General features: G+C 38.3%; 1 protein-coding gene across 1 annotated transcript; it reads right to left on the bottom strand.

The window, feature by feature from the left end:
- Positions 1–16,745: 16,745 nt before the first annotated feature.
- Positions 16,746–70,223, bottom strand: LOC108665610. Its single transcript, XM_018152386.2, has 14 exons — positions 70,175–70,223; positions 35,960–36,103; positions 34,708–34,780; positions 34,041–34,149; positions 33,532–33,697; positions 29,582–29,841; positions 24,918–25,017; positions 24,186–24,370; positions 23,787–23,979; positions 22,747–23,004; positions 22,435–22,628; positions 21,892–22,116; positions 21,586–21,664; positions 16,746–19,352 (listed from the first exon to the last, which is right to left on the bottom strand). Exons 1-14 carry the CDS (start codon positions 70,221–70,223, stop codon positions 16,918–16,920), a joined length of 4,470 nt encoding a protein of 1,489 aa, XP_018007875.2. The 3' UTR covers positions 16,746–16,917.
- Between the last annotated feature and the right edge of the window lie 1,866 nt (positions 70,224–72,089).

The raw sequence follows: 72,089 nt of genomic DNA, 5'->3' as shown, positions 1-72,089 counted from the left end.
ATGGAGCTGGACTCCGAAACGTTTTCTCTTATAAAGATATGGTGAATTTTTGTGGTATTTTCTTTGCTTTTAAATTCCTGGTTAACTTGCGATTCAAGCAAACAAGTGATTTTAATACTAATTCTATGCACAATTTTGTGATGACTGATGCAGTAATTTCTTGTTAAGTGAAATTTTTTTCACTGAGCAAGGTGAATTTAATAAAAATTCTTTGTTGATAATTGATTTTTTCATTAACTGGAGCCTTTGCTAACCAAGGTTCTACTGTAAATGCAATTTTAGTGGTGTCCCTTATTACGTACCTTGTTTTGTGGAAATGGCTGCCATTTTTTCTTGGAATGAGATATGCAAATTCTGTCAATCACGTTTTTAAGCCAAGACCAGTGTGCAACTTTTATGTAAGTAAAATTTTTCAATACAATAAATATTTTTTCTGCTACAGACCTTAGCAGAGATAGGGTAAACGCACCATATTCCAACACTGTGGGTAATTCCGACACCCCTCGACTTTTTTCTTTATATCAAGCTTGGTCTTAGTTCCACGCATGCTTAGATGGTTGAAATAGTGATGTCATCCTATTGCACGCAAGATTTCTGCAAAACACTAGGTCTAGCAGAAAATGTTAAGATCCGCAGAGCAAAAGTCCAAGTTAGCTTAGTGAGAACATCGAAACATGTACCTATGAAAGTTGATAGTTGACCTTGCTTTACTAAATAGTGATAAACTGTTTGTATAGAAAGAATATTATGGTTTGAGACTTTGAAATAAGTCTGTGAATATATTCGGAACCCTTTAAGTATACTTGTATTCGCTGATTTTAAGTGGTAAATAAATAAATAGATGATTAAGTTGAGAAATGGATTTAGACACATGAAAACTAATTCTGTCATAACTTGAATTGGACACACACAGATCGTTCCAAGCTGTGTACAAAAATTAAAATTTGCTTAATTAAAAGCTTAATAGTTGTTAATTAAAAGCGTAATTAAGTAAGACCATTTTAGACACATAAAAACGAATTCCAACACTGTGTGTCAGAATTACGACACACAGGGTGTCGTATTCTGACACAGGGTGTCGGAACTATGAATTATGATTTTGAAGCACTGTCGAAATTAGTCTCACAATATGCCGCATTTAGTCACACAGTGTCGGAATTCAGCGATTTTGTAGATTTCAATTCTAAAGGCTTTTAAATAAATATGGCAACAAACAGTTTGTGACATTTCATCATTGCTGGCACATAGTGTGGTGTTTTGAGTGATGTAAACCAATCAGAACTTGAGTTGCGCATACGGTGATCTATTTATAGACATTTATTTCTTGCTACGTCCTTAAGGTGTCGGAATATGGTGTGTTTACCCTATTTTTGTAAAATCTCACTTTTCACACCTTTTTCAAGGATTTTTTAGAGGTAATAAATGTATGATTTCCCAACTTGCTTTATGCTGCATAGATAGTAAAAATGTTAAAGTTTATGCCACTCTTTTTAGTTTTGCAATGATTTGATTAGTTTAGCTACTGCAACATTTCACAAAATGTTGGAGGACTGTCCCTTATTTCCCTGCCCATCCCTTATCACCCTGCTTGATGGTAGTGAGATTTTAATAAAATAAAGTCAAATGGATGAATATTTATCCTTGAAGCAAGGGTTGAAGCTGAAGGAAATACTTTGAAATTTGAGGGTTCAAGCTCATAGTCGCATACTAGAGATTATGCCCATGCATACCTTGAAAAAATATGTAGTATACCGTCAACCGGGGCTACTCGGGACAGTTTTGAGCGTTTTTTGTTAATAACTTCTTACGATGAAACATTTCATTAACAAGTTTAGGCTCATTTTATAGCTCTTTGTGAGGGCTATTGAATGGCATCTTCAAAAAAATTCCATATGCTATTCGTAAGGTGCCAGAAGCAAAAAAAGAGTGTTTCGAGTAGCCCCGTCGAATGGGGCTACTCGGGACACTGGGAATAAAACTTCATTTTAAAATATTTGAAGCATGCAGAGCGTACTCATTTATTACTAACAGTACTCTGAAGTCCTCCTCTTTCATTGTAGATGATGTAGAGGTAGAATAAATGACATTTTCTGTGATTATTACTTGTTTTTCCTTTATTGATATGATATTGCCATTACATTAATCACCGAATTATTGATGTGACATTATCGTATTATTGATGCAATATTACGGTACCGTATCCATGAATATGCCATTGAGCATTTACAACAACCTTGTCCACTGCAAGCTTCATATCAGCAGCCATATAGCATTTTTTCTGTATCTGTAAGCTTGCAAGATGGCTTGTAATTTCACAACATTTTGATTGGGATAAGTGAATTTACTATAAAAAAAGATCGTGAAAAACATACCTAAAACAGAAATGAATGTTTTAGTGACAACCATCATATGTTTTGGAGAAATAAATCACAGTTTAGGTCAATTACTTTTCATTCTATGATGCCTGGTGCACAATTCTATATAACATTCTATGCACAATTTTGTGACGACCGATGATGCACTAATTTTTCAATAAGTGAAATTTTTTTCGCCGAGCGAGGTAAATGTAATCAATATTCTTTGTTTTTAATCCATTTTTTTCTTAACTGGAGCCTTTGCCAACTGAGGTTCTACTGTAAATTCATTTTTGGGGGTGTCCCGAATAGCCAAGGGGAGGGGGGGTGTCCCGACTAGCCCTGCCGTGCGGAAATGGCCGGCATTTTTTTTTTTTTGGAATGAGATAGGCAAAATCTGTCAGTTACGTTTTCAAGCCGACACCTGGGTGCAACTTTTATGTAAGTAAAATTTTTTAATACGGTGAATATTTTTTTTGCTACAGACCTTAGCAGAAGTAACTTTTCAAAATAGCGTTTTTCACCATTTTTTTCAGGGATTTTTCATAGCTAGTAAATGTTGTATTTTTCAACTTCCTTTATACTACATAGATAGGAAAAATGTCAATGTTTATGCCACTATATCTAGTTTTGCAATATTCCAATTAGTTTCGCTACTATAACAGTTTTACGCCATGTCGGAGGTGTGTCCCGAGTTGTCCCGCCAGTCCTGAGTAGCCCCGGTTGACGGTATATATTAGTTTTAGACTTTTAGATGTCAGAATTTGCTGATTTATATGTGTGTGATTAGTGACCACAGAATTCATTGATTTAAATTATCAGAGAATCAGACAATTCTTCGTGTGACATTGGTACTATAAAATGGGGTAACTTAGACCACTTTTTTTTAATGATGCCATTTTTTTACTAGCTAAATTTATCTTGAATTGCAACATGCAAAATACAGGTCTATACTCTAGCTTCACTCACCATAAATTGCTGGCCCTTGCCTCTCATAGTCTTTATGTAATTTCAAAAAAAGTGATGGTTTTTGTTACCCCAGCTCTTGGGGTATCTTAGACCGGGTGGTAAAATCAATTATATTTTCTGGTAAAATAACTATAAATAACTCCAGGTTTTGGTGCATTGTAGTAGAACTCTTCTAGTTACATATGCAAATGACAAACTTGATGAAAGTGTCACAGTTTGCAAGTGGGGGAAATGCCCCATAATGGGGGAAATGCGACTACCAAATGACAGCCCTGACAGGGTAATATTGACTGGCTGGGAAATTAAGCTAAAATTACCATATATAAGACTCTGTAGAGTCTGAAACATAAAGAAAAAAACATAAATAGGCTGTCAAACATAAAATGTTATATATGGTAATTTTATATTAACTCTCAATCCGGTCTATGTTCCCCATCAGGGCTGACATTAGGTGGTCTAAGTTCCCCCATTTTGGGGCAGTGCCCCCCATTTGCAAACTATGACACTTTCCTAAAATTTGTCATTTGCATATGTAACTAGAAGAGTTCTACTACAATGCATTATTTTACCACCCGGTCTAAGTTACCCCAAGAGCTGGGGTAACAAAGACCATCACTTTTTTTGAAATTACATAAAGACTATGAGAGGCAGGAGCCAGCAATTTATGGTGAGTGAAGCTAGACTGCTAGAGTATAGACCTGTATTTTGCATGTTTCAATTCAAGTTTAATTTAGCTAGTAAAAAATTGGCATCATTTCTAAAAAAAAGTGGTCTAAGTTACCCAATTTTACGGTATAAAGGAAAAAAGTTGAGAAGTTTCGGAATTACCCACAAATTACGATGTTGGAATATACCGCGTTGGCATGTTTACCCTATTACTGTATTAGTGATGCTGACATTGCCACATTGGATGTAGTGTAGAATAGGAATAGGTTTGATGGGAATTGATGCTTAAACTCCAGATGATCTCATTCTTTTTTCTTGCATTTAGCCTTGGCTTACGCTTACTGCTTAGGCATTTTACTGATTTTTCTTCAAAACTTCAAAATCAAGCAACGCCCTCCAACTAGACTAGTTGCCTGTCCCAAAACTGCAATAATTTCCTATTTATTCCAACACTGACTATCAAAAAATGGTAGGCCTACTCGGTCTCTAGTCGAAGTGAAGATCCCTATTGGCCTATTCCCTAGGCTAGTCCACCAATAAGAGTGTTTGCAATTTTTATTAAGCAAACCTGTTGGCTGCTGAGTAGTGAGCAGCTGATATCTTCTTCTTTCCAGGGTGTCTACACTGGGTAGATTTAAAGCCACAGGTCGACCTCGAAGACGACCGTTGGGACTGAGCCCTCAACCCTGAGAGACTGAGAGTGTGATCAGCTGACAGAAGTGAAGTTAGGGGATCGCCTTGAATAAGTGAAATTCAAACACAACCACCATTTACGGAATCCGGAATCACTTCAGCGTTCAGCCAGTCCCATTTTGAATTCATATCTGAGTTTGGGACCGAGTTTTTTTGAGCGAATTTGTAAATTAATAATTGGCAACTCGGTTTCGACAATTATTTCGTCACCGGTTGAACGGTAATTCATTTACGTTGACCTAAATTTATCGATCACCTAGACCCGTTTTATTCGCATCGCACAACATTGCTCATTGGGCTAAATCTATATCACGCAAGACAACTTTTCTCTAATCTTTCATTTCATTCTTAGTAGGAGCGGAACAAGTTGAAAATACCAGCCTTCGCAAACATATGGTGCAAATACTCCCAAATCGATTCCGGGACCAACACAAAATGTTACCATTTGTTCGAACACCTGTTATTAGATTCACGCTAAAAAAAAACACGAGCGATCATGTGCGTTTTAAACTCGCATATCCAGCTATACAAGAAGGAGTCTTATAGAATTTGAACGAACAAACACCAGTGGTCACGGCTATAAACTAAAAAACTGCATTGTATGTAACACATCCATGAAACATTTTTTTCGCGCTTTGAGTCACCGACGTCTGGAACAGCCTCCCTTATAGCATCGATGACGCCTTGTTGTTGTAATTGCCCATCCTGGTAGTGACGACTAGGGAGGGCGAGGGATGGCTTAGTTTTTCCGGTCACTTGCTGCCACTGGTAGTTCTACGACCATCACTGGCCCGCCAGAACCATTTTTGCATTACACAAGACCCTGGACAAGCCAGGTACTCATTTATCAACCAGAGTTGGATGAATGGCTGAGTTGACCATGAGCTGAGCTTCCCGGAAGAAATTGTCCAGAGTGGGACTCTACCCGGGAGCTGGGTGCGAGAGACTGTCTCTTACCACTGCACCACCACAGTTCTTACGCCTTTCAGAGCAGGCTAGACGAAGCTATGCAGGAGCAAAAGTTCTGTCTTGAAATGCCTAGCATCGTACAAACATTGCAATAAGTCCATAAGCTATCTCAGCAATCGTCAGTTATGGTAAGATCGGATTCAAAAGGCCTCAGCAGATCCCTTGTGGAATCGAGTCACAAAAAGTACAATAATCGGCAACAGGCCATGGGCCTATTCCTTCATTGGTCACACTTCTACTCAATTAAAACGATTTTATCGTTGAACCGTGATTGACAACTGAAATTCTGAGGCTTCGCTAGGGATAATTCAAGAAAAATAGATATTAAAATCACTTGTTTGCTTAAATCGTAGGTTAACTAGGAATTTAAAAGCAAAAACAATACCACAAAAATTCACCGTATCATTATAAGAGAAAACGTTTTCTCTTATAAAGATATGGTGAATTTTGTGGTTTTGTTTTTACTTTTAAATTCCTAAGAAAAATAGAGCATTGTAACGAATGAGTAGAATGAAATGCACATTCGTGCCGGTGTCGACAGCTCAGCTTTGATCAACCAGAAATTGCAAGTTTAATTAAATAAAGGAGATATTTCGTACATGTTCTATGCTTGTTTAAAATTGTACACAGCTCACGTCTTGCATCACGAACTGACGACGATTTGCACAAATATCATTACTCTTAACAGATGTCAAGCGTTTTAATATGTTATAGTGGTCGCATGAATAGCCATTTGAAAACTCGGGGAAACTATTTAGGTAGTTTTTCTTACGATTTTGAGGCAAGGAACTTTAAGAAGTCTTCGGAGTGTCAGCCTCTCAGGTATGAATAAAATTTTAGCGAAAAGAAACCTACGCCATTTAAATATTCTAATTGACTTATTTCAAAAGACAAATGTCTTCACGGATGAATTCTATTCGTCGTAACGCTGCTTAATCATAATCTTGTACCGGAATTATACATTTTCCAGGCAAATAATCAACTAGTGAAAATAAAATAGAGATCATTAGCGGTGAAGCATTTATTTGATGTCCTTCACCTGTAAACCTGCAAAGAAAAAAAAATCTATTTTAGACTACCTCACATTTGAAACAACTCAAATCAACTAATATATTTGAAATAAAACTAGAAGCCAAGTATTAGAGAGGCTGAACAGAACATTAATTTGATTTACGGGTAAAAATGGCCGACCAACGAGGGTGAGAGCTTATTTCGAACTTTTACAATCATATAGAAATTGAAAACTTGATTCCAAGTAGATACAAGGTCTCCTATCTGATAGATAATATTAATGTATCATATTACAAAGTATAAATACCGAATTATAAATACTTTCATACGAGTATTTGAATTAAAATTCTGATAAATCACGACCCAAACGTTTTCAACGAGTTCTATAATATCTACATGAATGAATAACCCATTTTACACAAGACAGTGAGAGTCCCAACAGCATGGCTATTTGAGGTAGTCAGTTGGCATTGCCATCATATGTTCTACACATACATTAACTCATCGGCAACCAGCATGTTCATTATCATTAGTCAGCTTGCGTATCTGTTCATGTTCAAACACAAGTTCATGCGTATCTGTGATTGCAATAGTAAATTAAAAAAAAAATAACATAGAACGAATGAAGTTAATTGTGGTCGAATTTATAGATAGGATTTCAAGTTAGTAATATAGTGAACGAATATTCCAGCCAACCAGTCACTAAACGAGAAGCTGTTTCTTACCAGGAGGCAAGGATAGCCTGAGTTTCTCGGCCTTCTCCTTATCTTCAATTACGAACGTGTAGAGGAATCGTGAACAACGGAGCTTGAACTTGGTGTTGTTGCGGTTCTTCTTGATGGCCACAGCTGAAAAACAATTGTAATCAATTATCGTCCTGAATTGAACTTGTCAACTCTTGATTATATCTAACACATAGGATGTTAAACAACTAGTAATCCTATCAGGTGAAAAGCAAATCTCTAGAATGATAGATGACTTTGCTGGAAGTATTTTGGTTATCATATAACAAGTTTACAAACAATTCAAGTTACAGAAACTAGTACAATGATTTATTAACTTACACAATATTAACACTGACATATGGATATAAAAGCAGTGGACATATACTTCATACAAGAATCATGGTAATCATTCTTATCAGTTCTGGGGCCATACTTTCAAAACTCGCTAAGTGATCGTTAGTACTTATGCTCTATTTTTTGTCTATAATAGGTGGATTTGGCTAGAGAGGCCGTCAATGATTGGCAGATGAACTTACAATCTCTTAACTTTTTTTGAAAGTATAGGCCCTGATGATATTACTCATCAAGAACTGAGTATAATTTCTACATGAAAAATTAAAATTGAGTGAAAAAAAATATATTTGATGCTGCTTTAATGTACTCACATCTGGAATCCTTCCTTCGGGCCTTCAGGAGGAAGTCTTTGATCTCCATAATTTGCCGAGGCTGTAAGATAGAATTATGATATATAATTTAATAAATGAAAAAAAAAATGATTCATCTGGAAACAAAGAATACTTGAAGAACTTTTCAGCTAAATCAGGGGATTTCAAAAGAGTGACTGACACTAAACTGACAATGGATTGATTCAAGCAGTTTTGAAAGTGGCCATGCAAAATAAATAATATATTAGACCGTTCTCATCTAAATGGTAATTCCAGTATTGAATTAATAGTAATACAAAAATCAGCATAAATTGAACACAAACGTTGCATTACTTAGTATTCAAACTAATTATAGAAACCTTGATAAAGCATAATAAATATTCATCTATGTCCAGCTTGACCATTACAACATTTCAAATAGCTGTAATTGACAAATATGAAAAATATTCATGGAATATAAAATTTGGAAGATACATATGAATAATTCAAGATTACATATGTTAGTAAACCATCAGCAACATGTTTCAAATAAATTGCTGAACTGTAAAAATGATTTCATGAAAATGTACATATAAAAAGACTTTTGGAACAATTCAAGCTCAACTCACCATTTTAGTGAATGAAATGCAGCTGACACAGCTGTCAACACCAAAACACTGGAAAAAATGTAGGTACAATTATTACATGCCATCTGACAGAACCAATTAAGAGTGTATACACTGAAATTGATAGAGTAATTCGAGTCCTACTTTGACCAAGACATTCCCATAACCTCCATTTTTTTGAGCATATCAATATTGGTACATATATTAAATTTGCGCATAGCCACAAAGCCCACAATAGTGCAGATGTAATTTTGTGACCTAACAGAATTTTCTAGCATAAATGTACTGAAGGAGCCTGACATCCATGCTGTCATGTATTATAAAATATAACTACTGAATTATTAACATTTTCATACAAATCTTTGGATTAATTAAAATTCTGTAAGCTTCACCACTAATAAATCTTACAAAAGACCTAGTTTCTACTATCTAAAGTTGTATTGATGGTACATGCCCAAGTTCTCAAAATCATGCCCCTCTGATTTATTCAATAAAACAGGTAATTCCCACTTCAAACCAAAGAACTTTTTTTTTCAAAGACATGAAACACTCAAAATATAGATGGGAGACAAAATAATTCAGGATCTAAAGTGAAGTCAGTAAATCCATTTCAATAAAATGATTAAAAATCATTAAAAAACATCTGAATTAAATTTAAGAGGTGTTCAAATTTCAAATGATTTTCCATCATTTAATTCTTATTTGTTGTTGCTTTGAATTTGACATTGCCTAAACATCAACAGGGAGTGGGATAGATCCAGTCCAGTTCACTGTTATTAACTTGGTTGTATGCCATAGAAGAATTGAAGATAATATAAAAAATTCCATTGATATTATTAAAATCCTGAGGCTTTTCTGAAATAGTAGAGATTTTATTTTATTTTAGAAGATATTCACAATAAAAATTGGTCAGTTGAATATTAACAACTAGTGAAGATAAACGAGAATGACCTCGTGCAGATCAACATGCAGTTGGTAAATCAGGTGATGGCAGAAATGCAGCAGGATCTTGTGAGCTCAGTCAGCCTCAGCCCTCAGTGTACTTTGTATTGTGGTGGCAAGTGTAATGCAGCAGGTCAGGTAAAGTCATACTTTCTTCTTATATATTGCAGCTCTAATATCATATAATTTCTGTAGGTATGAAACCTCAGGCCTCTAACGTCATGTATTTTTGTTTGATTGAAAAAATTGTGGTTTGCACTTTGGAAACATGTCACTTCATAAAATTTAACCTTTTCTTAAAATAAAAACTTCCGCAGTCCACAATACTTTAATGCTACCACCAAAATATCCTGCAGAATGTAATGATAAGTCAACCAAAATGTTTTGTTGAAGCTTGCTTAGTTGCTGTCACGTCAGATTGGTCAGACTGCATTATCACATGTTCTGTTGCCACTAACGAAAGTGAAGTTAAGACAAATGTTATTGTTGGTGTGTGACTTTTTAGGGTAAAATTGGAGATTTGGGGTAACACATGCACAGAACTTAGTAAATAAATTTGCTGCTTGTGAATGGCTCTTCATGGCCAATGATGGCCGAGATATGGAATTCATGGCTTAAATGGAATCAGGGCTGGCAAATCCATAAAACCATGGTTCAAAAAAATCCAGTCATGGCTCACCAAGTAGATACCGTAAAATGGGGTAACTTAGACCGGCGGGGTAACTTAGACCACTTTATGTTTTTTAACAAAAACCCCCAAAACTCAAAAACTATTTGACATAGAAAAATTTTGTCAATGGGTGTTAAAGGCCTAATACTGAGGCTACATAACACAATAGAAAGATTTAAAAAGTTTGCATATCTAATAGGTTAAAAAATTAAAAATGTGACCCACAAAAAAAAGCTATTATTTAAAGCCTGTCAGAGTACCCCCTTAAATTTTTTTATTTTTTGGTATGTTTCAGACTCTACAGAGTCTTATATATGGTAATTTTACCTTAATTTCCAAGCCAGTCAATATTTATCCAATCAGGGCTGCCATTAGGTAGTCACATTTCCCCCATTATGGGGCAGCGCCCCCATTTGCAAACTATGACACTTTCCAAAAATTTGTCATTTGCATATGTAACTAGAAGAGTTCTACTACAATGCACCAAAACCTGGAGTTAGCTATTTAGAGTTATTTTTACCAAAAAATATAATTGATTTTACCACCCGGTCTAAGATACCCCAAGAGCTGGGGTAACAAAGACCATCACTTTTTTTGAAATTACATAAAGACTATGAGAGGCAGGAGCTAGCAATTTATGGTGAGTGTAGCTAGCTAAGCTAGAGTATAGACCTGTATTTTGCATGTTTCAATTCAAGTTTGATTTAGCTAGTAAAAAAATTGCATCATTATGATCATTTATAAAAAAAGTGGTCTAAGTTACCCCATTTTACAGTACCTATTTTCCGTGCCTGTAATGCAGTAGGCCTTTCATTCCATTTTGCTAAATCAACACGAGAATATATTACCTATCCAGAAATAAATAGGTACTGAGGCCTGAGGGTGCCTGTGGTTGCATGACAGCACTCAACTGTGAACATAAATACAGTACCTATGGCAGATTAAACAATTTTGTCCAAGATGCCTGATTGTTTAACTGGAAAATTAAGCCACCTGTGAATTGCACAATTATGGCCATGATTGAATCTGTATCTGGCCATAGTCATAGTACCTAGGTACCTAGCAAGCCAGGGATATTTTAGGTTCAGTTCATTTTCAATTTCCTTATTTAACCTACTCAAGATTCAAACCAATATCTTAGGCTTAGGCATCTGGCATGATAATGCTGGTATCAATGATACCTTGCTGGTATATTTGTAATTTAAATGACTCAAAATTGTACTTGAAGTCTAAATAAACTCACTGCCTTCAGTGCCTTGGGCTTGGCAGAGGGATAAATTCAGCTGTTCCTACAGCTTTTCTGGACGTTTTTCCATGAAATAAAAATAGCACAACTTTACCAGCAATTATTATTAATAAAAAGTGAAACTAGGTATCATTTTGAACCACAATTAAAGGAATCTCCTGCAGCCTGCCCAATATTCCAAGTTGGCAACTTTGCATAGGTAGGTACTTGGCCATTACTATTTACTACTCAGCACAAATATTCAGCTCCTGAAATTATAATGCATTGTGTTTGGCTCCTAATGGCAAGTAGCCTATTTACAAATGACAAAGTTTTCCAACACAACTGTTTTTGGTTGAATGCTATGTAAAATATTTATATTAATAAATCATTTTTTGTCAATTGTAACATTTAAAAAATTGATCTTAAAAGTTTAGCATTTATCAGGCACAGGCAGCAATAAATAAACTCATATCCAAAATAGGTATTTCACGTAGCTATGAGCAAGTTCATTTCATGAATGACACTTGGCTTAGATCGGCCACTGAGTGAGAGGGAGACACCGCTTTGTGTTTTTTTTAACGGAATTTAGCGACTGTAAAGATAAGTACTAGGTTCCCATAGAATATATAGCTGAAAATTTTTGTTCCAAAATTTAGCTGGCATTTGAAGTTGAGCAATTCAGTTGATATCGTACAAAGTTCACCATTTTTAGAAAACATCCCCCTAGATTCAAATTGATGAATACGAAGACTGAGCTACAAAATATTCCAAATTTTAACAGTCTTATAATCTTATCTAGTCCAAATTTCACGAAGCCTGTACTACGAAGCCAAATAAATACATGATAAATGTAGTTCATTACACTTAGACTGTTAAAATAGGGCTTAAGTAGCAAGAACAATATATTATCGCTCACCTAAGCAACGATTCACAGGTTAACAGGCTTCAATAACTGAGAATATGGTTCTCGTTCAATTTCGGTGTTACCGAAATTTCATGAGAAAAAATTTTTGATAAAAAGCGAATCATAATATATAGTATAATTTAATATTGATGCTCGCTTCATCAAAAATAGCGCATGACATCTAAAGCTCAAACTCAATTCATTGTTCGGATATGATGAATGAGTTATGAATACTGGACTAAATCAAAATATGCAGATAGCCTTAAAGGCTTGAAATATTTTACCAATTCAACCATGTATTTTACCCATCTGGCGCAATTCACGTCAAGAATTATCCAAGTAAATTGTTTTTCTTACAATATTGAAACAAATTTGATTTCGCACGCATCGTCGAAAAAATATAATAATGATCTCTGACTCGACCATGAGATCCTTGACCAATTAGATAATTCGACTTGTGTATATATAGATTTTTTGAATGCTCAAAATGAAACGCAGGTTTCGTGCAAGTGCCCCACGCGAACGAAGGAGAAATCGAAAGAATTTCCATAACCTTAACGTCACAGTAAGGTGGTTAGGAATTTATTTCTAAGGTTTCGTTCAAATGTTTACAGTGGGATAGAAGATATACTACCCTCACTGCGAATTTTGACCGTATTAGTATTATAGTATCTTCGGCATTGATGAATAGGCCTGGATGGGCCTGTCGCCGATTCTTGTATTTTTCTTGCATAGACTGGCCTTTGATCAAATCTTTTCAACGGACGGTAGGTTATAATCGTTTTAAGATTTCAGTTGTTCCGTAGGATACGAGGCATTTCAGGACTAGACATATGCTCCTGCGTGGCATTGTCTACTGTCTAGTCTGTTCTTGAACGCGTTCATACTCGGAGTTTCAACAATATCTTCAGGGAGGCTTGGAGACTGTTCCACATGTCGGTGACTCGAAGCGAGAAGTGTTGTCGCATGGATGAGTTGCACCGCAGTTTTTCAGTTTATAGCTGTGGCATCTGGTGTTGGTTCTTGTTTCAAATTCTAATCATCCTTCTGGGACCTTGTGCAAACAATGAGCAAACTTGTATACTTCAATGAGGTCACCACGCAGGTGACGATAACGGAAACTAGGAAGCTTCATAATCTTCAATCTTTGTTCATAAGACTTGCCTTTTAAGCCAAATATTATCCTTGTTGCAGGTCTTTGAGCACTCTACTAAATTTTTGTCCTTTTCAAGTCTCGGTGACCACACAACGTTTCCAAACTCTAGGTTCGGGCGTACGACAGAGATGAACAATAGCTTCATCATTTCTACCACTAGGTAGTCGTGTGGGGTTATTTTAGTTTTATCCACACATATGTATTTTTTAGACTCGCATCAGAGGATTATTTCAGGCCAACAGAATTACGTCTTGTATCATTTACTAATTTCAGACGGAAAGGATTACGGAGCGGCAGGACGAATTTGGTTGGGAGAAATGAACACACAATAAATTCAGAGCAGTCAGAGAAAAGTTCGACGTGGGCCCGCTCCTCGCTCGCGTCACAGCTCAGTGACCCTCGGAGTCGGTGTAGGCCACCATCAGAGGCGTTAAGGTCGGGGCCCTGATCATTGACATGAAACCATTCCCTGTTTTTAATTAATAAAATCAATTCTTTTTTTTTGTTGTTGGAATGGTGGGTGTGGGAGGCCTTTAAAAAATTAATAAATGGATTTATTGGTTTAGCTCACGTGACCTGCTTGATGTGATGTCACTGAATGTACGTGGTTGCAACTCCAACTCACAGAATATGTCCAGCGAAAGATCTCTGAATGAGTTCACTGTATGAGTTCACTGTATGAGTTCACAGTATGAGTTCACAGTAGGAGTTTACAGTATGAGCTCACTGTATGAGTTTACAGTATGAGTTCACTGTAGGATCGCGGAGGAGCGTCGGCGCGTAGGGAAGGCGTGGAGACGCACCGCGGCAAGAAGGCGTCGTATACGTATGCTTGGCAGGAAGATGCGGGCTTGAGACGCCGAGGCTACAGGCTGCAGGTTGTAGGTTTCGTTGCAGGGGACAGCGAGATGTTGACAGTTCGATGTCTGACGGCAAATGGGCTTTTAGGATTTGAGAGGCTATAAAGGAACCAGTATGAAAAGGCCTTGCATGTTGCAATCGACTGAGCTGCTTTCTCCGAAACTCTTATGATGATGTTATAATTATTTAATATGGTTTAAAATGTACGATTTTAATGTATATTGTAGTTATTAATATTAATGTGGTGAATATAAAATTAGTTAAATTAGTTCTAGTTAGCGGGATATATATACATCATTTTAGTTTTATGTAGCGATCCGCTACACTCGTAGGAGCGTCTGATCAGCACAAGCAGTTTATTGGATTTATTAACTTGTGTTTCAGTATGCCTAGAAAAATTTTAGCTCCTCTTCGACACAAACTTCAAGATCTTTTTCCACGCTATGCTTCTCAATCATAACCCTCTCGTTGCAACCGTGTCTTCTCATGCTGTAAGCTTGCTATTCGTTGTTCTTGCCGAGGTGAAGTACTTTACACTTGTCAGCATTGAAACGCAGCTGCCACGCATCAGCCCAGTCAACTAAACTATCAAGATCATTTAGCAGTTGCATTTTATTAAACGCATCCTTAACTGTATTATAAACTTTGGTGTCATCGTCATACATGGAGAACACGCTTGACACTACTTCTGGTAGAGAGTTTATAAAAGTGATAATTATAATTGCCGTCTAACTCGCACACAATGGCGAAATCGAAAAATGATCATGACCTTAACATCATTGTTAGGATCTATTGAAAACGTGTGCGAAGTTACATGGAGCTGAGTTTTCATTACTTCGGGAGGTATCTGCTCAGGCTAACTTAACCTTGGAGACCGGTAACGACCGCTTCACCAGTGAGAAAAGTGCCCGGGAGGTTCAGCAGTGTCAGAATTTTATACCACCTAGTTTTTTTTATTCAAAAAAAGCGACCGACTCCCGCATGTGGCTTATATATAATCTCATTCCGGCTCTGTATTATAATTTACAGGTCAACGTGTATATTTTTTTATCCAAATCTCCGTTAATTACTGTAATGTACCGTTAATTGTAATAAAACTGCGTTCGAGCAAAGTCTACCAGGACCCTGCACTTCAAATCTATTACAAACTCGTTCTGAAATGACCGTTTCAAAACTCAGTTGCTGTAAGAAAGCGTTGCAACCGTTAATTACGATGCATTCAAATAGTTGGGTTTTTATTGTGGTCCACCTCGTTTTTGCATTATAGATGCGGTAGTGGAACTCAACTTTCAAGGTTGAACATAACTTATGAAAATAAAAGCAGAAAACGTCATAGCATCTCTAAAATCTGTTTACTTTTTGCCCAGCAGACTGAAACATTTTGTGATTGTGAATATATACTTACCAATATCAGAGGGACTATAATCCTCCAGAGATGACTTAGCTCTTACGTTCTTGAAAACATTTAGATTTCAGAGATTGGATAAACTTGCGCTTCGAGATTTCGCGATTTGATATGGGAAGAAATTTCTAGGAGATCTGAGAGGAAAGTAGCAAGAACGAGATTAAAGTTGCCCATATTCACTGTGATGTAAATGCTGACTTGTCGACTTCCTAAAGTGTTCCAACGATTTATGCCGACCGTGACAGGCAGTCTAGCTATTGCAATTCTAGATAATTACTTTATATATTAACTGTGAGAATTCAAGGTAAGATGAAAAAGAATTCCTTCCCAGACCATTAACATCAGATGAGGTTGTGCGGCTTTAATGACGCCGAATTTCCAAAAAAAAAAAAATTGAAGAGGCACGAAGTTCAAGAACATGGACGAAAAACTTGAATTAAGACTTCCTCTACGAGAAAGGATTTAAATCCTCTGTGAACACTTCACGCATGACCAGTAAGTTAAGTAAATTCATGCTCTTGACGAAATGTTTAATGAGTACAGTGTGAATGCAATCAAAAGAATGGAGTCTTGAGTAGAGACAGGTCTTAAGGTAGAAATAATTTTTCGATAAATCTATGACAGGTGTGTAACATTATAACATATCTGTGTCACATCTGTGTGTTACATTAGAACAGATTTCAGAGCACCTAATATACAATATATACAACCTGTAGATGTTGCATCAGCCTCATAACGCATTATCTCAATTTGCATTTAGGCGTTACCCTTATTGCCTCTCTAAATTCTGCTAAGCAGAATATAATAAGGAGATTCAATTAGCCGAATTACTTTCGCATATCATTGCACTCTGTGCTTAATTCGACTACCAACTTGGAACTCTAACAGGCCTTCGGTTCTTAGTCACAGGGTGAAATTAAGTGCTTCAGATCACCTATTGTCCTATTCGGACGTTGAAATCGAATGAAAATCTGATGGGAAATTTCATACATCATTGATGCGCAAATTTTATAGTTAAGAGCTTCGTAAGCTCGAATATTTTAATAAATCTAACTGTACTGATGTGGCGATTTCATTCTCCGTTTCTTCCGCCATTAAGTTACCAATCTTGGTGTCGGTTGAGGAGCGTTCCCTTCATCGCGGGAACCTCCGGTCAGAGTTGACCAAATATTTTGCAAGAACGACTCGCCTGTTTTCGTGGCAGTAGAGGCTCTACGCTTGGCAGATATTCTTTCCTTCCCTGCAGCTAAAAGTTCGGGTTTTTCGCCTTCAATGACTACTTGAGGAGCTAACTGCTGGCCCAATCGACGATTGTCATGAATCAAGGGGCCTCTGATTCTTTGAGAGGCTGCGGTTCTGTTACGATGAAATCGTTCTTGTCCTGGACGCACAGGACCGTGCAAGTTTTCACCGAAATTAGTGATTCGAGGGTTTAATCTATCGCCAACAATTCGCCTAGGCCCATTTTGGTTGGAATGATGCCGAGGACGTTGACCGGGCAAATGAGGTCGTCGATTTCTGAAAGGTCTTGTTCCAGGCACAAGCTGAACTGGAGGGGGCAAAACTCCACTCGGTGGAACGGGATGAGAAAAAGGAAAACTTTGCAACTGAGGGAAGCTAGTACCAGGCACTAACGAGTTTGCCGAATCGATAGGTACATGATGCACACTGAACGTTTGAGGGGGGTCTTGAGGGCCCTTAAAGTGAGATGAAATGCCATGACCATCAGCTCCAACGTTGTTGCTGAGAATCGAACCTATCACATTTGGTCCTCTTAGCTCATTGACGTGAAGACTTTCCTCCCTGAGCACCTGAGGGTTGAGGGAGGCGCGTTCGTCTGGAGAGATGTGCAACGGCGTAGCACGGTGAATTGAAGTATGAACATGGACTAACTGGTGCGTGTCTTGCAGATGGTGCGGTAACTGAAATAGACCTGGCGACTCGTTTTCAAATGGCAATGGTCCCTGAAAGTGAGACTGAAGTGCACTCGTTGGTGCAAGAGAATTAATTATTTGACCCTGCCCTATGGGCTTTCCAGAGCTGAATACATGCGTCGCAGTTGGGCGTATGTTATGGGTCGGACGTCTTTCGGAGGAAAACAAAGCCAGGTTAGGATTATCTGGTTTTAAACCATGTCGTGAAAAATCGGGAAGTATAATAGCTTCAGATTTAAATATATTGGCTGGCCGTATTGTCTCAGAACTCGGGTGAGGAAGTCCATGGTCAGGCTCAAAATTTATTTCTCCAGTGTGTACTTCCCTTAGCTGATTTGAACTCTGGTTTCTAATTATTCTTGTACCTTTCGTGAAGTGAGGTATCTCTAAAGAATCCGGATGGAAATGCGACAAAGACGTTATTGGACGATCTTCTATATCAAAGTTTCCTTCAAAGTATCTCGGAGGGAGATGATGTTCCTGGAAACGTTCATGATTCGAACCTCTAGAGGAATCCCGACTTTGCTGGAACTCCAGAAGTGCGCGTGGAGGACCGGGACTGTCTTCAGTGAGGATCGGTACAAAATCAGATTCGAAAACCACAGATTCCGGTTTGAATCCAGGCCGGTCATCTTCATATTGTTTTTTCTCTTCATTGTGGCGATTAACAAAATTGTGTTTCTGCGGTGTTCTCTGTCGGTTTCCATGAACCCTTGAGTTTATTTTGACTGGAACTGGCGTTTCTACATCCCTGTTATGATTTTCATAGTCATGATTTGAGGGATTGTTTTTAGACAAGTCGTTCCGGTAGCCACGCTCTGTTTCATCGTGAAACGGTCTTCTGCGATCAATTACACCATCTCTCGCGTCTTGAATACTTGAGGGTTTCGAAACTCTCAACCGAGTACTTTCAAAATCATGGGCAAATGATGTTGGGGCAGCTGATGTGGGTGGTTTCGTTATGGAAAGAGCTACTTCTCCAACCATTTTTGGAAAATCTGTAGGCCGAACCCTCAAATTTGAGTCGAGAACTTCTTCTCGAAGATTCTTCGTCACATCAACATAATTGTACTCGTTTGTTATGGCATACTTGGATGGAGGTGGAGGTCCAGGAGGCTTATGTTCTTTAAGAACAAAGCCCGTTTCATCACCTTCTGGAAGCGAACTTTCTTCGAGAGAATTAATTTTTAACTCTGGCAATTTCTTGCCAAAATCTTTCGGGAAGTCGAACCGTATATTAGCTTCCGACCAGCTACGTGGTCCTTCATTTTGGGGTACGACTGTTCTAGAAAGGCTATCACCTCTAAATTCATCTACGGAGTTCCTTGCATCGTCACCTCTACCAAGTCCTCCTCCACGAGAAAAACCCGATCGTCGGTTATTTGTATCAGAAAAAATTGACTGATCGCTTCTGGAGGCAAATTTCTTTGTCTGTGGGTGAAGTGGCGATTCCAAATCTTCATTTTCTCTGTTATTAATCGTCTTTCTTCTAGATACAAACCCAGCAGTCGACAGGTCAATAACAGTCTGTCTGGTATTCGAACTGCCAGTAGCTAGTTCAGATTGGTCTTCGGTATGGTAGTCGTCTCCATAGTCTGTCAAGAAACAACTAATTAGCATTAGAATTTGTCCTAAGCTGTCCTGAAGACGTGATGCAATAATTTTTGTTCAGGTTCACAGTTTCGGGAAGTGTCGGGTGGTCATTACCCCCCAATGGTCAAGGTAAAATGAGCAAAATTTAATATAAAATGCACTCAAGCGCAGTGCGATGCACTCAAGCGCAATATTTAGAGGTGGGATGATAATTACAAAAAAAACATGATTAAGCCCTACAGTGCAGAGATAATATGAATAATAACTTGCTAATTCTTTCTTCGAAACGTATGCATTTTATTCAGTCGATTATATTTTTCAAATTTTTCATCGGAATGGTATCCCATCGTTCAAATCTTTTACAAGCTGTAAAAATTCTGGTCTCTTACAAAAAGAATGCATCAATGCCCGCATTCAGCACAAGCCATCAGTAAATCATATCTGGGTAAGGCAGCCAGTCACTCACTTCTACAGGTTGTCTAGAAGCGATATTCAACGTTGCGTAGAAAGCACCAATGGCCCACGAATTTCGAAGAAGATTCATAGGTGAAGAAAAAACACAGCAGAAGTTAGGATTAACAAGGGTTTATTTGTTACATTCAACTCAAAAGAGTAACTATAAATCTAAGTTCACAAAAACGTATTGAAAAGGAAATAAAAAATACAGATCACAAGAACCGTAAAATTATATTCTAAAAGTGCGGTGCGGATAATACGCTGATGATTCATGCGGCCTATGAATAGAATCATTTCCACTGTCAGATGCATAGAAAATGTAATTTACTTTAATCGAAACTTTAACAACAAAAGTCACCAAGAGGCAAAGGCCTGAAATTTGGAGACAGAACAGTTGCCTCTGAGTAAATCCCAATAATGCCTGGCGTAATTTAAGGAACTGGATCGAAACTAAAAGCGTTCCAAGTTCAAAAATCGCAAATAAATACATAAATAGTAGAGATTCAGGATAAGTATTTAGCTTCAGTTACTGGCTCTGGTGGAAATAGTTACAGGAGCACAAGCGGCAGATGAACGCTCGCTTTGCTGGCCAACGTTTAATTTTCAGAGGGAGAGGCAGTGAAGTGGGAGGGTATAGGGACTCAAATAATTCAAGATCATGACGTGACTAAACTTCTAGACTTTATAAGCATAACCAGTGTTTGTTTCAGGCATAGAAGAGGAATGAGGAAACTTACAACTTGATTTTCCCACTGAGGGTTAACCTATGTGCAATATTAAAGTTCCTTTAGAACTTTCACCAGCAAACCGTGAGAAATACTCTAGATTTGCACAATGCACAGGTTATTGAAAACCCTTTAGCCAACGGCAAATCCCATAGTAAAAAAAATTGAATTCTATGCCTTCATGTCCAAACATGAGAAATTTAAAATAAAAAAAAATCGGAAAACAGCATAAAAAAAATGTCAGGAAAAGTACACGATTCAAGAGGTCGATAGCGTATCAACTTTTTTTTTTACAATTCTCTGCAGACAATCGTTCATGACGAAAAGAAGTTTCTTTTAACTTATGGTTGCTTGTATCTATGTGCCCATTAAAGGTTATAAAAAAAAAAAGAAAACGTAGGAGGCGGAAACTAGAGTCATTCAGGATATCAAGAACCATTCTAAAAAAATTGCATCGAACGATTCTAATTTTAATATAGAATAAGGAACGCAAAGATGAGAACCCAGCCTTCGGAATAGCATTTTCAGCATGATAATGGAAGCAATAAACCTATCTACTTTCCAGCAAACATATTTATCAAAATTAATGGCTAGGTTAAAACCATATAATGTTTGCTGAAATTTCTTTTTTCACAAGCCGAATTTATTTACAGCTACCGTGTAGTACCGTTATGAGAGTTGCACACTTAGTCTTTCGATTATAAATTGCTAATAAACAACACTGGCTATCTTTCCAACTTAGATTTCTGATCTTCATCGGTTTTGAAAAAATCTCGACATGAATAATTTTTTAAAAAAGAACGATTCATGATAGAAGAACGGAACAATTAAACGTATCCAAGTTCAAATAAAGTGCCTTGAATTATTAAATCGTGAGGCAACACTTCAAATCGATAGGTAGAAAAATAAACTTCTGAACTCCCAACACCTCCATTTGTAGATCGCGAACGTTAGGGTTTCAAGGCTTTACCACTCGTAACATGGAAGTGTAGCACGACACTACAGCGTTACAAGAGAAAAGGCCTGATAGAAACCAGTTATTTACCACCTGTACCTAGTGAAGAACGCTGAGCAGCTGCGTCGCAGGTATCATGAACGTGAATCTTCCATCCAAGGTATCGGTGGCTGAAGCACTGAGAAAGAAAAAGATTTTAAAATTATGAAAATTTACCTAATCCCTTTGGGCACTTCGATCACCATACAACTAAACAACAGGTATCAGGCCTCAAGAAAAAATAAATAAAAATATCAGCAGAATTTGATTAGGCTTTCATTGTGAATAACCTTTCTGGATAATTGGGAAGGTAAAGTTTTGCGCAATAAACATACTAAACCATAGTTGGACTTGGAAATAAATAACCTGATAATAAACTGTGTCGGGGGTGTTCGCATCGGGGGTCCACTGCAGGATGCCAGGCTGTCCCTCCTTGCAGTCCAAGTTGAGGGTTCGCTGGAAGGCGCCGAAGGAGGTGAAGGCGTCCGATGGTTGGTCAGGATTAGCCTTCCACTCACAGAGCCGCCCGAACGAAGTGGGCGTCGGGTTGCCGTTAGCATCGAAGTCTACACCGGCGAATACTTTCACTTGCTGCCGGTCATGAAGAATTCGATAGTAGTATATTTGTAAGTAGAAAGCATTAAAAATATCAAACATTCATGGCGCTTCAATTGTGTTTTCAATAACTTTAGTGTATCCTATCCTGGAGCAACTCTGAGCTTCGACACAAGTCTATAATTGAGAACCGTACAAAATTATGTTAACACAGAGTCAATGTAATAATATATAGCATCCCAACTCATCATCAAAGCAGTAAATGATTATATTCGGGCGTCAGGAACTTTTCAACAAGTCCGATAGGAATGAAAGCAACCGACAGGAAATGAAGGCTTCGGACAGAAATCTGACCGCTCGTTCCTGAGGAGATTTATGCTCGTATCCTCCCTCGGGGTCATCGGTGATGTAGAGAGGGTGAGAGCGAGATGGGTTCGCTTCATCGTAGCCTCCCTCGACCACGAACGTGTAACTCTTGCCGCGCACCACGTGGATCTCAGGGATCAGAAGTCCGTTGATGTAAAAAGCGACGCCCCAACCCACGTGTCCTGCGGCAGTACAAATTTTACTTCTCACTCAAGAATTCTCGTTATTTAACTCCGTCCATTCAGAACATGAATAGTTCAAGAAAATTAAGATACAAGGAAGAAAGCAAAGAGAACTAACCAGTAATAGCGTTGTATCCATTTTCGCCGGCGGTGGGGCCAATTTGGGCATAGAAGACTCCGTCTTCAGGCTCGTAACATGGGATGGGTGGGATGTACCAGGCGTTGGGGGAAGGCGTCACCGCTTGGGGAACGTTACTGGCGACGGGGGTAGTGGCTGGTTGGCGGGCCTGGGCGGCGGAGGGTGTGGGCGTGACAGGCTCGTCGGGCAGAGGGCAGTTCCAGCGAGGAGTGCGGCCAAAGTCAACGAACATGTCACCTGGATTTCATAAAACTAGTATATAAACGTTCGTAGCTAAGAATTTGTCTAATGAGGGAATTTTCAATACAAGCAATTTTCGGCGCTTTCGTTGAATGCAGCAACGCTGTTAAATTTTTGCCCTTGCACGAGTCCATTATATTGCTTGTTCTGTTCGAGAAAAACTAAAGGCAAATGTAACTATGATATCTGTACTTGCGATTTCACTCGAACAAGGACGATTTCAAATTTTTTACGAATTCAAGATCAATGAAGTCAAATTCGCTTAAAACCTTTGCCTTTAAATTTGCTCTGCTATCTAGGCAAAGATAGCTTTTAACCATCTCAAAAGTTGAGCATCTAGCAAATAACGAATTTCACGATAACTACCTGACCTATTCTAATTACCAACTTTCGAATTTTTCCTCTAGTCATGGTTTTCGTCTGACGCCTAAATAATGAAGTACAAATGTTCACATATAAGGTTTTTATCAACATTTTATGCCTATGAAGCAAGAAATGCATACAAATGTAATAAATTTTATGAATGGACATCTTCCATAATATGCAGAACTGGAGGCTGGCTCGGAAATGTAATAGAGAAAGTCATCGCAGAAACAGGGTCCTGTCAGAGGGCGTTTGAATGTGGTACCAAAAACCTCGGAAGCTGCCTGAGCTGACGGTAAAAGTAGTTAGCGTGTGGTAAGAGAAGTTACCACAGACCTCGGGTCCTGAGAGTGTGGCAAGAGGAGTTACCACAGACCTCGGGTCCTGAGCGTGTGGTAAGAGGAGTTATCACAGACCTCGGGTCCTGAGCGTGTGGTAGGACGTGTGGCCCTGAGCATTGACGGGTCCCACGGCCCAAATGACAGCCTGCGAGTTGTTGGTGTAAATGGGGCGGTCGGTGGCGTCTGTCGCACGCAGTGGCCGTTGGAATGTCAGCATCGTGAAGTCGTTGATCAGAGCTGCGTTCAGTAGTCGTACGTCGTTGCTTCCCTGCAGGAATAAAATTTGCACTTGACCCAACAGAATAACCAGAATAAGTGAAAACAAGTATGCAATCATCGATATCAAACTGACAAAATGATGAGACCGACAAAATTTTTGAGACTAATCAGCATAATTTTCGCTGCCTAGCACCACAAGCTATTTTTCAGGAGGGGAAGGCTCTATCATGTGTAATTGAGACAAGGAATTCGCACCCGAGAATCTGTATCAGGGCAGGAACCTCTGCCTCCTTGGCACTGGGCTTTAGCACCCAAAAAGTAATCTTCTGCGAAGCCGCGTCCAGTATCGCGTTCCAGCCAAGCCGTCACGACATCGCCTCCTATCATCACCGACCTCGTGTCAGACCCCGACACTCCGAACGACATGTACTCGCTGTCAGCTGCAAAAATAATTAATAGGCTTCATCGTCCAAATAGTGGCATACTTCCTGCATGTAGCACGCATCCTGTCCTGATCCTGTCCAAATTGGGTCAAGATGATCACACAAAGTAGAGTGCATCGCTATACGGACAAAGTCACGCTCGTTTCTGTGAGGGCACAGGCAAAGGCTTATTTATAAAAAGAGAGGTCATGTTGTATTTTCGAGTTATTACTATCACTGCATGAATTTGATGCTTTCTTATATTATGAACGTGGACGTCTGGATACATCGATTTTGATGATCAAGTAATATTTTATTATACAGGAAATGCAGTTGCAACGCGTTGGGACATCACTAATATCACACGCTACACATTATATTATTCATATTTTCCATGCGAACTTTTAAATTTAACTATCCTAGAGCCTCTTCAGATACAAAAATCTTAAGAAAGTAAACCTTAAATTACCAGATTCCTTTGCTCTATGAAAAATGCACAGATAAAGCTTATTTGCACATCAAATTCAACTACATTGCTGCAGCATTGAGTGACTCGTCTTCTCACCAACACGTCCGACCAGCTGCATGACGATGCTCTCCCCCGCTACAGCCCAGCGCACCTCCAGAGCCAAGTCGTCGTACAACACCTCGCAGTTCAGCTTCGTCTGTTTCAACATTCCAATTTTAAAATCATTCTAAAATTCGAAGAATTCATGGGAATCTGTAGAATTAACTAATAAATTAATAAATAAAAAATACTTTCAAAAGTATGCACTACTGATAATGTATTCATTAATGCCAATTTAGTATGACTTAATAATTTTTTTTAGATGCGAATCAAACTCACCCTATCCGGAACCCCACAACTTTTGGAGCAGTCACAAGTCAAAATGGTTCTACAATTTACGGCGTATTCAATCGTTAAGTTCGTCAAAGCTAGCGCTCACTGTCTAAAGTTGCGTATGTTATGGACTGTCTGTTCGTCCAAATAAAATGCTTGTAAATTTTGTTATACTCGAGAAATAATTCATGAAACATTGAGCTACAGAAGAGAGCAGGAAGATCGACTTAAGTCCAAGTTGTTCGTTGTATTAGATTGCGAGTTAGAGATGTCAATTCTAGATATGCAACTAGTGATTCACGTTAATATAGATAAAGATAAACAATAGTTTTTTCTGAACCATAAACCTAACGCTATGCACTTTTGGAAAATTTATTTACAAAAAATCGAAGCAAAGAGAGTTATGATAGGAGTGTGCATGCGGAGCAGGCACTTCTAAATCGAAGAGTTATATTAGATGCTAAACATATTTACATTCGCGTAAGAGTCGACTGAAAAATTTCACATAATAAAAATATAATTTCTTATTTTCATCATCATATGCAATTTTAACTAGCTGCAAAAGCAGTGGTTGAAAATGAATAAAAATTAATAATTAATCCAAGTATAGTATAGTATAAAGTATAATAATGTCGTTAAAATTTCAAAGAAAAACATGTTCTTGATCATCGTTTATGGTTGGTGATGAGACCCTGTTTAACCTAGCCTTATCCTCAGTTAGTATTTTTCTACAAGTCAATTTTAATTGAGTGGAGCTCCAAGGAATAATATCCTGTAATTCCTAATGTTCATCAAACACCACATTAGATAAAGATATTATAGCCGGTCATGTCGATTTTAGGAAGATGTCAAATATATATTTACACACACACTATCATCGGCATCCATCACTTTGACCTATTTACCAATGATTACGCGACAAAAACTTTACATCTATACAAATAGCATTGTAAAAATTAGAAAAAGCATACGTAATAAAATAATCGAGCAAGAACTTCCAACGAAAACTATGGTTATGTTAGGAAAATACAATACTAGTTGAGGATGAAAACCATCGAGTCTTAATTCTTAGACTATTTACAATACATGCTCATGCCACGTGCACGCGCCATCAGCCGTAAATTGTGAAGGATGACCTAGCAGCGCCGGTATTAATATGGAATGTTTGACCAATTTGACCATCTTTATTGGGTGGCAACACGTACGAAGAACTAACGCTATACCCAAATGCTCCTTGTGATAAACCAGGATGAGTCGCTACGAGATTGTTGCCAGAGCCTCGTAAGCTACCTTCCAGAGATTTGCCCTGGTTGAGGGGCTGATTTTTCGAGAAGGGAATCAATTCTGGAAATTCAGGAAATTCTGGAAAGTTTGGGAAGTTTCTCCTTGAATGATCAGTGGAACTTTTACTGATTTGAGAACTGAAATTGGGAGTTGTCTTCAGAATTTTTATACCATGAGGATTTTGAGACTTAGGAGTTGGGTTGTTCAGATTCGATTTGGTTTGCAATGAGAAGTTAGTTTCTTCCTTTCGAGTCTCGTTGTCATCGAAGGACTTCACGTGCGAAGCAGCAGTCCAATTATGCTGGTTACTTTTGGGTTTGGTTTTGAGATGAGCATCCCAATTATGAGGAGCTTCAGGAAGCAAAGAAGTGATGGAAGTCAGCAGCGCAGCGGAGTCTGAAGATGTCGCCGCATTTGCACCCGTGTTAGTATTCACAAGATTAGGTTGAAGAGCTACTGGGTTAGTAGTCAAGATACCTGGGTTAATTTCAGCGGAAAGCTGTGGGTTAGTGATGGAGGCAATAGAGTCAGGGGTCTCTCCAAAATTAATGAGAGCATTTTGTTGGCCTAATGAATCACCGCTTTCAGACAGCCGATTCTGCTGATTGATATTGACAACTCTGTTGCCCGAATTCTGCAAAGTCGGGCTTTGGGTTGGACCCACATTATTCAAGTTACGGTTTACAGTGCTGCCTGAGAAAGCGACTGGTCGTCTGTTACTTAGAGGATTATTTACGTTAATATTACGGTTAGCACTCTGAACTCTCCTCCTAGGAGTTCGAATTGCACTTGGATTGTTCGGATTGTGTGTGGCAATATGGTTATTCTTGGTGCGTACATTCTCATTAGTTGTGCTACGATGAGTATTAATCTTTTGATTTCGAGGAGATATTCTATTATTTTGACCAAGATTGTTATTATTAGTCCGCCCGAGATTTAGAGGGGAGATGGTAAAAATTTCGTTGTTAATCAAGTTTTCGTTGATAGGACCATCTCTTCCAAGAAAACTTCGCTGATCAGTTTCGAAGCTTTGAATACTTTTGGCAATATTTCCATTGCCACTAGAATTTTCCAAGTCGTCTCTGTCAGTTTTAAGAGACACCGGGCTTGGTACGTCAGGTCGAGGTCTGTTAAGGCCGGTTGTTGTCAGAAAATTTCTATTTCGCTCTGCAGCATTAAGTGGAATTATTTCATTTTCAAAATCTGGATTCAAAATTTCAGCATGGACAACATCTGGTTCCAGAGCCACTGCTGGAAGAATTGGCACTCTAGGAGGAACCCGAGGTCTAGGTGTGGGCCGAGGTCTAGGTGTGGGCTGAGGTCTAGGTGTAGGCTGAGGTCTAGGTGTAGGCTGAGGTCTAGGTGTGGGCTGAGGTCTAACCGTTACTGGTGTGGTAGCCGGTGGTATGGAACGAGGTCTGAATGTAGTTAGAATCGGCTTGGGTGTCGAATGCCGCGGTCTGAAGGTGGTTGGCACTGCCCTAGGTGTCGAAAGTCTCGGCCTGAGAGTGGTTGGTATCGGCTTGCGTGTCGTAGGTAGCGGTATGAAAGTGGTAGGTATGGGCCTAGGTGTCGTAATTCGCGGTCTGAAAGTTGTTATTGGCCGAGGTGTCGTATTTCGCGGTCTAAAAGTAGTTGGTATTGGCCTAGGTGTCGTAAGTTTCGGTCTGAAAGTAGTTGGTATTGGCCTAGGTGTCGTAAGTTGCGGTCTGAACGTGGTGGACAAGGGCCTGTGTGTCGTTGGTCGCGGTTGAGGTAAGGTAGGATTCGGTCTAGGCACGGGGAGTCGAGCATTACTGATAGGTGAACTAAGTCTGGGTTGTGGGACACGAGATCTGAAAGTAGTAACTTCTTGGAAAGCGGGTGGAGAAGGAAGTGAAGGAGCTGGGGCAGCTTGGAGGAGGTCGCGGATAGCAGAACCACTGTTCCCAGTCCCGGACTGCGAGGCAAATTAATACCGTAGATACTTTCAACAAGTTTCCACATCATTTCAGAGATTGGCTGCCGTATTACAAACAATAACCATTTCTGACTAAATTTGAGCTCAGAACTGACTTTAAATAACGAATGGATAACCTTTAAGGCCATCTGATGCAGTCCAATGCAAACGTTTGCGTGTAAACAATTAATCTTACAGAAATAAATTCCTATAAGTAAATGTAATCAAGTTCAGGAAACCTAATTCATTTCCTCAACTTTAAGGCATTAGGTGAACGAGTCCACTCTGTATCGCGAGGCAAGGGCGTCATCAACACTTTCCTCTGTTGAGGTTAGCCTTTCATTTTTGGGGGAGGGGAAGGCGAAGTTTCGTTTCAATCTTTCCAATTGTATCAACCAATGCGGGCAGGATGATATGGTAATAGCTTATAATTATTACCAAATCGATAATAAGATTTTGTTTTCCACTGAATTTTTTCGCAATATTTTCAATGCAGCTTTATTTCCCCAGTGAAGCAAGCCAGGAAATAGTGCAACCGCCCATCACTCAGTACATGCAATTTGATACTCGAATAAATTGCGAATAACGTTCTTGTCAAAAGCATGTACTTCCGGGTATGCAATGAAATAACCCAAAAAATTAACCATTACGCACATTAATGAGCAACAAGTGTTTGGGAAAAAGTCGTAAAGTTAAAAATTAATAAAAGCAGAACTCGCATGAAATATGTGAATTACACAAGAAAATGCTCACAGTGCAAAGTTGGAAGTAGCTTCTCAATTTAAAAAGAATTTAGAATGTAATAAGTCATAGAACGCCCTAATTGCTACTTAACATTGACACACGCTCGATTTTTTCATTCATGGTACGATGTAACCAAAACACAACGATATTTGTTCATCGAAATCAATTTCTGATTGTTCGATCTCCAGGCGAGTTCATGGGCAAGAATTCATAGGTTCACACCACTTCGGTAACACTGAATCTCAATCAGCAAAAAAAAAATAATAATTAGAATTCTAATGTTTAGCTATTCCATACATTTTTTCCGTTGAGTATCCCAATTAAGTTAATAGATTATTTGAAGCACCATACAAATATTCGGCGTTGATTGGAATCCGAGTGATCGTGGCAAAATAAAAGTTTTAAAAGACGGCAAGCTCACCTGCGGAGCAACACCAAGCATCTTAAGAGAAGGCGGTACGTTGAGGGTCGCAGGGATGCGGACGTTTCCGAAGTCAGCGAAGAAGGCCTTGCACCACACACTCAGGTAGTCGATGTCGAAGACCGTGAGGTGGTCGGGCAGGGTGATAACGATCGTCTTGCCCTCGTAGCGCTTCAGAGGGTTCGTCGAGCCGTTCTCGTCTGGCACAACAGTGCCGTCCGAGCCTGGCTTATCGCCTCTTCCAACCCAGAAGCGAGCGTCTAGAATTGAAAAGCGGATGATATACATCGTTAAATATTAGTTCATACAAAATATAAAGGTAGAAATTCGATTATTCTTCCATTTCTACAATCATACCATAAACTGCGTCTAAAACCGATAAATTATCATTTAGTTTTAATTTATCTTCCGTCAGTGAGGTAGAAGCAAATGATTACTGCTTCATACTGCGAGCGAGTTTTGTACAAGAGTTCATATTGGACTCGATTGAAGATTGAAATAAAATGAGACTTATCAGATATATAATATGGCAACCTTGTGACATTGTCACTTTCGAAGCTGAACAGAAAAAAAGCCGACGTGAGAAAAAATAAAAGTGGGTATAATAGCTAATACCTAATAGCTTGCGTATAAAAGCTAATATTTATTAGCTTGCGTATAATAGCTTATCCGACGCAAAACCTCTTCTAGTTTTCAGAAGATATAAGAAGGCAAAAAAATTAAGAAGAGAATGTAAAAGAAGGTAAAATACGTTCAGCCATATTAGAGGTTAATAGTACTTATTCGACTTTCAACTTATAATGGCTTTCTTTGGATTCGCTAAAAAATTAATAAAAGTGCGATGAAAATCGACTATAAGTTTAGGAGACTATGGAAGTATGGAAGCATTTATTATATATACAAAGTTTAGAAGACTGTGGAAATATGGAAGCATTTAATAAATATGCATTCATACATTAGCCAACTAATAAACAGCATGCATATTTTCTATAGAGGAAAGAATACGACGGCAGATATACATGAACAAACAGAAGCATCCTCAAGGTATTTACACAAGTATTGATATTTTATACAGGCAATATTTACAAAATAAGAAAAGAATTTTCAACGAAGTAATAAGAGACTTACTTGTACACAGGCAAATGAAGAGGTTGCAGATGTGCAAATGCCAATCGAACAGAAAACTGCAGACAGAACTCGTGAGAAATGAGTCGTGTTGATCTGATTTTATAATTTCAAACTTAATGTGAGTTCAATGCAAGTTCATGTAAACGAATCTAACATTTCGGGCGAACCTAACCTATTTGGTCGAAATGAGAGTTTTTGCGTACATTTAATCTGACGCATTCTTATTGGAGATGACGAAAGTGAAAAGGGAATACAATGAATAAAGTGGATAATACGGCAAAATTATAAATTGCACAAGGCTTACAAAGTTGGGGATGATTTTCAATGTAAGGAATAGATCGACCTTCACATTCTGCATGTGATACAAGTTCTACTCGTAAATTCCGTACTCGTCAACCAATTGAAATCATTCTAAGAAAAATCTCAACTACTGAGCGACAACAAGAATGATTAAAGTTCAAGAGACCAATACAAACTTCGAAAAATTTTTCGAATCGTAGAAGCTCATGATGAGTTTGCCACAAGTCTGCGCAATATAAAAAACTCTAGATAAAAACCTATTTTTTGTAAAACCTTTAGACCTTCAGAAGTTTCCAGACCGGAATCAAATTAGGGAAAGTGTCAGTTCGAGCCGCCGTTGATATCACACTTTTGCTCTATTCGAGACTGAAGGATATCTGAAGTTTCTGACGTTCCCAGAAGTCTGGTATTATTTTTAAAAGGCGTGACTGGGCTTCTTTTTAAAAGACGAGTTAGTATTTTAAGCAATAGTCACACGCGTAGCATTTAAAAATATTAATGATGAACTACAGAGAGAAGCTAAAAGGACTCGCAATTTAAAAGCTGTTTTACCAATATTTACATCGTAGAACACTAAATACAAGGCAATATATCCCACACTCCTTGAAAAAACAAATTCATCATGCACAACGAAAAAATTATGTACAAAAAGAAGTCGTAACGAAAATTCCATTCTAGTAAAAAACTACGACGCTAGATGAATTCATAGATTTTCTGATCTAAACCAAAAGGACAGAATCCAGTGACAACTAAATGTGGTGGTTTTCTTTATTACGAGAAAAATGCATAGCGACAGAAGGGTTTCAGCAGCATGCTATGTTAAGACGAGGGGTGCATTCAATTCACCCCGTTTTACTGAAAATCCAATCATTGAGAACAAGATTGCGAGTACGATACAATAACACAGAAGAAAGAAGAGAGAAAGCAAGTGTGATCCTTCAGATATAACCTGAATTTAAATCTCTAGAGAAAAAAGTTCTACTTGAATAGTACACATCTACATCTTGATAGACAACATTAAAACTATCAGTAATTTAAACAATCGCAGTCAATATTGAACAATTCAAATAAATTGACCAGGTTATTGCTAATGGATCAGCGGTTGTTTAATATGGATAGGTTGTTAAGAATATACAAGTCTAGGGAAAAACTATATGAAACTTAATTAGAAATCAATGATACACGAGATACAACTTTTAATTTAGATAAAAAAAACTCCACGATTTCCATAAAATTATTCAAGGCTGAAACGTCGAATTTTAATTAGAAAAACATCGTCTTTGTTAAAAAAAGTTGCTAAATCGATTTGTTACAGTTAGAAATTCAGAATTTTTTATACAAATCGCCGTCTGTACAACGCCCACGCTTGTTTTTTTAATACAGGAAACAAAATTTTTGTAGCCAGGTGACTACATTCAAATAGCCATTCAAACGGTAATGGTGAGAGAAGAAGAGTTGGCATTGAATCAATAATTGCAATATCCCAAGACAGCTTCAAAATTTCATAAAATATTTTTAATTAAAAAAACATTTTCTATTTATTTTCATGAAGTTAACAGTTTACAGCTTAAGCTATAGCTTAAGAGAAAGAGACAAGCTTTAGATCGTTTAAATTAATAGAAAAAAACTACAAGAAGAATAAATAGATAAATACATAGGTACTATCAAACTTATACTAGTGATCTACATACCAAGTGGTATTGCAAAGAAAAGCATACACAGCCTCATCATAGCCAGTAGACATTATATAGAGACACGTGTAATAGGTTGAGAGAATAAGAAGATTCATTTTACGTACGAGGGGTGTTAGCCCGTCGACATTTCCACTACAAGAAGCAGCAGTAGGAGCGGTACAGAAGTGATTATTGAGAGGGCGAGAAAGCTACAGATAGGAAATCTCTTATATTATTAAATTTATAACTAAGTGCGTGTGCACTTGATACCCATGTAGTAGCCTCCAAGATTCTATAGAATGTATACAATTATAGAATGTAATTAGGTAACATGTCAATTATTTGTACGTAGCATTGATAACACATACATTTTTAGCATCACTCGGAGCTATGGATCGACGAAAATAAGTACATATCCACAATTAACTCGAAATTTCTGAACTCCGACGCGTTATTATATGTAACTTATGCGAATACTCTATCCACGAAAATGCTGGAAAGCAAGATCACTGGAAGAAGATTTACGGCTATCGACAGTTTGGCCGGCATACCCGCCACTTCCAGCCGCTCTTGCGCTACCGAATACACTCTGAGCAGATCCTGAATATTGATCGAATTGGCCACTGCCCCCGGCACCAACTCCTCTAGCACTGCCAGAATTACTGAGCCCAAACGTATCACTGAATGGCCTCGACGGAGCGTCGAATGTGTAACCAGTTGACGGGAATCTAATTGGCTGCTTCTCGCCGCTCGACTTATCGTTAAACCTGGACCTGCTCGAGCTACTCGGGAAACTGAGGCTGCCGCCAGAATTCTGGTTTTTGGGTCTAGAGGAAGATGAAAACCCACCAGGGGCCGCTCCGTCGTAGCTGAAGTTGGGGATGAGGAAAGTCTGTGCGTCGACAACCACCAAGCGGTCAGATGAAACGCCGTGATCGAGGGTGGAGAGCGCATTGATCTTCTGTGGTCGAGGATACTGGAGGCCGGATGGCACGACTACGTGTCCGAAATCAATCTGAAATTCAAACAGTCCTTTGTCGATGTTCTTATAAACAAGTTTATGAATTTTGTGGAGCATAATCTATTATTGAAATCATTAGGATTTCAGAGCTTTAACGACTCTATCTTGACTGGGCGAATGTTCCATGAATTGACACGTCTGTATTGGCCTTCAAGCTTTCTTACCACTCCTAGGTACATACGTGTCTTGAATTTAAACTCATTTGGTTCAATGAGCTTATAATAACTGCAATAAATAACGTTCGCAAGAGCTAAACATAGCCATGTCGCTTTCATCAGCCGCAAACTAAATTTTTTTATAACGTTGGAAGAACAAAGAATAATATTTCTTGACTCACCGCAAAAGCCCGACACCAAACTGAGATCCATTTGACATCCTTGAGCGTGATGCCTTCAGGCAACGTCAACGTCACGTCCTTGTTGCGGTAGCGCTTTAGTGGCTGAGTGCTGCAAGAGACGTGGCCGGGAAAATCGTTACAAAACAAATCTACGGCGTTAAGAATAGTTCAATAAGGAATTGGGTTTTAATCGACGATTCGTGCATTGTTATCCTCTACCGATTCTTCCTTGCAAAGAAGGGCAGTAAAAAAAGTTGATGAAAGAGTGACTAATGAATTCATAGTAACTGGGCATTAATGTACATTAAAAAAATTACCTACGTGGACAGATCATTTATCTAGTAGGTATAAGTTAGTTGATGTGCGAGGAAATCTAAAAATAAATTGAAGAAATGTACTACACACAGATTTGAAGCGACGTTCTCAGCCAACTCCTGAATTTAATTTTAATCCATATCCCTTAAAAAATCCACAATGCATTCTCAACTAATTTTTTACCGTGAATTCACAGGAAGAGATAAAATGGCCTTGGGAAATACTTGGTTAAATTTGCTTCCTATAATAAATACATTTCTAACTGAACACCTAATCTAATGTTAAACTCAAACTAAGTGAATACACATCATCTCTTGACTTGCTCGTTGATCAATCGTTACGAGTCACTTGCCTTCCATTTTCATCAGGGATGATGAAACCTTCGTCGCTCGGCCTTCCGCTGAAACCGCCGTAGAAGAAGGCATCTGTTGAGTAATGAGAGTCAATAACCGCTGAATTCTTTAATTTTGTTCTCGACACATCGTTAGTTAAACTCTACTCTTCGTGCTATAATTGCTTATAATGAATAGATGTACGAAGGGGTAGAGATTTAATCAACGAAAAAAGTCATTTACACATTAAAGTGATGATCCATTGGGGTACGTGCTGCTTCCAGTTGAAGCAATACTAACTTTACTCGAGATCCTTCTTCTATGGTTATAACCCTCCCAACAAGATTAGGATCGATCAATTCTATGCAAGGCGAACCCTTTGCTCGTATTAATTTGGTTCCCAGAAACAGCCCTGCTGAATAAATCAAGCCCATGAACTGTCTTGAGTGGAACAGTAATAAAATCGAAAACTGCAAGCAATAGACGCATACATTATCTAACTTCATTCTTATCCAGAATAGTTATGAAGGCAAAAACCAATGAAAAGATTATCAGTGAGAGTGCGCACAACCTTTGGAAGAGCAGCTTCGAGAGGAACCGAATAAAATTTGTAACAAAGCATAACCTAGTTCTGACGGATCAAATCCAGCTTCATTAACCCAGTTTCTTTGTTATCACATTCCAATCGGACAAAAGAAAACTCATTTTCGATGAGCCACGAAGACGTCTGAATAGAATTTACGAGCAAAATTGTCAACACGCACCTGCCTTTATACCCGCTAGACACACGCTTCCTTCATACGGTAAGCTTTGGATGATTTTGGATGAACTTTCGGTCAGAATATATTATTCGTATATACTAGAGTCAATTCAAAAAAAGAAATTCCACATAAACAACTTTGGTAAACAAACCAACGAGTTAACTTGATATATAACATCTGGAGATGTAACGATTAGCCTCGTTATATACTTATATACGTTTACATTTAAACGAAAATTTCTCAACGTTGATTAGTAGTTCACCGTTCCCATGAAGTAGAGTAAATTTTCAGCATAATCTTACACGAGTGTAAGACATTGACAACTTGACAAGTTCACATACGCTATGAAATCGAGTATTCAAACAAATCCTCTGGAAGATACAAATCCCATTTATATGCGAATTTAGAGTGAGTAAATCAGACTGATCAGCAGCCGTACAACGAGATTCAATAAATACTAGAGACTCATGGTTCAATTAGGAGCTGTAAATTCTATATTCATTAGACTGACCAGGTGCTGCGCCGTCGTAAGAGAAGCCCTTGACGTGGATGGTGCGGGAGTCGACAGCGAAGACTTCACCCTTGACTCCGTGTTGAAGTTCAGACAGCGCACCGATGCGCTTACCGAGGTATTGTGCGTCCACTGAGGAGCTCACTGTCCAACATAAATAAACGTGAGGTTAAAAAATGCGTTACTAATATATTTATATAGTATCGAGAACTTGTTTGTTATTGTAAAGTGTAAACAATATCAATGGGCGAGACGTCAATGCATTAATCAGGTCAGGTGATATATGAAATCTATCTCAATAAGTTCGTTATCGACTGATGTGGCAGATGAAATACATTTTAAAACGCTTTTGTGTTAATGAATTACCTAATAGAGTGAGGCATTTTAATAAGATTTTCAGCTCTAATAGAAATAATCGTCAGATCGTCAATTAAATAATTATTGAAGCCTAAGAGCCTTGTCAAGTGCCATCGTTCCGTCATCGAAATAAAATATTTTGATAGGCCGAGCTTTGAATCCAATGGAGAAATACTAGAAATTCGGGCAAGCTGTCGATAGACTAGACGAGAAATGTCCAACAATTCGTTCATCCGAGAAATATCTGTTTCTGATGCGAGATAAAAGATGAGCATATCAGGCGTTGAGGTGTAGATTAAATTTACTATTACTTCTTATTTTGTTTTGCTGACTGAGCTAAGAGAGCTGTAAAAAGAGTAATTGATAAATGCAGGGTTGCAATTGTTTTGAAAAATTGGTGATCGAAAAAAAGCCCCCGACTTATTCAACAATTTAAAATTTGTAGTTTGAAATAATTATTATTGGGACTGAGAACCTGCACCATACATTACAATTGAGAAATGGAATCAACCTAAACACGAGTCTTAACAACTAAATTTGAAAAAAATTATAAGCAATAAAATGTTTATTTAACCTCGATAATCGCTAATGATACGAATAAAGAAAGAATAAAGAACTAATGACCATCAGCATGACATGAGAAACATGCAGTTGCTGGGACTATGCATGTAAAACGAACACTTCCGCACAAAATGATTCCATTTTAAAACAAATTATGCTCAAAATAACACTTCATGACACAATCGCACTCTTGCGAGACTTTGAATGGAAAGCAATAACGCAGACTTGACCAGGATCTCTTATTCTCTGCCTTGTAATACGAGGAAAAATTTATTCCGGCATTCAAGGCAGTTTCCAATTTTCGTGTTAGCGACCTACGGGAATTTCTTTTTCCAGCCAGTCGTTCATCCGGAGTTGATCACAGGCTATATGGGTGGCAGGGCAGCGCTGTTTGCCCTAGGATGCCTAGTCAAATATCTATAGAAAATGTTCGCCTAACGATCAGTACGACAAATCTAGTCCAAGGCGAACGTATCTATCTATATATTACCCAGCAGAGTGAAAAACTCTTGAGGCGGATTCGGAATAAAAGCTTTGTTTCAAATGCATTTCAACTAAGTATGATAGAAGCATACATTTATTGTACCAATCGAGAAGATTGATCAACAACTTACGTGATAAGTACAAATGAAGGAATCGTTAAATCGTAGAGCGTTCAACAAAGTACGGAAAAAATTGGTTAAATTGGTCCCAAGTTATTTGAAAACGTTCGATGAACCATCGAAAGCGCCATACTATTATGCCTAACCAACGTAAAGGGATGCGATTTCTGTGACATTCCATTTCAAATGAATGCAAAAAGAGAGAAAAAAATATATAAATTCTCAAAAAATCAGGTAGGCAATCGAATTTTGCTCATCAATACATCAAACAAGTCAAATAATCATTATAAATTAATCGTTAAAATAGATTAAACAATTAAGTTAAGTATGGGGGTAAATTTTACCATCGCTCTCAATTTTTTATCACATGTTAAATATGTTCAAGGTGAAATCATTAAAGCATTCGAGTAAAAAATATTTTTTTTCTACGGTGCATCGAATAACACAAGCTGCACTGTGATTACGATGAAAACCCAGACAAGGCGAACGAAACTAAGCCAAATCGCGATGATCAAAAATCAACGAGGAGCGGGAGCACGAGGACACTTTCACCCTATTTTCAAAGCTTCAAACTTTTCATCTGAAAAAAATTCGAAGCAATGATGGGCATGGAAGGCCGCGCCCGAGGTCAAAGCGTCACGCGTGGTCAGCGTTACCAGCGCTACCTCCCTCCCTTTCTATACGAGCTCTGGCACTTAGTGAGAGGTGGCCCATGTCGTCCATCAAAGGATTATGTCCGTCATGACCCCCTCGAATGGCCGATATGAATAACGGCGACGTAGTGAACCATTATACATGTACAATGTACACCGAAACTCTCATCAGTTATTCGGCAACCGAGTTCTGATCAGAATTTTAAATTAGTTTTATGAAGCCAGTAATTATGTCTCGCCTATTTGTTGTGCATAGTGCAACCGTCAAAGAAAAATTCTGTTGCTGAGATTTAATACGTCGTCAAAATAATTTGCAACCTGAACGATGCATCTAAATTATTAGACAACCTACATCTCGTTAGTATATCATTGTGTTCTATCTCTTATATTTCATCAAGCTAAAAATTACTAAGTTTTTGTAAATTTATGCAGGATTATAGCAGTACGCCAGCCAAATTTTTCAAATATACAGTGAAACGTATAAAAGTCAAAGAAATTTTGAAGTTAATATCTTTAAATCGGCTCACTAGTGCTGCAACAAGTTCAGTCGATTAGATTTATTTTCAAAGAAAGTAAGCTCGAAATTAGAATGCAGTTGGCAGCATGCAACTCTACTTGCATATCCGATTCCTTCATATGCATGCAATATTCATGAATGTCACGCTGCGGAGAAGAATAATTAGCAAGAAACAAACGTTCACAAGAAAGAAAAATCATCGTTCCTATCTCTGCTAGCAAGTCATTAATCACAGAGCTCAAGAGACGCATTTGGAAAGTGCGAATACTGGAAGCATTAGTGGCGCGGTCACTTTATTTCTCTCAACAAACAACCTATTAAATTTTCACACGCTAGACAAAGAATATTGTGAATGCAACAATTCAAATAAAAGAAATAAGTTTTGTAGTTAGTATGTCTAACGCAATTTCGTTACTAAACATTCTCAAAGTCCAGCGATCAAATGACTCAGCTGGGTAACTCAAGTTAGAAAAAAATTACGATAAATCAGGTCAGGTGTACGCTCCTTACAACCTTCGGAAATTCGTGGCGTGAAGCTACCGAACAATTATTCCGTGGCGTTAAACAATTTAGGTTGCAGAGAATGGGAAAGCTTCCAGGACAGGAAGCGCGGTGACCAGCCACCAAAACTGCGCCCTAATGGCACATTGAGCAACGCGTGCGTGGGCAAGCCCTTTTGTAATCAGGGCTAAGTTTTCTCTGCTGGAACACATTTGCGGCATACGAGTTACTAAGGAAACCGCACCCGGCTTGATTGCGATTACATGAACTAAGCGCATGAAGAAATCGACTAGAAGACAGTTGCTTTCACTGCGCAAAGGCATCAACATTGTTAAATTCAGAATCCACATTAATAACTTCGATTCATCTTAAAATCCTACTGTCGTCGATATTGCAAGAAATTGCTGTAGTTAATTAATATCAAGGCGTATACATGGATCAAAAGGACCAGGAGACGTGCCTTTTTTCTCAATTGGGTGTATCTGTCAGCAATGTGGTAGAAAAATTGTTGAACAAATGAACCGCGTGAGTGAATGAATAGACGATTAACAACTGTTTACATAGATAATAAAATTTGGAACACTTCCAAACTTGGGAACTATAATCAAACTTGGGAACTATATTTTGAAGATTCTGTAGACTAAAATTCATAGAATCGATCAATGACCATGTAGGATTGCTTGCTTGAAGATTTGGCTCTCATGCAAGAGTAAATGGACACATTTATAGCTCACAAGCAAGAAGCAGTGACGTCTTGCCGACCGATAAATTGGAACTCAGACAATCAAGGGCTGCGAAGTGTTTTTCTGCAGCGAGAGAGATGCGATTGTGACCATGATGACAGAAACATGAAAGGCTGTTTTTTTCTGCTGCTATTTCAGAAACTTAGCATTGCAGCTTCGATGATGGTTCACTATATTTATTTGGCCACATGACAAAACAGTCCGTGTGCATAATTTATGCAAGTAATAGCCATCACATCAAGAAAATCTTTTCAACCAAAAGACCTTGCGGGCTAGCCATTCTAACCAAAATAATATTGTGCGCAATCCCGTTGTAACTGTCAATATCTAGCGATTACAAATTTCAACGACGCCCGTCAAAACATCCTACCACTTTTTACGGTTGTAAAATTTCGTCAAAATCGCCAGATTATATCACAGAAGAACAAACTGTGATGGTATCCATGAAATTTTAATATTTCCTCACTTGCATTTTTTAGCCAATGCTATTATTCTAATGGAAATGCTAATGGGGCTACACGGAGGATAATGCAGCGGCAACTTAAGAAAACAGATTCGAAAACGGGTTTGCTCACTAACTTCAGAAAAAAAATTCACAAAAAAAATTTACTGCCGTTCAAATAAATTTTACAGGTCTTCGTAACTTAAAAATGTGCTAATTCTGATACAAGACAGTTTCAGAAACCGTTGCGGGAGATCGTTAACATTCAAATGGATGACTTTAGGTCACTTTTCTATTACCGACCCCGCCTCAGGCTAATAACCTTCCAACAACACTTAAATGTTCACGCATCTATGGGTGGAAACCAATGCCTCTGGCCTTCGTCAAGCCTAACTTTTCCATTTTAACCGCGGTGGCTAGGCGTGGGTCCACGGTCCAAAAATGAGACCATCGAAAGCCGGATGGACGTGACGCAACATTGCGGCCACGCAGTGGGTGTCATCAGCAACGATTCCGGAGGCCATTTCGCGAAGCCCCGTCACTGCAGGTGTACGTGATATGGAATTTACTGAATAGAAACGGGGAAAATGACATTGAAGTGATGACGTTAGAAATAAAAGCGTGTATTGTTACCACGAAAAGTTTTCAGTGAAATGAGGGCGATTTTGCAAGCGCATTGGGGCGGTAAATGACTTGAAGCGACCGACAAATATTATATTCGCTAGGTGATATCGTAAAACTAAGTGGTTAAGTCTATAAGAAAGTTCACATATCAATCCCAAAGATAATGTTGAACATTAAATGGAATGTTAGATAGCTCCTAACCACCATCTACTGATAACTCTGAACGAATATTTCTTCTGAGAAATTTCGAAATTCTAAGTTTCACTAATAGAAATACAATTCCAGGCTTGCATCCCAACTCCAGTATTTTCAGAGAAATTTAGGGGATAGTTAACTGTTCAAATTTTCAACATAATCTACATCAATAAACTTCTGCATTATACCAACACAATTAGAAGAATCTGTCGTAATGAACAATTGGATAGATGTGAAATTATTCAGTTTAAAAGTACACGTTATTAATACTACAGCGGATCGATAGTAAATTCTATGTTGCTAACATCTTAACCCATTAACGCCGAACGGGAACATTTGTGCCCAGCTAATAAAAATGGCTGTAAAAGTAAAGACATTGCATTTAGCTATTTTCTGTTGATAAGGTGTGTTCTCTGAAGGTTCAGAACACGTACGGAACATGTTTTGTTTCTCTGCCACCAGGCATTCATGCGCAGTAGCCGGCTGACCTTGACCGAAAGAGAGGTGTATGAAACATGGCTCCACCACGCCTGAGAAAAACGTATGTACCTCAATTACTGAAAACATTTTACTACATCCAATGATTGGAATTTGTAGCTGGATAATGCACCAATTGTATATAAATCACAAATGATCAATAATGTTGATAACATTGAATGCATATAGTAAAATGTAAATTTTGGGAACAAATGTGCCCGTTAGGATGTAAAATAAAGATTTCGCCCTACACGAAAGTTGAGGCACTTTTTCTTATATGATGTGCGTAGATTTATTTTAATTGCTTTCCCGTTGTGTCGTACGATATTATAATGAGAAGTTAACAGATGTTTGCTATTCTGTAGCTCCTAAATATATGTTTAGAAAACTATTCATGATAATATTGGCCCGTTTATATGTAAATTCAGATATGCCTTATAATAAATTTTCAGTAACTATAAAAATCATTGTAACGAGTTATGGGTTATATTGCAAGAAGTGACTTGAGTGATATTTTCAAACATTGAAATAATCTTATTAGATGTTTCTTTCTTCAGGCTGACTCTGGACGAGGTGTGACAAATACTTCAGGAAGAATCTGATGATAGTGATTTTGAAATAAATGTTGCAATCGAGCCTCCCATTGAAGAAGCAGCTGCTGGTACTGACTGCGACTCTGATGCCTCCGACAGTGAAGTTATATGCAATCCCAATCATTTACTATGAAGAAATTTACTTTCCGAAGTACTTACTGACAAAAGAGATCATCAAACGTCGTCTCCTGATTGTCAGCAGAGGAAGAAGAAACTCAGAAAATGGAAGGTGGTTTGGCATAGACACGAAACAAAAGTTATTGATAGTGTTGGAGATTATGAAAAGCAAACAAAGGAACAACAAGTAGTGAATGAGAGTATTTTGAAATGCATCGGACATTTATCGGAGAGTATCGGAGCATAAATGCTCAAGTGGTAAATGCTTGGCGTCAGCGCAGACGAATACATGCTGACATGAGCTTACTTGACATTTCTGGGAACTTAGTTTTAGCTACATTGAAGGCCTATGGAACAACCAGAAAGGCAACAGGACCTAAATACAGTACTGGTAGTGCAGAAGAAAGTGTGCGGTACAACGAAAAAGGCCATTGGACTGCAAGAGGAGAGCATGCACGCAGCAGATGCAAGCAGTGTCAGGGCAGAACAACTCACATATGCAAGATGTGCAAGCTCCCCTTGCATCCTGAATGCATGGAAAAATACCACACTAAGCCATAGATACTCTACTAGTTAGCTTTTGACAAATAAAAAGGAGTCTGTATGCATAGAGCTAACAAAGGACTATATTTATAGGTTTATTTCAATTTCTTCTAAAATCATGATTTTATAGCCGAATGGGCACATATGTTCCCAAGCGGTATTTTTCATATTTTCAAATAAATTTCCGTTTTGAGCGTTTCAGTTGTTTATTGACATCATAAAGAGTCATTTGGCATGAAAAATTCTGAAAAATTCTCGTTACCTAATTCTCGGCATTAATGGGTTAACGAGGAAAGAATTTTACAGGAATAGTTGTTTAGCTTTTGCAAAATAATAAATCCGACACAATAAAGGAAATCCTGACTATCATACCTGCGCAAAAAAAAAAAAACATTTCTCTAAGAAATCTCTGTTGGTACTATTACTTTTCTATGACTGTGACATTTTCAATTTACTGGCTGCATAGAATTACGCCTATATTGACGCTGACGATGGGGTTTGTTTGGGGTCAACAAACATTGTGGCCGAACCCGAAAAACAACAAAGATTTTGCTAACCAAGTTGTGAGCATAACGCAAAACAAAACTTTGATATAAGGAAAACTAAACGATAAACCACGCATTCACAGAAAAAAAGAATTGACATCTGTATACAAATATAGCTCAATTAAAATCAGTTTTGGTAGATAAACAAGTTTATCAAAGCCCATTGAAGTTCCTGTATCGGGACAAAACCCAGTGTTGTTGATAGAAACTATAATTTAGGATATAGGCTGGCAGTGAAAGTGTCCGCGGCCAGCAACACAATCACGATTTTTCGCTGCGACTGTACTGAGTTAATAGTGGACAGATTATTTTGAACGCCGGTCATTTATGTTAACATCGAGGCAGCATTTAACGGTGGATGGAAGTTTAATTTTTACAATAAAGGCGATGTCAATACATGAAGCGAGGCAATTGCCGAGTTCCAAGGTCGAGTTGCAAATTACGGAGAAGTGGAAGTTGTTTACATCCGATACTACCGGACACGTGTATATACAGTGGGGGGAAATAAATATTCGTACACTTGAAAAATCGTATTTTAATGTATGTAAGTACACAAACTTAACAGGAAAAGTGATTTAAATTATGTATAGAGACGCATAGTTTTAATTTCTTTTGATAGTATTTTTGAATACTATGCGTCTCTATACATAATTTAAATCACTTTTCCTGTTAAGTTTGTGTACTTACATACATTAAAATACGATTTTTCAAGTGTACGAATATTTATTTCCCCCCACTGTACGTACTCAATTCCAATCTTGTTGACCCAGCTACAGGTCTGAAATTTTAATTAATAATTTGAATTACTCAAGTTCGCAAGACTCGAACCGACGTAAATCACCTAAGGTCAAGATAGTCATCCTATCGAAGGATTAATAGAGAAAGTTTTTTTTTTTAATAGAGAGTTGGGCAATGAATGGAGATATCGAATAAACGTATCTTGCAAAGAAAAAAGAAAACCATATCCACTCAGTTGAAAATATATATGCGAACACAAATCCTGCTCGTTGTACAGCGCTGTGGACCATTTAGCTGAGTGGTCCACTAAATGTGTTGTAATCATTAAAGAAATAGGTGCATGAATTCAATTTCCTAGTAAATAAATGTTAGTTTAATATCTCCCAGGCGCTCTATCGATAACGAAACCATTTCTATTCGAATTATTCGGTTCTACTAATTTAATTTTTTTATTCAGCACATGGAACAAAATTCAAAACCATAACATTGACAATATAATGTCAATGTTATGATTGGGGATTGAGATTCTAATTTCTAGCTAAAACACATTAAGAAAAAAGCAAAAGGTCCAATTTCCAATTGAAGCACACATTTCTTACGGAATGCAGAAAATAACCGAGGACGACGGTAATCTATACGTTAGAGACCCCAATGGAAGAGACCTATTGGGAAATCTATGACTTGACCAGCAGCGTGCGATGTAGATTTATGCGCCCTGCAAAGTAGAGCTCGTGCATCGCTCAAGGTCTACAAAAAAATTCGCATGAAAAAAGACAAATGGAAAGTCCCATAGGATTTCTAAGGCCATGCTCAGTCACGTACTGTGCATTCATTCACAAGTATTACAGTCATACAAAGCCACGTGACTCATTTGCGGTATAAATATAGGAAGATTTGAAAAAGTGAAAAGGCCAACAACCAATACTTGTATGCCCTTTCAAGGCCTTCGATAGCAAAACTGCACATGTAATATGCCACATGTGTATTCCAAGCGGTCAGTGATGGCCTCAACAAGTAGAATGGGTAGTAAAAATTGGTGTGGATTTCAAGCTAAGCTTAGAAAGCAAATCTATCAATAATAAGCGGTCAAATAAACGCTAATGTATTTCTAATTTATTTTCAACATCGACAGTGTAATGCATCAATTTGGCTAACTGGACTGGGTGGATCAAATTGCTGGTTACCGCGGTGACTCCGTAACAAACCATAGTGGCCTCTCTACGAAAATTCATCCACAGGATGTTAGCGAAACGCTAGCGATCAATATAATCATTTCAATGTAATCGAATTTTAAATATGACGATTGTTGACCGATAAGCGTAAGGAAATCAACTTATGCGCTATGATTGCTCAAAACGTCGATCTGATACGATTTCGGAGGGACGTGAACCTGTGTTATTCAAGGGGTTTCAAGTGGTCTCCTTGCAAAGTTTGTTGTTGATCGAAATGGCCGAAGCTGATGCATGTAGTTTATTTCAGTCACAATAACTATTTTTCTTCCAATGATTTGAGTACCAGTAAAAATGGTCAAACTTCTAACATAAGAATATTTCATGCATTAAAACAAGCCTCATTATAATACACCACAGAAATGGGGTTTCCAATCTTACCTTTTGCCATACCAAGAAATTCAACTAATAGTCATAAAAGTGTAGGTACAAGTGCCTAATTAAATTAACTGGACCAAAAACTGCCGAATTGAGTAATTGAATGATGGAACCATACAAGCAAGTCGTGTGCTGCTAGAATAGCTCGCTTAAACTCGTACCATACAAAAGGTACGGTCCAATAACTAAGAAAATAATAAAAATAAAATAAAAAAAAACGAGGCCGGCGTGGTCGTCGACAAAAGAGGCTTAACGTGGAAGCCTTCATTTCGTTTAGGACTTGCAGTGCGTCGTACACAAGTCTTAGTCAAAGATAGGACTTTCATTGAGTTAGCTAGGGCCATTTCTCCTAGCTGAACGCGTCTGCGCAGCATTGTGCTGAATATCTGCATGCGCAGTTGATGAAGTCGTGTGCAGCTACTTTAGAAGTGGATCATGAGTAACTTCAATTGTTACCTCAATAAATTTCAAAATTAATTCCTTTTCTTGCCGATTGATTGGAGTACGATTCAGCAATAAGTGGGTTGCCATTTCCAGGTTTGTTTAGAGAAGTCCAGTTTACAAACCCCATAATGAAATTCGCCTAAGGAACTTCGACTAGTCAAATAAGCTTGATAAAAATTCGGAAAATAATACCGGTATATCCTAATATAATAATAATATTACATTATCCTCCTAATATAATAATATGCGATTTCAAGTTCCAAAAGTTACCAAAACGGTAAACAATGAGTCGGCATATGGACTCAACATTCAGGCTAAGCTTGAATATGTTACGAAAGCAGAATTTTCCCAACTGTTTACGGTAGAAAATAATGTAATGCTTGAAAGAAACCATGAAGAAATCAAAAATATTGTAATGCTTGAAAGAAACCCCGAGTTAAAATGCAATACAAAAAGCCTGTGCGTACCCAGTAACATTGCCTGTAACATTAACGTACATTGGTAGATCCAAGGCACGCATGCTGCAAGCACAAGAGGTCTCGTTTACCGAAAGAAGTGTCTCTGGCTTTCACTTTCGAAGTGGGAGCCAAGCCGGGCGAGTCCAAACTTTCTATTTAGGTCCCGATAACCCGAGGCAAGAACAGTGAGCATCAAAGCAGATTTTGCAGGTAACGATTCTAGTTAATTTAAGAATACAGTGGGCATTGGACAGTCTCCTATCGGGTCAGTCAGTGGGCACGATTTTTTTCAATATGAAAACGTTTCGACGCATTTGTCAACTCGGCATCTTGCTTTTAAACACTAATATTAAAATCAAACTGAAGACGCTCATGAGTGAACACCAAGGTAAATCAAATTTTTTAATTCATGAAATGGAAATTCAATCAAATAATACAATTCGTTTCAAGGTAAGATATCGCAGGAAAACCCTAACGCAATTGGAAAAATTTTAAAAAAGTAAGGCTCATAACATGGCACGCGGACGTCCAGAACAGGCGAATGCTCGCAGGTCTGGCGAGCACAGGCGAGATGAATGATACGCAAGAAGGACAACTACCAGCATCTTGATGAGATTAACGATAATCATCAAGGTAATTAAAACCTTAATATGGCCAAAAAAATCATTAGGTTTTAATGAACGGTCCTACAAATTGCTATAGAAGTTTCCTTCAATCTTAAAAAAATGATAACCCTTCAAATTTAATACCGTCTTCGCAGGAGTGATGCTTACTAAACGAAAGTTGGCATTGCATCCTAAAGGCTGAACAGACGATACTGAGCAGGTGGCCAGTCACGGTGAGTCTACACAAGGCACAGGCACTTGTGTGCAGTTTGGAGCAACTTTAAATTTTAGAGCCATTGCTTATTTTATTTACGGTACATTATAAAATTAAACTTATTCCCAACTCGGCGAACAGAACACACCCACATTAACTTTTTCTATCTAGTAACCTAATTGACGTTCCAAATAATGAAAAGTTAGTGGTACTAAAGCGAGAAATTGCAGGAGCTTGCAAACTGAATTTTCGCAATTAATCTCGAGGCTAACAAAATTAATCAAGCAGGGTATCCATGAAGGGTCTGCGGCATTGAATGTGGCATCTAATATCAAATATCACCGAGAGATCGTTAGACCAAAGAAGGGATAATTTTTCCTCTGTCTCTTCCTGTCAATAAATTGCCTGCAACGAAACGACGCACCAATGGTCAGCGCGAGCCGAGGTCAGACAAAAGCTGCTGGGCTAATAATGTAGAGGTCAGTAGCGTTCACAGCTCAGCGAGACCAAATGTTCACAAAGTCACATACGTGGAATCTTTGTTAAGTACGAGGTCACGAGTAGCAATTTTAATTGGTTATTCATTATTAATTTTCCCATCAAAGACGTGCAAATCTCAAACAGACGACCTCTAGTTAATTGCAAAAGAAACCAAGCCTTTGATCGTTCATCCGAGAATTTAATGCTACTAAACTAGACTGAAATGATGAATAAAGGAAGCTGTTCGATACAAAAATCGAACCAGTATCACGTGATCAAATACAGGTGGACAAGCATTATAATTAGAGAGCAGGATACTGAACCGAATGCATCGTACACTGCGTGAGCAGTTGTAGCTATTTAACTGATCATACACAAAACAGAACCCCGAGTCATCATGAGTCCAATAGAAATTATATTTGAAGAAAAAATTCCTCAAGCAATAAATACCTATGAAAAGAACAAACTTCCAGGCTAGCAAGGCAAGGGCGCGGGAGAAAGCTGCCGTGGACCACCATCTTGGTACTACCCGATCCTGATTGTGACTTGCAGGAGAAAGTGCGTTCGAGATTACTGTCTGTTTCGGCAAAACATCCCTTCCAGAACCTCGTTCTCAAAAATTAATTAGGTTTTTTTTTAATCCAACCGCCAGAAACTAATAATCATAATAACGCGGTCACATTACAGATGTTTACATAGAAACAATTCGCGATTGCAGAATTAAATGCAATATAGCGCGTCTCGTGCAAAGAGAACTCTTCCTTTGCCTAATGGGCGAACAAATTCATATCATTTCGATCCTCGCTTCTAGAGTTGTGATTAGCAGGAGAAAGTGTCTTCAGGATTACGCTGTGGCATCCTTTCTCATCAGTGATTTATTCTAGGCATCAGACGAACAACTGATCTGTTGGTGATGAAAATGGCAAGTGTCCAATGCTAATTTGTAATCACGCAGAGTTCTGATAACATTAATTCACTTCAGCATTCTGGGACTGAGTGGTTATCATCACAAGAAAATTTAAGCGCAATGAAATTTTTTTTCATATAATGGCACCTGACCGGAAATATTTAAAGCATCTCAGTATTTTAGCAAGCACCTTTTGCAAGCTCAGAAACAAGATTCCACTTTCAGGCATTTCTATCATGCTTAGAAGTTTACATCAAATGTTACTCACCAACAGTTATTAAAGGTCAAAATGAATCTCGAAATCTAAACTCTGCCTGGAATCATAGCTTCGACAGCGCGTTCATACATTGCTTAGAGCTCGCCAAGTGTAGCACGAATAAAAGATTTTGTTCTGAAATAGATACTCTTGAATTTTCTTCGTGCATCTCTCAAATAACCGCCCATTCCTGACATTGCAACATTATAGGTCCTTTATCAAGAGGACAAAGTTTGTAACTCTACAACCAGAAGCCAATGCTGAGCAGTAAATATTTTTCCAGCTTTCAGCGTTAATTCCTAATCTATCGACACTAAAAATGAACTCCGGTCAAGCAACCGCTTTCATTTTCTTTTTTTCTATGGCTAACTATTGTTTAGCTTTCGCTGTGAGGTCTCAGAGCTATGGTTATGGTCGATATAATGATGAAAAGGCTGGATATTGCAGTGAATGGTAGTACTAATACTCTTAAAAAATCAGTTCTAAAAAAATTTAAACGTTATATAATGTGCTTGATGAACTATTGCCAAGTAACAATTAACTAGGCATCACCGTGTATATTTTAAAAACCGACGTAATAAAAACTGCAGGTCACAAGACAAGAAACTGCAGAAAATATGATTTCAACCTCAATAGTAGAAATATGGATACGAAAGATCCATGCTATTGCATACGCAAGAATCGCCAGAGAATTCTCATGGAAATTAACGTCTAGCTCCTGATTATGGCGTACGCTGTGCTGGACGTCAATTGGAGGCGCATTGCGCGTTTTTCTGCGTCTGGCGCGCAAGGTAACGCGCGGAAGTGATTCCAGAACAAACGCAAATGCGACAAGCTGTACTGGAGGTTCTTGCACTCAAGGGCAGCTTATCGTCAAGTAGGCTTTCACATTTCACTCACGAAAAAAGTGATGTAACAAATTATTGGATCAAATCCAAATACAAATTCTCTTTAATTGTCGCAAAGACATGACGATTTGTAAATAATTGCAGCTGATTAGATGAATTACTTACTTTTCAACGAATCAAGATTTTATAACATCGTATAACAACAGATTCTCGACAGCTCCTCGGTGAACGATAAGCTCAATTATGATCACAACATTTTTGAAAAATGAACAGCAGTTACCGTGACAGAGTAGCTTTTAATTATTGAAAAATGGATCATAAGATTAAAATTTTTTAACATGACACAGTTAAAACCTTGAAAATGAACTGAAAAACTGATTTTCATGACGCTATATATCTGCTATCGAGTTAAATAATTTCCACGCCAAAGGTCCTCCACTTCTCAGCAATATTACGAGACAGTAAAATTGCGCCAGTTCAATTATTTCCCAATCACGGTCCTATCATTATAAATCATAGGCGTAATGACGTGAATAATGTGCAAAATCTTTAGCATAAATAAACTAAAATAGGTCACAAATTGGTGTCAGTATGAAAACGTGCATTTCAGGTAGCGCAGGCTGAAAACAGGCTAGGCAACACTGCAACTTCTTCCAGTTTACAAGTGTGGAGAGAATCGAGAGAAAAACTCGGTAAAGAAGATGGACTGGTCAGCCATGGCGGGAGAATAAAAAATGCCGTCAGAAATTAGAGTCAGTGGGTCGGTCAATCGAGTAGGCCGGCAGTGAATGGGCGCATCAAATGGACGCGAGAATACTGCATGTGCATTGCTCAACGTTGCTGCGGTACAGGGTCTGACCTTTAAAATCCACCGCGTAAATTGCAAGGTAGGTTCAGCACCATAGATTTATTATTGCAGCGCTATGAATAAGAAATTTTTTACAATATTTCCAATCTCCGTGCAAGAATTTTCAAACGGAGTCATTTCATTGGAAATTACAAATCATATTTAGCAGAGCTACTGAAACATTTTTACAACCTTGACTGCGACGCTAACATGCTAAGTTATTTATAATCATAAGGTTTTAATAACATTTTATGCCAAGCTTTAGAACCTACAAGCGGGCACGGCCGAGAAAACTGCAGAAAAGGCGGGCGAAAACTGCAACAATCATAAAAAGTCGTGTTGTCAACAAATGGATTGGCGGAAAAACAAGAACAATTCACCCTTTTAGGTCAAGAATTGTAATATAATTTATTTTCGCTAAAAGTCCGAGAAAATATGCATTATTGTTGTATTTCCAAGAAAGCTGTTGTGGCACCAACCAGTTAGAACAAACCAGTTCTCCACATAACGGCTACACAACGGACAATGCCGTTTCTTTTTTTCTAATATATATTAGCTATTTGAAAACCTAAATACTCGTCATATCAAACGAGGAATTTTCAAATAGAACGCAGATTATCTTGCAGAAACATGGTTGGAATAACGAAGCTCTAAACTGCTATGATGTATTTGGCTCAAAAATCAGGCAACGAAAGTTGAGAACCACATGATTCAAATAAAACCACTTGATGTTCGCCTGGGGATAGAACCAAAATATTATTCGTCAACAAAACGAGTTCAAAGAACCGTCAATTTAGGCATTTGCAAATTAATTTCTCTCCCCCCAGTAGGATATATGAAAAAATTGTCGCTCATTCAACTACTACAGATCAGTAATTTATAAGTGGTACTTGATGCAAATAGTATAAAATACACGGAATTTTTCACTGTGAAAATCGAAAATGTGCATCATAAAGAAATACCAAGTAAGTGTATCGTTCAAGATCCGATAAACGCTAGCTCTTTACACGATAAAAGTTCCTCCAGTAAGTCATTGAGCATTGGCCTTCGAATAAAGCTTGCAACTTATTCTTTTGCTAGAAGTTGCCTTCCAATCAGCTCTGAAAACCTCTTGTCTGCACCCGTTCGTGCTAGGAATACAACGGCCTCGGCGAGCGCCCTTATGTCTATCACAACGCATGTAACGGCTGCTGTCCAGACTCATTTGACGCCTGATAGACTCGACAAATTGATCAAATCGCTCCAGGAAACTGCTCATTACACCCTATAACAATAGAATTGCTGTGCGGAAGCTCTACAAGTTTCAAAGTAAATTGTCGGTAAGGAAACGATTTACTTTCCAGGGGAAATTTTTCTCACCAATCGTATCTGATGCGCATGACATGTCACCACCGCTGCTCGAAAAAAATTAGCGGAAAATTAAAGTTTATATAATGTCTAGAAACCTTGGCGATAAAGATACAATAATTCATCTGTTCTAAGAAAATTACCGCGGAACAGATCACTTGTTCGTAGGTATGCAAACACTTCATGTATGATAATTCATTAAAACGACTATTTACGATAATGTTAACAAAAGCGAGAAAAAGAAGTCGAGAAGATGCACTGAAGAAAAACCATTGCTTGAAATCATTCATACAGAATGGATTATTCATTCACTAATTCAAGTTGCAATCCAAACAATTAGGAGTTGCCATTTTGAAGTATTTATTACGTACTTCATGCATTTAATTACTTCCTTAGAATACCAGCGCACTGAAAGGAAAGAAAAAAAAGCACGATGATGAATCAGCATACAGGTTCAACCGTTATCTCAGCCCAGGCCAGAAGAAGAGGCGTGTAATGAAACGTCGCCCGCTTTCTTGCCTACGGCAGACGTCACTGACGCTCATAATTAACTTGTCCTACATCGCGCATGGTGTAACCGGCTCCAGGTATGACAGTGTACGCACTAAATCCCACAGGCAATTATTAATAACACGTCTTCCACGTGTATACCTGATGCTATAAAGATTACTACTGGAGCAAACGCATAGTTGCTCTAAGAATAAATTGATTTCAAGGCATTTCTTTGTGGAAGAATTTTTGACTTTCTGTCACCTTTCCAATGCCATTTAACTGAAAATTATATACCTACTCATAGTAAAATTCGCATTAGAAACTCCGACGAGACACTCTAGAAATTCTTAGAGCCAAGGACATCAAATCATCCCAAATCAGCAAAAAGCGTACGTATGTAATGACCATACATTGAATTGATTCAGATTATGCAGAATCGAAAATTAAATTCATAACTTCATTAACTTGCAGTATCACAAAAAAATAAGTAGCTCACTGTCAAAGAGTGATATAATAGCAGTAACAATTAACGAACGCATGGACTGAGATTTAGGTCATCTCGTGTCTGGAGGGGACGCAAGTCAGACAACTTACTGTCACACTTACGAGTTATTCACTATTTAACAATAAGGCTCAGACACTCTTATCGAGGAACATGAAACTGCTAATACTGGAAAAAAATTGGAAATGCGAATAGGGGCCGGATGCTCTTTACTATACGAGTACCTATTGGTGATTTATATTATTGTTCACTGACTTGGGGAAAGTGATAGAAACATTCAATAGTTTTTACTGCATATGGATAGGCTAGCATTATTTACAGACGGCGAATTGTTAATAAAGTGCAATTATTTGTTGAAGGAGTTTAACTAAATCCATTTATACCCAGTTTGCGTTGTTAAAGATCCACGAGAGAGAGAGCACACCCTAGTTCTGGATCAACATTCAACATAGTCCAAGTAGCATTCGTTCTCTCCACTGGCACGCGCATTGGCCCGTGACTACCGCAGACCATTCAACACTTCGCCAAAGGCTGGGGCGAGACTAGCAAAAACTTCTTGTACATCAATAAATCAGAAACCCTCTGAACGCAAGCCCATTTTATTCAGGAAAGAGCGGACCTTTCATGCACCTAATGAAATTAGGTCACAGATGCAGAAATAGAAGCTCGAGATCAAGGATGACAATGCAAATTAGATCTGGTAACAAGATGGGGCAGTCGCAATCAAGCAAGAGGTCAGAAAGCGAATTGCCCGTGTGGCCAGACAGTTCAAGCTTGGCTCGTCGTACTCTTACGTCGCTGTTGCTAACAAGTGATTGTGAACTCTAGGGTCAGATGTTAGTGCTCAAATGCAAAATTATACAATTAATATTTCAACAAATATGGCAAAATAATTATATCATAATTATCTATATCAATCGATTGATTGATATAGATATCCCCATATCAAACTTCTATATAGTAGTTAACACTTTCATTGAGAAGTCCAATAAAAGCATAGTAAATAACTATCATTGACTGAAAAAACTATGATTGAATAGTAATGTTGCACTGCCGATCGGAAAGCTAGAGAAAAACACGAGCCACTAACGTTGGTCGGACATAGGACGAGGTCATGCAAGCTACATCTGCTGCCATGCGGTTGCCTCATCTTTAGACCCATGTAGCGGCGCAACACTTTCCCTCTCGGCTTATTATGCACCCAGGCGCCTTAAGAACATTTCCAACAAAGCTCCAAGTACCACACATCAGATTAATGACTCGAGGCTTGCCAGGAGCGGGTGCTTGGCCAGTGAAAAAGGAGCCAGGCTCAGGGAAATGTTGCAGAAGTTACCCGCCTAAATCCCTTGTAATCTATAGGTCATTGAGTGTCGTAAATTCAGTGCCTACTTAAATATGAAGCAGAAAGAATTTTTATAACAAGGATTTTTTCTCAAAAGAAAATCAGAAGTAAGAAAAAAGGTAATGTATATATAGGCTGCGCTTGATAGGTCATGAAGGATAGGCTGCGAGGGAGAATTCATGACATAACGAGACTTTCATTATTGGGGGCAGAGATTCCCGCTGTAAGCAGGGAAGATAATCTAATTCAGAATTGAAGCCTGCCAAAACGCTCTACTTTTTCATTTGACAATAAATATTAAAAAAATAATAACAAATCTTCTCAGAAATACCAGTGCGGGAACACCAGGTCTTCTATTATTGCAATTTCGCCGGGATTACGCAATAAATTTATCTGATGCCGGAACACGTCATATTTTTCTCGCCAACTATTTGCTTAATGTACATCATTTCAAAACTTACAAATTTATACAATTAACTGACGGAAGTTGAAGAGCAATGATGTAATTATAGATAAAAAATGCTGAATGCTACAGCTGCTCACCAAGTTTGAATTTCACTGACAGAAAGGTGGCCACAACGGAGACGAAGACACCAATTTTTAGTGAAAGTTCTCCAATAATGAATTCATCACCAAGCCACTTAAGGGCCCGATTATTTCAACGAGATGGACGCTACAAGATTCACCTCCAAAAGGCCACCTCAAATGGAATGAAAAAGTAGAAATGACCTCAGTTGCCAGTCATAAACGACGGTGAGGAATGTTTCTTGCCGAAGAACGTCGCCTGATAAAGAATGTAACCATGGTTGGAATTCTCGAGCACAGATCAACTTGCAAATCGGAATCTTGCGAGGGTCATTAACAGATTAACTCCATTTATACCTCTCAGCCATCTGCAGCCAAGGAGAGCTAATGGCTTTCCAGACAAGGTCTTAAATTTCTGTAGCATGGTTGGCGTAGTATCAAATACTTTCTCAAGTTTTCGCAGAGTCAAACGGCTCATTACATCGAAGAAACAAAATTTAATACCGATTAAAAGCCTCCGCTTATATAACATAATTTTTCCTAATAAATAAAATCTAAACTTTCCTCAAGTTAGAGCTACCTTCATACAAGTATCCGCAAACTTTGCAGGAAGAAAATTCTTTTCTCACTGATGTAAATCGATACCCGAAGCCAACATTTAGCCCATAAGTGAGCAAACTCAAGGAATTACGAAAGAGTCTTGACAGCATTCAAGTATCCCAGACGGATCATGTGAAGAGTCAACAATTATATAGTGCAATAAACGGAGATAATTTCGGGGGATGAATGCCAATAAACTATGCGTTTGCCTCCCATCAAGACAATCGTACCAATTTTGGGCACCGAGTAACGACAGACCAAGTTTCATACTTGACTGGTGTAGTGGCGATAACCAAGTATTCGGTGGCCGTAGATAAAACACATTGCATGTAAATATTGAGAAGTCGAGACTTCAATAGGTGCAACAATTTTAAATTGGTTAGCTGAACGGTTGAATGCACCAAGAATATTTTTCACTTATTACGATGCGAGTGATGGCCAATAACGTAATTTCGACTAAACGAATGCAAAGGAGGCTCGACCTCTACTTGCGAAAAGCAAGTGGAGGCGCGTCAGAGTTGCGCGAGTTAAGCAAGAGTTCGCAGTAGGCAGAGAGAGGCCTCCGCCTAAGAATTAATTAACATGTTCCTGTGGACCGGCGGCTGGAGTGAAAGAGTGCACATCAGGGGTTAGAATTCCTGGAGTGTTTACGTCAGAAAATTACATTACAAGTTACGAGAACACAAAACGAAAATCCAGCACACACGAACATCAGAATCAAATCGAAATTACTGGCTATCATTAATATAGTTAAGGACAGAGAGGACCAGGCAAGAAACTCACTACGTCGTAAGGACTTAGTTACGACTAGGGTCACTTTAGCGTCGCTGCGAATGCCCTACTACATGACAAAATGGTACATTTTCTCTCAGCCAAGATGTAAAAGTACATGCGACCATGAGAGTAATTCCATACGTTTCACTTCGCTGATTACAGACTACATGTTCGACCAAGGTTGATATGCGAGGATTGAACATTAAACGTGAGAGCTCTTTCGTCCGGCCATTCTCTAGGCATACTAGTTACAAATAGAGTTTCCATCACGAGAAACAGAGAATTATTATGTGAAATATATAATGAAGCTATCATACAATAATCATTTTCAGAAAGTTAATGGTTTCCTCGTACCGTTACAGTAGCCGTCAAAAATAGAAAGGGTTCCCCAGCATCACAAAATATCGCGCGTTAATTCTTTAAAATCAACCACAAAATAAGAATGTGAATGCTGGTCTTGTGATGAGGTACTTGAAGCAAAAATGGTGTATAAAATCAACACGGTTATCGCTGCCAATTGTCGCTCATGACAAAGTCGAGCAAAAGAACTTCAATCAAGACCACTACCTCACGCGGATGTCATATGCGAGAAAAACGAAAATCCCTTCACTTAACCTAATCTTCATTCACCTTGAATTGTTAGCTCGTTACCAAACCTTTAGAGTGATCTGACAGAGCTAATATCATTGCATCAGAGTGAACTTCATTCGTTCAATCACCCAATTCAATCCCAAATATATTTTATTCGATATAATGCACCCATGTCCCTTTTTGCTGAAATTTCAATCATATTTCAATACTATTTCGTTTAATCTAAGGCATCCATGTCACTTTTCTAGTTTGATTTTTTATAAATAAATAGAAATAACTTTCCTGTCAGCAGTAAGAGTGACATTCACAAGCACGATTAGCCGAGCGTAACAATGGCGGGCTATGAGAAATGCCACCCATAAGTCTGACGCAAAGCACAAGACGCTAAAAATACTTTCGATAGTGGAAAAGTGTTCACAAGTCACCGGCTGACCTTGACTATTCATCTTGGCTGCCCCATTCATTTGGGAGGCGGGAGATAGGCTTGGCAGTTGTGCATTCGCAGCCCCGCTTGCGCATTGCTCACTTCACCAAAGGGTAAAAGCGGCCAACGAACTCTGGACGCACTCACCACGCGGCGGAGGATGAAGTACCTAACGAATCAAAGCTGCCCGTCAACTTATGAATTTCCTATGAACGCGAGGGTTTCATTCATTACGAGGGTTTGATCTCGTTCAAGAGGTTTAGGATGCCCTGCTCCAATATACCGGTAGTATTGCCTCTATATGCGCCGTTTTTTTTAAATGAACTACACACAGGAATAGCGCATCTGAAAATCACGAGAATGAGCGAAGACTTCAATTAATTTTTTAGCTTATAACATGTGCATACTTAAATGCATCAAAGGCGCATGCATAGGGGAGCACTGCACAATGTTATTAGTTTTCGAGAAGACCGAGTTATTATGATCGGCTAGAGTGGAGCAGAAAGATGGGGGTTCGATACCCGGAGCAAAACGTAAAAATTCTGAGATGTCAAGAATCGGCGACAGGTCACACAGAGATCTTTGATATCCATCACTGATACTACTTAACTCATTGTAATTGCTCAACGCTACATGCAGTATTAGTTTGTCAGTATTTGTATTCATTAACTATTAATAACTAATTGAAAGTCATCAATAGAAACAATGTACTAAGCTATTTTAAGAATATATACGCAAGTGTTGAAAATTTTTGTTGACCATTCAAGTGATCTAAAAGTTTTATTTTTGATTGTCAATATAGCATTCATTGAATAGCAATAAGGAATAGAAAATTTTCACTTATTCGAGTTTGCTTAATTTGTACAATTTCAAGATACAATAATTGAGCTCAACACGATCCCGGCAGCAAGTTATTAGCAGCAAAACCGCAACAGGATTAATATTACGAAAAAGACGTTGATTGTCCGGGCAATGAGCGCATACTGAACCATCTGACCTCTTACGACATTAGCACAAGCCCGTGAAGGTAAAGAAACGAAGAGGCTAGTGGTGCTCGTAGAAAACTTTTAAGTAAGAGCGCGTCCCATAACAGCGGTGATTTGGAGCCAGGATTCTAAGTCATAATAAGAAGCTATGACTACATTATGAAGCATCAACGCATCACGGCCTGATAAACACACAAAAGATGAAGTTACAAATTGCTTACTTTTGGCGTAATAAGCGTCGAGCAGTTTATATAAAAAACTGTTTTGCCTGAAGATGCTTCGTAACCAGCCGCGCAGGCAGACATTCAAGTTTTAACAAAGAAGAGAGTTTCTCAAAGTCCAAATTGCAAATCCAGCTTAATAGAAAAAATATGTTTTTTCAAAAAAAAAAAAAAAAAGACTGATCAATACAGACGAAATTCTAATTCCGATACTTCCCGAAAAATAATCAATTGACAGCACCAGCATCAAAAACAGTCTCACTTGGTTTTACAAATTTTAACGAGTGCAAAAGAAACAAGACAATATATTTTAGAAGAATTACAGAATAAATACTTTCAATCATTTGTTCTATTGAGAGTGATATAGTTTCATCATCTGCTTGGATGCTAATTTCATGTACACTATTCATATTTATTAATAGAGCAAACATTTCGAACGCGCAGCTTAACGAACAACAACCCAACTAATATCTTGCGTTTGGGTTAAAATTACTAATAGCGTTCCGAATTAATACGGGCAATCATGCTTAGATATTATTCAATTTCATTGGTCTCAACAAAAAAAAAAGTTCATTGAAGTTTATCGCACGAACAGCCTTCTGCATCGAGGTCGTAATCTTGCTGTAGGAAGTATAAAATGCAAAAATAATAAGTACACAACTCTAAGCCCACCAAAATATCACTAAAGAAAATTAAACAATTTCCGTTGGTTGCGGATGGTTCATCGTTATAGTAGGAGAATGTTAACGGTTCACGTGAAGGTTGTGGCAAGCGGACGAGAGCAGTCAAGCGATCCAAGGACAAACTCAGAGACCACAAGTACAGAACGGCCAATGATGAAGGGTGATGAATGATGTCAAGCATTCTCCTGCAAACACTCGACTGCTCAATTCACGTTACGCACGGCCCTGAATTGCGTTATGGACGGCGTACGTTATCTGACCAGCGAGTAATTGAGAGGTCACAAACTAGGACCGGCGCAGGAAAGAGTTGACGTAGAATATTTGAAGCTGGATATTGTCCGTGTTCCTATTCATGCAGCAATCATAGGAGCCTGATAATATGCAATGAATTGAATTGATGCGTGACAGTTACGGATTTAGAGCGTACGAGTGTATATAGTATAGCGAAAGATTTTAAGTAAATTCTAAACAGATTCCTCAATAATGAATACTAAGCATATGTGTTACGGATGCATAAAAAGAGTGATAGCATTAAGGTGCGCAAGTTGATGAGAAGTATTCAAGTTTATCAACTTACATTATAATGAGAGAAGGTAAAATGTAAGAGGGACAGACGTTATGCATGGTGTCTCGCACAAAGCAGCGAGTGCCACAAGGAGTTGAGAAGTGCAATATTCGGTATTGCATAGCATCACATCAAACAAGCCCATAAAATGGCATGAGAACATTCTGAGAAACGTTCAGTCAAATTTAAAAATTATCTGATAATTATTATTTAAAGTTACATTACGTCAAATAAATGTAGGTAAGAATGAAAAATATCTATGGATAAAAGCTGCATACCGACAGAATAAAAACAAATTGCTGACTGGAGCTGTGTTGCAAAACGTTACAGCAGCGGCAGATGGCAGCGCCGCGGATAGCGGCATAGCGTGCCAGGCGGTAGCACCGTTAGGCAGGATCGCGAATCTCGGCTTACGCTACAGAATGCGCACACTCATCCCAACGTATGCCACAATACAATGCATCCAGGCCATAACTGTGCTTACCGTGAGTCTGGCACGAGTAATCCTGGAATATTCAGATCAAGAGGTAGATTAATGCCACACAAATAACATGCATAATTCATATAATAATTTAATAACCTATAAATCTGCTTTCAAATATAGGTAGGGAAACCTAGCAGCATCAGGCAACCTTTGGCTTCAATTCCAAAATAGTGTGGGCACTAAATGACAGGTAAGGAGGAACGATCATTACTAAATATCTGAGAACACATACCGATAATAAGCAATTCAAGTTCTGTAAATGATACTATCGTCGGATTTAATTCCAGATAGACACAGGCGTATATATGATTTGAGATGCTGTGGGCAATTCTGGCTCGCAGGCTGAAGCGATCACAAGTCAAGTCATATTTATAACATTGATCTACAGGCGGGTGTCCTATTAGAAAAGAGTAACGCATTAATCAATAAAAATCTGTCAAATGCTAACTTAGATCAGAACAAAAAACCTAAAAAAGTTTCAACATGAAGAAGTGGGAGATGATGATACTTATTCAAGCATTTACATTTTAATTACTTGGCAAGTATTCTTTGTTTTAAAGCGTTTTCAAACCCATCCGACACTCGTACTACCGATCAAGTTACGCGGGCTGTTTAAATCTGCTGACAGACTTTCTCAGAAACCTGAGATCCGGCGAAGATCCGCAAATGATTCTTCTTGAAAACCCGCAATGAAGTAAAGCCGCGGTAGGTGGAACGCGATATAGCGAGGGATTACTGCACTTCGCAATCGCAAGCGCTCAGGGCTAATCATCGTCAATGTCGTGAATAATTATTCGCTTGATTAATCAAAAATATGCTTCACAATTCTAAAAATTAAATTTGAATCGTCTTCATGCCGCTGCGTTTGACATCTAACATTTCTATCCTGATGAGGCTCGTGATTTAGATAACAATTAGTGCCTGCGTTCAGTACTAGTTGGGGTGTACATATATGAAAAGCGTGACCGCTTTGGTCTCTACAAATTAAAAAATTTAACATTTACATCGAGCAACAGGATAGGTGATATTCACAAAAATATTCGCAGAATATATATTAGTATATAAAAATAATATATCTATGGAGAAATTGGTTAGAAGCAAAGCGATGCATTTTCTTGCGGAGAGAGTGTAAGCACCCACCAACACGTGCCAGCTATAGGCCAGTTTTTGTTGGCCAAGCTTTCGCCAAATAATCGACAGCGACGAAAGCGCCAACTCCAGGATAGCTGATATAGACCAATTCACGTCAATAAGAAGCGCAGTGAAACTAAACCCAATTATAGGCCAGGAACAAGCATCCTTGACTGAATCTTATTTGATCGTCAACAAACATTGATAACTCTGATCTGAATAAAATGTAATCTAGTTACAACGGTTAAAAATGATCATTTTCAACCTCGTCTAATTCAAGGATAAATGATTTTGGTCAATCCGAAGTAACAAGCTCAAACAAGTGATTTACGGCGTACTTGGATGGCCGATCATTTCGATGAAAAAAGTAAAATGAATAAAAAGTAAAAAAGTTTCCATGGGAAAAGTCTCATCTGGGCGCACTATTCCGGATAATCATTTTCGGTGCGAACGTCTCATTGGAAGCCAAAAAGTTGGCCTTAAGTTATACTCCATGATCTTCAAATAAATCTCCTCTTGCGGCGCACATTAGTCTTCGAACTTCCCTCTTAACCCAACTTCTACTATTTTTGACCCAAGGACTTCAGGTAAATTTATGCTGTTCACTTCACTCGTGAGAAATATATTAGACGAAACTTATTCCCAGAAACAGACACAAAAAGTCAAATCTCTCCCTAACGGAAGGCTGTTTTTTGTCCAGCTTCCAGCCGAGGAGCAACGCGGCACAAGTAGGCCAGCCAGGTACTCTCGGCGACTTGGGCTTGTGACGACATTGGCGGTACGCCAGGACCGCTGCTTCTATCCATCACTTGCTCAACCGTGAATAGCATACAAAAGATATCAAAATTTCCACGCATTCAAACTAATATATCAAAGTTTCCATGCATTCAAGCTAAAGATATCGAAGTTTCCAATTTACATGCATTCAAACGATAAAAATAACTACGTAAATCATATAGGAAGCAGAAGCGACTTCGGTCTCTTTATTTCGAGGTACATTTCAGTCAGGCAGGTCCGATAATGTGCAAGTAAATAAACTATTCGTATCCTTGACAGACGTACCAATTAGTATATGCATTAGTATGCACTGACAGACGTACTAATTAGTATGCATTAGTATGCATTGAAAGACGTACTAATTAGTTTGCATTAGTACGTATGCATTGACAGACGTATAAACTCGCCATAAGATAGGCTTGGAAACGGGACTGTTAGACACTCTTTTCGCAGTATTTGTTACTAATAATAATATTGACCAGTTCACATTTTCATTTGTTGATAGTTGGAAGATACATCGCTGTCGTCAATAATGTGCAAATTTTACAAGAAGGCCTTATAAACACATGAGAAATGGGGTTACATAACGAAATTTTGGGAACTAATGCAAGCGGCCAAGTTGCAAGAGGTGTTCGTTACAAATAAATTTTTCGATTTAGAGCACCCGACAACATGCATAGATGATTAGACAATGGTTTATTTGTTCGCTCCACGGCATGCGACATTTTTTTATCTCTGTTGATGACAGTTTTTGAACCAGGTGAGGTCTATAAATGAAAATCTCAACCGATGCGAGGGCGTTATTTAGCGTCATTACTTTTTCGGTTAACTAATAAGAATTTGATAATTGAAAACCATTATCTGGAGATTTCGGGACCGATAGCACAATATGTCTCCAGCTAGACAAAGAAACTAGGTGCAAAAAGTGCACGTTTTTATTCGGATATACAGATCAGTTCGCCGATACATCTATACACTCTCTTATGTTAGACTTAAATTAGCGTTAGCACCAAAATTAGACATACGAATTGTATCGAGTTACAATGGAATACGGTGAAAAAAGGCTTCACATCAGTTCTAACCAACATCGTTTTGAAAGTAATTTTGTAAGCTGGAGACATTGGGACCTCATTTCCATTAAAATGAAGGCCTAACAATTCCCTGATGTCGCATTCTCAGAAAACGTGATTTAACGAACATTCCGTATACCAGCTTACAAGAGTTTATAACGCAATTATGACAACCTCGAAAGGCCTTCGGTATCGAGGTGTAGCTTTAAAAAGTTATGAAAGCAGAGCAACGACATCATTAGCAGTTGTTCACTGGCCGCGCGGTGTATGCCAGGCCTTCGCACTCACTCACCTCAAGTGCCGACATGGAACGCATCTTGTACAAACGACCATTGCTCAAATGTCAGTTAGGATCAGTCAATAACCTTGCATTTTAATCCTTTCTTAATTGGCTTAGTGGGCGAGTCTCCGGCACGTCCTGGAGGCACTTGAAACAAGCTCGGTACATTTACACAAGGAACAGAATTAGGTCAAGGTCTAGAACTGCAAATAGAGAGAATCAACTAGCACGTATCTCACCTCCATTACCGGTCAAGGAAATCCATGAATTATGGTTAACGAGGAGATGGCGCACAAAACTAACAATTGATAATTTAGTAATTAAGAAATCTAACATGATCAATTAGGAATCGTGCAAAAAAACCGTGCAATAAGGCAGTGATCATGAGGCATCAATAAATTAAGGTTGAAGAATTAAAAACCCGTAAAATTGCAGGGGACTAGCTAAATAATAAAAAAAATTTACTACGAGTAGGCAAAATATTTTTTCGAAAAAATACGATCGCCTTCAAAGTTGTGCCACGTTGTCGTCATGGGGTTGAATTCTTTAAAATTTAAAACAAATTAAACATTGAGATATTCTATCGAGACTGAATTATTTAACTTTTTCTTGATTGTTGAATTAAAATTCCACTTTCAAGCATCTCTAACAAATTATTAACATGTCAAATCAATCCGAATAGCTTTCATAAAAACTAATACCGAAGCTTAGAAAGGAGGCATGCAAGAGGGATCTAAATGCCATTTGTGGTCGATCCAAGTGAAGTGGTTGGTAAAAGTGTAGGCTGGCTGAAAGAAGGGGGCGATCTCGGGATCATCTTCTCGTCAAATGATGAAGAAATGAGAAAATTACACAGCCTTAGCTCCGTTCAGGGTAAAATAAAAGTGAGACGCCTCCATGTTTGGCGGTTAACGGTGACCATTAGAGTTTGATACAAAGAAGATTGCTTGTTATCGGTTACGTACACTACTAACAATTTATTGATATAGCCTCAATTTAATGATTTCAACATCTCCTGGGTTTCCTATGTCTCCATGTATATGAATTTTTCAATTTTAATTTTGTTTAATGATGGACAAAATTAACCTACAGAAGCAAGGTTAAGTTGCAATGTAAATTTCATGCTTATACAGTCCCCCACCCATTCTCATTGGGATAAAAAAATCTATTAAAGTGGAAATTGGGAAATTCTCAACATGGAATTGATCCTCTTGAACAGCGATGAATGTAAGACCAGATTTTCCGAGGGGAAATAAATTTTTGGTGGCCCAACTAAAACTCTGCTACAACCCGCCTTGGGGGCATCACTACACTTGCCTGCCCGTAACACAGCCCTTTCTCTCCTAAAACGCATCATAAAGAGTGGGGTCCTGGAGCAGTGAAAAAATTGCCAATATCGTACAAAATTACCAGAGGAAGGCAGGCGCGCATGCACCGCTAGAGCTGAGAAAATAGGCAGGGGATTCTCCGGCAGCGAAAATAAAGGATCTTTCCCTATTTAAAGCAGCTGATGCACTGTATAAATAGAATCAGCAGTGGGTAAAAAGATTTGTATGCCATTTGAACATTGCGTAGGATTTTTTAGCCGAATTCTCGCGAAACGTGTTTCACATATCTGAATAATGGTGCAAAAAAAAAACTTTCACCGAAGAAAACTTCAGTGTTCAACTTTGCTCCCGATTAAACCCACAAGTAAGCAGCCACATTAATGAAGTGATTCTAGAAGAGCGATAAATACAACAAAGCCCTATCAACCTTATCAATTTGTTTCACATGAATGCAGAAATTCATGACGACGAGATGATAGAATGACGCCCCGCTTACCTGACCCCACCAGGCACGCAGGTTTGCCTTCCGCTTCGAGTCTTCGTGATGGGGTTAGAGCAGCCAGCCCATCAGAAACAGCTCTCGCGACCGCAATTATTGGTGCCTGGTATTGGGAAAGCATCGTGCTAAGCCGCTCGCAATAACCTACTCGGCTAGACGTTCTGCCCGGCCCTTCTTACGTAGCCTGGAATTGAAGAATCCGATGGCAGCGTGCGACTAAAACACTCGAGTGAGACGAGCTCTCCGGCCACTTGTCAATAACTGCCAGATTGACGCCAACGCAATATAGTCAGTAAACCGATAGAAAACAACCCTAGTCGTGGCTAAAATTCTAGTTAAGGTAATTGCTCGAAGTAACTATAATTACAAGTTAAAGTGAAGATAATCAATGCACAAAATGACAGATGATAAAATCTCAATCGATTCTGCATCGAATCCCAAATTCACATATAGGAATCGCATCATTGCCTGAACAAAAGAGTACTAGCTATCAAATTCAAGTTTGATTTTCCACATATAAACCTATCCTCGTAAAATAGTAATTTAGCGGTTACGTTCATAACCGCTGTTGGCAGCTGTTTGTGCACTCCAGCACAGTGTATTGCTTAAAACAAATTAGGTTTGAGGAGAAGGGAAAACGAGATGCAAGGGCGTGATGGGATAAAGGCTAAAATGGAGGTAGTCACTTGAGACGCAATATGACCTCTCACTGCCGCGACAAAAAGAAAACATGAACGATGAAGCGATTACGGAAGACAAAGAATTCGTACGAGGATGAAACCTTAAACATTCAGACCGACTTTGAAGGCGCTAAGCTCTCAAGAAAGAACTTAGTAGATCGTTAAAACGTCAAATTATACTTCACACAAGTGACATCACTGGACTAATATTTTCAAAGCGTTGGAAATTTGCTTCAGAAGTAAATTTACTAAACAAGTAAGACACTTTAAAAGTAATTACCTAAAATAACCTGATAAATGATGAGATCAATTTTTGCCATTGCACACCAGCGAAGAAATTTCTATTTCATAATGTTCTTTCTTTTTGGATCGTTCCATTCATTAAGCGGAACAGGGTTAATGGGCTCACCGCAGAAATCATATTAGGCAAAGCTACATTCAAACAGATGGCTAGCAAGTCACTTTCCTTCTTTGTGTTAAGAGGAGCGTTCGAATTGCGCAATGAATGCTCCTTCAGTCACCGAAACTTCAATTTAACTTCGTCATGACTTGAGAAACACGCACGTCATTTCTCCCACAAGCTCTTCTGCATGGGAACGAAAACGCTCATCACCGGCTTTCTTTATACGAATTTGAGGACTAGATTTGGCGGGAGCAGTTGAAATTTATGAATATGCTTAGTAGAGACGTAGTCATCGCAAACCGAGAACTTCAGTAAAATGAGATAATTTTGATATTACTATTGATATTATCTATTCATACCATTCTAAAGATTGTTTAGTTAATATTTAAAAGAAATCCGAAAAAGTATTTCTCACGCTCAAATGAACAGAGTAACGAATGCTCGAAGTAATTAACCTCAAACACACACGGCAAAGTTTGTAAAAACAAACACCTGAGGTCGCAAGACAAAAAAAAAATCTGATCTTCAGAGAATAAAATACCCGACCAGCAAAGAAGCTCGCTAACAATCAGTTCATCACAGCCCCGTTTCGTCTGCTTTACTACGGAATGTTCTCGGGTCTCTAGCCTTATGTTCTTGCAAGGAAATCATTAAAAAAACGACGTCAATTAAAAAATCATTAAGCGATAAGCATAACATGGTGCTGTCAGTCGAGAATCATTCGTTTTATATTGATCAGATAAGTAGCGGACAAGTCTGCAATTACAGCTAATTGCCGCGATATAATCCTACTTGGTGTCAGGGGTATCCGTGGCATAACCTAATAAGGAGTCCTTCAACGGTACTCTTGAGATCGAAATTTCGATGCTTAAGTCGAAGGTTCGAGGAAACAGTCCACTACTGAACTGAGTTAATAACAAGTAGTTTTTAATACATTGCTAGGAACAAATTAAATCAGAAAATAATTAGTTGAAGTTTGGCCGTAACACTCGATCGAGATTCACTGTAATCAATTAGCAAGTCAATAAACATTGCATATTTTTTGGTCTATTACGAGAAAAATGAGAAAATTAAAAAAATCCAAATTGGAAATTAGAGTTGTTTCTCGTGCGTGCAAAAATTTCTTAATCAGAAATTCACGCCTACAATGTAAGAACGTAAATGACAGTCTTTGGGTTGGAATACAGAGTGCGGAGTATATATACTTTCATTCAAGCAAAGAAATATACTCTTCCAAAAGTAATCGGAAAACCCGATCCAGCTTAGCTAAACCTACCAGGGAATGTCAGGAGCGTTAAAAAACTTGCACCCAGTAGTGTGGGTTCATTAACGTCGAGAAATAGCAAAATTCGTTTAATTAATATATGTTAGACAACCCTCGTCTAGGAAATCATCCTTCATAGCATCATTATTACCAACATGACCAGGATGTTTTTTAATCAATTTTTTAAATCATTGTTTAAAATTTTCTATTCATAACTTGTCATTAAATGATTCTTCAGCTTCTCAACCGTCCAACACAGATAAATGGAAAACTACGACCAAAAACACGCTAAGCGAATCGTTGCCAAATTGGCTCAACGGCGTTACTGGTACACGATAATTGGAGGACCAACACGTCTGAGCCACATCAACGAGCTATCAAAATTCGTGTAAAACGAACGACTTGCGAAACATCTCAAAACTCCTGAGGCTGATGAACCGAACGAGCGCTATGTGCTGCAGCACAACAGAGACGTTGAAAGCCGGTGTGGGAAGGAATTGACTATGCGCTAATTATAGCAGTGATGATCTGCTAGTAGGCGAGACTCAAGACCTTAGCAAAAGCATAAAATTTGTTAATTTCTTAAGACAACTCTTCCTAAGATGAGTTATTATGCAACAGGCTCGTAATGTTCAAGGTCTCAACACCTGCGAAAGTAATGTCAGAACAAGTCCCATTCAGCGATAACGCCATCACATTAATTGTTTAAAGTTTCTGGTTACCCAATAAGTTAAAGAATTCAACACGACTATCATTGAAGCGTGACTTACTGATTCGAATATATGGTACTGGCGGATAATTTATATTAAATTAGAGCGTTTTGGTGCGAGATAAAAAATTTTTTCATCAAACGTACAGAAAGTATAGATTTTGAACTAAATTGTTCTAAATCTTTGGCCTGATGGTTACTAGAAGTCATTTACTGAAATGGATTAGATTAGCCCTGCATTTAAGCCGACATAACCTAATATTGCCTTCAGGCCACACTTTCAAGACTCTAGGGACTAGCACTCAACTTCTCAAGCAATCAAGTGCGCGGTGTTAAGTTTAAAACTTATACAAGATTTAGATGCACATTCCAACTTACTCTCTGAACTCTGAAGTTAAAGGATGCATATTCAATAATTGCGTCGCCAATGGCCGCTCAACGACCTATCGTACGCCTACATACGTTCGATTCGACAACTTTTCTCAAATTTAAGAAGCTGGTTTTTTCTCAAGGAGGGGTACAGACAAAGCTCACATTCACTTAACATTAGAACGGTCTGGAGACTGGAAAGTGCCCTAAGGCCCGTGACAAATGATGACTACGAATTTTTCGATCAACGGGTTTGTGGAGAACATAAAATTTGAACTGCCTATGCATACGAATAATTTGATGAAAAGTGTGAAGAAAACAATATTAGGCACAAATTTCCCCAATTCGTTTCCAGGTTAATTGCTGACAGACGAGTTTCGTAGCAACTGTTACTTCTCGAAAAACGACTTCCTCTCCAGGAAAGAACGTCGTTCATCAATCGCTTTCACGGTGTTGAAAATAATTGACTCAAATTTGGTGATCAATTACCTCAAAGTAGTCCAAATCACGGACGAATATTAAATAAGCGATAACGTTGAAAATCTGTTTACTAATGAACTTTTAATTTAGAGATTTAGAGTACGTACATGCATGATGCATGAAACGCGAAAAAAATCAATTACTAAGTATTCAGTTAGCTAGCTTGTTCAAAAGTTTTAAATTAGAACTCATTCTGAAAAGAATAATTGCACACTTAGGTCTGATGATAATCAGGATAGAATTCAAGAGGGCAAAATATTAACAAATACTGATGTAATAATCTGAAAACAGTTTCTCATGTATATTAAGCAAGCTGAAAAATTCGAAATGATGAATGATACCTTCTCAAGAAATCGTCTGTCTGGCAAAGTACTGTAGTTGATAAAATGCCTAGTACATTCTTAGGAAGAAACGTTATCCGTCACCCATGTTGGTTGGAACTTTGGCACGAATAAATATCACCGCACGTCATTGATTAAACAAGCATCGTCAGCGCATTTGCAGGCAGTCACTGATATCTATGTCGTAAGCCAAGCCAAATTGGAATCAGTTCTCATTGCTCCGCAAGGAATAAATGTAAAGTTCACCAGTCATATTTGTACAAGATCGACGGAAGCTGTCTTTAGACCTAATTTTCAGGGCAATTATTGAATGATAACATAATTGTAGCTTAGAGGCTTCGAAGTTAGGTTTACAGATCAAGATTACAGCGCAACACGTTAGAGGAGTTGAAAGTTCAACTGAGAAGAATAATGAGAATTCATTGCGCGAGGGATCCGAGTTTACCTACACGCCCTGGGATAACATAGCCTTACCTGCCACCAGCAGCAGTCCTATCATGAAGAGGTCAAGTCGCGGAGCCATCTTTACACCACACGTCCTCACGCCTCTCATGCTTCTCGCAAACTGACCAACCGTTTGCGACTTTGCGCCCGTAATGACTTATGCCTTCCTAGTGAAGCAATTCTTTCCCTCGGAAATCGCAAATATATGTTCACTGAACTGAACGCATGGTTCTCGGCTTAATTCTGCATGACAGTGGAAAGTAAAAACACTTAAATACAGTGTAACAGAGCGCTGCAACGGAATTAACAGAAGACGAATAAGCATCGAAGTTCAAAGAGTTGGCCGCTTTCATTCTTTCTCTTTGCAACGCAAAATAATCAGACGCATGTTACCGAATTATCCTAATGTTAAATTTGTGTGCAAAAAAAGTACTACAATTCGGCAAAAATGTAGCGTTGTACATAACTCTGAATATTTCCTAATCATGGTGTACTGTCAGATTTTAATCCTGAAAAAAAAGACAAATCTGCGTTTATTACTAAGCTTAAAAAGTGGTACAAGTTTTCCTGCCAGTGTCCTCTTAATAAAAATAATCGAATGATATAAGCAATAGGAAAGTATTTCTAAAACAGGAATCATGACTTTGTATGTCTGCCGAGAACCTCATCTCTTTGTTTTGAAGTATAAAAATTTCGGACACGTGAAATACAATGCGGAAATACATCACCTGAGAGTGCGGCAGGAGTCATGACAAAGAAAGGTGATCGTCGTAGCAGGGCATGAAATGGACTTGGCATATCAAGTCTGGAAATTGGCCTCACTGACATTTGCCGATGCATGACTTCGACAAGTTTCTTTGTCGAGCTTAGCGACTAATTCCTGGTGACCGTGAAAACTGTCGGGCTTTTGTACTCGGTCCGTATATTTCAGATAAAAACATTCGAAGCAGAAACGTGAGACAAAGTTATAATGCGTATTATACTACTTGAAACTCGTTGATTGGTTTTTTCGACGGTCCTCAGCTCTGTAATTCAATTCAAAGTTTTAAGCAATTGAGAAGGGGAGTGCCAAAGCCGGAAATTTTCAAGGATGGTGGAAAAAAATTATGTTGACATGAGAGACATATAATGTGGAGTCGCCCTGCATGTATATAAGAGTGACACCCACTCCACGTAGCATTTCAAAATATTTGGCGTATTGGTGGATAATCCAAACAGCTTGTTCTAAGATTGTAGATACACTGTCTAAATAAAAGTTAGACTGAAGGCTTATGCAATTACCCTTATAAGGATACATTAATTTAAAAATTTTTAGTCATTATATTTTCAAATGCTCTAAGCAATGAATCCAGAACAACGAAAAACGAAGTCAGTCCATAGCATTAATTTCATGAACGGGCTACGTACGAGTACATATAGAAATCAAACAAAAGCTGGTAAGTGAAATATTATTGCGATTTTGTTTATAATTTTATGCGAATAGCTTATAAAAATTTTGAGACAGATTTGTAATGAAAGAATTTTTAAGACCGTGACAAAATAACCAAGTCGGTTGATAAATTTCAACGGTTACAAAATTTAAGGAAAAATCCTCGTGAATATTGCTCAATCAATGTTATTTATTTCCCAAAACGTCCTTTAATAGCGAAGTGACTTCTGGGTCTGGGAAAACGAGCTTCAGCAATCGTCCATTAAAATTGAAAGGGAAATATCTTAATTACGCGTAATGGACATGCGTGCTAAGAACTCCAATGATGGTCACGGCGATAAATTACTTTAATTTAGATGCCCTTGAATATCGCTGAGGATTAATGCGTTTCCGATCGACTGTTTATAGTGAAGCAGCTTAGCGTCAAAGCGTTATCATCTTAAATACATTTTAGCTAACTGAAAGATCAATAGCTTGATAGTCACTTATACTGTGTGGATATGAGGGAATATTTGA

This window comes from Hyalella azteca, unplaced genomic scaffold, assembly GCF_000764305.2.
Source record: "Hyalella azteca isolate HAZT.00-mixed unplaced genomic scaffold, Hazt_2.0.2 contig9708, whole genome shotgun sequence".
In the NCBI taxonomy this organism is placed as follows: domain Eukaryota; kingdom Metazoa; phylum Arthropoda; class Malacostraca; order Amphipoda; family Hyalellidae; genus Hyalella; species Hyalella azteca.
Note: the sequence above shows the minus strand (reverse complement) of the source record. Positions and strands in the feature narration are given on the sequence as shown.

Bases quoted from the DNA above. Each gene is read 5' to 3' on its own strand.
- LOC108665610 (XM_018152386.2), bottom strand. From the start codon at position 70,223: ATGGCTCCGCGACTTGACCTCTTCATGATAGGACTGCTGCTGGTGGCA. The intron at 29,842-33,531 runs GTGGGTTTTCAT...TTTCAATTCTAG, and splicing joins CTACGACGGAGCGGCCCCTG to ACGCTCGCTTCTGGGTTGGA. The intron at 22,629-22,746 runs GTTAGTTCTCTT...GTACTGCCGCAG, and splicing joins TGGATACAACGCTATTACTG to GACACGTGGGTTGGGGCGTC.